The 69,726-nt window shown below is 37.2% G+C and overlaps 9 protein-coding genes across 16 annotated transcripts in view; 6 read left to right on the top strand and 3 right to left on the bottom strand.

Moving 5' to 3' along the window:
• Positions 1-908: 908 nt before the first annotated feature.
• On the bottom strand, positions 909-3,523 carry LOC103429482 (uncharacterized). 7 transcript variants are annotated; one of them, XM_029109483.2, is made up of 6 exons: positions 3,424-3,518; positions 3,346-3,381; positions 2,893-3,154; positions 2,633-2,765; positions 1,492-1,660; positions 909-1,318 (listed from the first exon to the last, which is right to left on the bottom strand). In XM_029109483.2, the coding sequence occupies exons 3-6, from the start codon at positions 3,100-3,102 to the stop codon at positions 1,102-1,104; spliced, it is 729 nt and encodes a 242-aa protein (XP_028965316.1). In that variant the 5' UTR covers positions 3,103-3,154; positions 3,346-3,381; positions 3,424-3,518; the 3' UTR covers positions 909-1,101. The 7 variants fall into 7 exon arrangements, with proteins under 7 accessions (XP_028965316.1, XP_070663128.1, XP_070663127.1 ...); XM_070807027.1 differs by having other exon boundaries at positions 2,629-2,765; positions 3,424-3,454; XM_070807026.1 differs by lacking the exon at positions 3,346-3,381 and having other exon boundaries at positions 2,629-2,765; positions 3,403-3,523.
• Positions 3,524-3,561: 38 nt separating this feature from the next.
• On the top strand, positions 3,562-9,449 carry LOC103411984 (outer envelope protein 64, mitochondrial-like). Its single transcript, XM_008350594.4, has 13 exons — positions 3,562-3,964; positions 4,078-4,230; positions 4,344-4,468; positions 4,747-4,872; positions 4,959-5,141; positions 5,336-5,480; positions 5,628-5,796; positions 6,776-6,910; positions 7,004-7,204; positions 7,598-7,725; positions 7,811-7,862; positions 8,872-8,941; positions 9,141-9,449. The coding sequence occupies exons 1-13, from the start codon at positions 3,699-3,701 to the stop codon at positions 9,221-9,223; spliced, it is 1,836 nt and encodes a 611-aa protein (XP_008348816.2). The 5' UTR covers positions 3,562-3,698; the 3' UTR covers positions 9,224-9,449.
• A 2,598-nt stretch (positions 9,450-12,047) lies between these two features.
• Positions 12,048-15,385, top strand: LOC103411982 (uncharacterized). Its single transcript, XM_008350592.4, has 2 exons — positions 12,048-13,245; positions 14,891-15,385. The coding sequence occupies exons 1-2, from the start codon at positions 12,393-12,395 to the stop codon at positions 15,244-15,246; spliced, it is 1,209 nt and encodes a 402-aa protein (XP_008348814.2). The 5' UTR covers positions 12,048-12,392; the 3' UTR covers positions 15,247-15,385.
• Positions 15,386-22,535: 7,150 nt separating this feature from the next.
• Positions 22,536-25,791, top strand: LOC103422094 (metacaspase-1-like). Its single transcript, XM_008360129.4, has 5 exons — positions 22,536-23,159; positions 23,374-23,704; positions 23,782-23,899; positions 24,340-24,534; positions 25,554-25,791. The coding sequence occupies exons 1-5, from the start codon at positions 22,712-22,714 to the stop codon at positions 25,611-25,613; spliced, it is 1,152 nt and encodes a 383-aa protein (XP_008358351.3). The 5' UTR covers positions 22,536-22,711; the 3' UTR covers positions 25,614-25,791.
• Positions 25,792-31,820: 6,029 nt separating this feature from the next.
• LOC139188521 (glucan endo-1,3-beta-glucosidase 14-like) lies at positions 31,821-32,180 on the bottom strand. Its single transcript, XM_070806106.1, has one exon. The coding sequence runs from the start codon at positions 32,178-32,180 to the stop codon at positions 31,821-31,823; it is 360 nt and encodes a 119-aa protein (XP_070662207.1).
• A 770-nt stretch (positions 32,181-32,950) lies between these two features.
• On the top strand, positions 32,951-33,457 carry LOC139188519 (uncharacterized). Its single transcript, XM_070806105.1, has one exon. The coding sequence runs from the start codon at positions 32,951-32,953 to the stop codon at positions 33,455-33,457; it is 507 nt and encodes a 168-aa protein (XP_070662206.1).
• A 6,158-nt stretch (positions 33,458-39,615) lies between these two features.
• LOC103422092 (metacaspase-1-like) lies at positions 39,616-44,757 on the top strand. Of its 2 annotated transcripts, XM_070807024.1 has the most exons (10): positions 39,616-39,756; positions 39,844-40,021; positions 40,480-40,662; positions 40,918-41,037; positions 41,200-41,268; positions 41,827-42,456; positions 42,691-43,021; positions 43,150-43,267; positions 44,020-44,160; positions 44,546-44,757. In XM_070807024.1, exons 3-10 carry the CDS (start codon positions 40,656-40,658, stop codon positions 44,603-44,605), a joined length of 1,476 nt encoding a protein of 491 aa, XP_070663125.1. In that variant the 5' UTR covers positions 39,616-39,756; positions 39,844-40,021; positions 40,480-40,655; the 3' UTR covers positions 44,606-44,757. The 2 variants fall into 2 exon arrangements, with proteins under 2 accessions (XP_070663125.1, XP_070663126.1); XM_070807025.1 differs by lacking the exon at positions 40,480-40,662.
• Positions 44,758-62,632: 17,875 nt separating this feature from the next.
• LOC139188518 (uncharacterized) lies at positions 62,633-67,339 on the top strand. Its single transcript, XM_070806104.1, has 11 exons — positions 62,633-63,136; positions 63,249-63,599; positions 63,972-64,025; positions 64,178-64,183; positions 65,242-65,301; positions 65,353-65,472; positions 65,569-65,685; positions 65,797-66,018; positions 66,276-66,774; positions 67,105-67,181; positions 67,274-67,339. Exons 1-11 carry the CDS (start codon positions 62,633-62,635, stop codon positions 67,337-67,339), a joined length of 2,076 nt encoding a protein of 691 aa, XP_070662205.1.
• A 93-nt stretch (positions 67,340-67,432) lies between these two features.
• Positions 67,433-69,726, bottom strand: part of LOC103412026 (metacaspase-1-like) — a 2,621-nt gene continuing 327 nt past the window's right edge. The window contains exons 1-3 of the mRNA XM_070807274.1: positions 69,245-69,726; positions 68,422-68,755; positions 67,433-68,019 (exon numbers count right to left, since the gene is read on the bottom strand). The exon at positions 69,245-69,726 is cut by the window's right edge and continues 327 nt beyond it. Coding sequence (XP_070663375.1) covers positions 67,857-68,019; positions 68,422-68,755; positions 69,245-69,383 — 636 coding nt within the window. The 5' untranslated portion in view covers positions 69,384-69,726 and the 3' untranslated portion in view covers positions 67,433-67,856. The remainder of the gene's footprint in view (positions 68,020-68,421; positions 68,756-69,244) is intronic.

Genomic DNA, 69,726 nt, shown 5'->3' with positions numbered 1-69,726 from the left:
CAAACTACTGACATTCTTACAAAGGTTTTACATGGACCAACTTTTGTCAAACATTGCTGCAATCTCAGACTTGGTTACCCAAGCTGAGATTGAGGGGGGATGAGAAGTATAAGTTGCTGATTGTAGATGATTAATACACATGTCAGCATTATGGTGGTTATTGACATGTCAGCATAGGTGGTTGCGATGTGTTGATTTAGTTTGTTAGAAATGTTGTTAGGTGGTTGAAAATGTAAGAAGAATACAACACTATAAATACGCAAATGTAAGGGATTACTGTATTAACTCAACAATTAAATACAATAGTGATTTCCCTGTCTCTTTTCTCTCTCTCTCTCTCTCTTCTCTTGATTCATTTTCTTTCTTCGAGCTCTGCAGTTCTCTGTTTCTTCGTCGTTTTCATACTGTTAATAAAAACATGGTAAGAATAGTATTGCTGAATTTAAATAAATGAAAGGAATAAACATAATAATACTACTAAAAAATGGTCGACTCATGTCGGTCTTTTAAAATTCCTTTAATACAATCACAATTCTACATCAAATTCATTTAAGTTAGAAAGATGAAGTTTTGAACTTGAGAACAGAGATGAGAACACACTGCCCTATCCAATTCGGCTAAACCTAAACGTACAAATTTCACCAGTACATTAGCTTGAAAATTTGAGGGTTTTTCTTTGCAAATGACTTGCCCTTAAGGAGGTAACGACAGTTGACAAATCTCAGGTTATTACAACATGAGAACCGTCTCTCTTAGAATTTTCTTTTAAGGTGACAAATTCTCAGGTCACATTTGGGAACTTAGAAAAGATGGAGATTTAAGTAACTTTGGTCTTCAAGCAGCCCGCAAGTCACCTTTCGGAAACTCGACCAGGCGACAACCAGCTGCTGTGAGCACTATTTAAATTCTTTTCCATGAACTGGATCTATCACCTGTATATTAAAGGTTAAAAAGCAAACAAAAATCACACTTTGGATCTGTCATGAATCCGAAAAAACACAGCACTTCGCATTCACCCGAGGTGCTTTAGGTCCGCTAACTGAACTGATGGTTAAGCTACATCATACATCCATTAAACCTAAAAAACGTTATGCTACTCAGCTAGTCAAACTGCTGTCGAAGATGCATTTCAGTTTCACTTTTCCATGTAGCATGAGACGACTGTCCCTTCATCCTCTTACTCTTCTCCTTATCTTTCACCGTAGATCCCTTCTTCTTGGAATCATTGGTTGGATCTACAGGACGATCTCCGCATGTTGGGCAGACCATTCCCCTTGCATTGGAGTAGGTCTTGGGTATTCCACATTGCAAACACATCCTATCAAGAGAAATATTTAAATTTAGGCAATTACAAGTACTCCAACCAAATTACCTACTTCCTAAACAAAAATATCTCAACCAGCCATTGTCTCTCAGCACTAGCAGGAATCATGAAAGTTTTCTTTTCTAAGGAAAAAAGGGTCAGGGAGAGGGAGATAGAGCGATATGTACCTAAGAAGCGCTGCAGCATCTTCTGCACTAGGATTTGTTGCAGTTGGCACACGCTTGGCACCTTCAGCGGTGCTCGTAACCACTGATGTTGGAGGTTGCTTACCCTCAAAATCACTTCTTACTCGTTCATGAATTCCAACTAAATGAGCTTTGGACTCCACTACAGCACCTGTACACAAATTTAACAAGAGTGAATTCTTTTACATTATACTTATGCAGAAAGTAAAAAACCAGATAATTATTAGACAAACTCATAGTACTATATGCATAACCACTTAATTGTAAATTTTATCGACATTTAACCAATTCCTCTTCCACATCTTTCTAATTAGTTTATTGACTGTGTAAAAAGTCTTTCTGTTCCCGCTGAAGAAAACACTGACATGAGCATCCAAAACACAGATAACGTCAATCAGTTTGACATACTGGGGCAATTAACAGTTCTATACATATTTTGGAATTCTTGTTCCAAGAGAATTGAGATTAAAGTCGGATAGACATGGCTTTATAACACAAATCCAAGACACCATAAAATTTTATGTTGATATTGCATAGACAGCTATGCTTTTCCTGACTTAAGAATTCTAATTACAAAAGAAAGCATATCACATTGAAGAAGTCCTCTCTAAGCAACACGGCTCAAGAAAACTCAGGAGAAAACTTAGTATCATCTACTCTACTCCAATAAGTATATGATTACAACTCAAGTTTGAAACTTGTAGAAAATACATCTCTAATAAGCATCATAGTATAATGTCTACTTCCATAATCACCTCCATTATAAGAACTACAGGTTCGGATCTAACAAGGACCTAAGTTCAGGACATGCATCTAAACCATAGATGTACGGAGATAAGATGCATATCTAGTAGATAATTAACCTCAATTGTTCCTAGACAGAATATAAATTCGTATTCTAACATCAATTGTTTCCACCGTGCCTAGCAATAAAAATTGTATTTACTGATAATCACGATGTTGTTAGCCGCTGCTATAACTTGAAACTAATTTTTCTATGACTTAAAATAGAGTAACTCTGACTGCAGTAACACAATTTTAGGTGAAACTTATGCATAATAAGAGAACCAAATACTAACTGATAAATTGTATAACATTGATAAATAAATGAAATAGTACCAACCGGAAGGTAAATCTTTCTTTTCCTTCTGAAGTTTGCCGTTGCGGACACCATGCCTCCCTCGCTGAGGACCTGCATCCCTTGTGGAAGGGTCTTCTTGTACGCAGTTGTTGAGAAACTCGGGTGGTCCGGAAATCTCAATTAATCCAAACCAATAGACAAAATTAACCCAAAAAAAATCAGCAAAAGAGAGATTCAAATTCAAAGTGTATGGTTAGTTGCAAAGAATTGAAAGAAAAATGGGGTGAAGGGTAAAATGGTACCTCAGAAAAGACGTCGGATGCAGAAGGTAGGGTAGAAACAACGGAGGAGGAGGGTTTTGGAAAGTCAAAGACGGATGTGGCTTTGTGGGCTTGGTCATCGCCGTCGTCGTTATCATCATCGTCAGTGGAGCTCGAGCCATGGTAATGGAGGCGGTGATCTTGCTCTTCTTCTTCAGGGGAAGAATAGCCCTGGAGGAACGCCAAGCTCATTGCTTAATGCAGGGACGGATCGAGGAAGGGAAAATGGGGTGGGAAAACGCCGCTGAAATATGAAAAATAATATCAAATTTAGTAAAACGCCCACAAATCTAAGATCTGAGCTGCAAAACCCTAAAATTGAATCCATAAAACCCTAAAAGATTGAATCTTTAAATCCCTAAAACCTTTCAAATCCTAATTTCCTAGAGGGAGCATGGATTCGAAAACCCTAATTCCATTTGTAGAGAAGCTTACAAATTAAATTAGAGGGAAAAGAAGAGGACGGAGAAGCTGGAGAAGCAGTCACCTCACCTGCAAGTGAGGACGGAGAACCCAGTCGCCACCAAGTCGGACTGAAAGAGGAGACCCTATCATTACGCCAATTATTTTTCTATTTATTAAAAGAAAAAGGAAAAAAAGAAAAAGAGAAAAAGGGGAAAAAAAAAATAGAAAAAAGGAAAAAAGAAGAAAGAGAAGGACTCGCGCGTCAAACGCACGGTCGCAGGTTGCCATGTAAAACCCTGCCAAACCCCAAACCCCCAAAACCCCTTGCTGCTGCTGGCTGCTGGGCTCACTGCTGTCCTTGTCTCGATCGTTTATCGTTGATCATGTGGAAGCTTCAGCCGCAGCCTCTGCAGGCGATCAAGGCCAATGTCTCCTCCAACCCAAAAACCTGGATCGTCATCGGTCTCACCATCGCAGGGATCATGGTCATGGCCGAGACCCACAGGCGAAGACGACGCCGAGCCGGAACCCAAATCCTTCTATCCGAACCATTTATGGAGCCTCGATTCCAGCTCATCCCCTTCCCTCAGCCCCCTCCCCCCGCCGCCACTCAGCCCCTCGCCTCTCTCTCCTTCGCCATCTCCGACATGTCTCTCTCTCGCTCTATCAGTTATTTTTGCATTTACTTTCATTCTTTTTTTGTGTGTGATTCTTTCTGATTTGGTTTCTGATTTGGTTTATGGGTGGATGGGTTTGTTTCAGATTTGATGTGAAGGGAAATGTGACGGGGTTTGGGAGTCCCGATTGGGCGCGAACGCATGAAGCGGCGACCAAGACGGCGTTTGTGGTGACGACTCTGCTAAAAAATGGGGCTACTTGCCATGGCCACACCGTCATGGACGAGCTCAGCTTTGGGTACTCATCATTTTTCTGTTACTTTGTGTATTCCCTTTCAAAATAAAAAATACGAAAACAATTAACAATATATAAAAGTAACGAACTTTTGATACCTAGTTGTTGTTTTGTAGGATTACTGGTGAGAATGTGCATTACGGAACGCCTGTGAATCCCCAATTACAATCCCATATTCCGGGAGGTTCTTCCAGTGGTTCTGCCGTGGCTGTTGCAGCTGGTCTGGTTGACTTTGCTCTTGGTAAGCTCCTCCGAGGATTTCTACTTCATTTTACTGTCGTTGCAGAATTTCTATTTCATTTTACTCTTGGTTCGGTTAAAATTCTGCCTATTTTAGAATTAGATTCATACTCTTATGTTTTGTCTCAAGTCGCAATGAAAAAAGGTTGTAGCTATCAAATCACCTGCTCGGGCACTGAGATCGGGCTAACTATGTAATCATGCACATAAAAACTTACCCTCGTGGTTTGGCTTTTTTATAGTATCAGCTGATCCTTTCAAGTTCTTGTACTTTTATAGGAACTGATACAACTGGATGTGTTAGAATTCCAGCATCATTTTGTGGTGTCATTGGGTACCGACCATCCCATGGGGCTGTATCTATGCTTGGAGTTTTGCCAAATTCACAAAGTTTAGACGCTGTTGGTATGCTTGGGAACTTCTACTTCTGGTTTATGGTTTCTCTTTTATATTTCTTTCACCTTCTTTAATTTGATATTGTGATCTTTTAGGAATCTTTGCCCGCGATCCATCTATTCTACATCGTGTTGGACATGTTTTGCTTCAACTGAATTCTGTGGAACCTAAAAGGGCGAGACACCTTATTTTTGCAGATGATCTCTTTCAGCTTTCTAAAGTTCCTACTGAGAAGACAGTACGTGTTGTCAGCAAAGCAATCGAACATCTATCCAGGTGTAAGTTACCTCACTTGAGAATATGTACACACACACATATAGAGCTCCATAGTAATTGCCATTTCTTTTAATCTTTATAGATCAATGTTAAAGTCAGCTATGCAGTCTCTCTATTGTCATAATGCGTTGGGAGTTCGTACACAAGTAAACCAACTATAACTATGTTGAAGTGACTTCTTTTACTGCCTCTGCAGACCAACCTCCAAGGCATATGAATTTTAGTCAGTATATTGCTTCAAATGTACCCAGTTTAAAAGGATTTTGTGAAGAATCCACAAAACATCAAAATGGAGTATTTACTTTGAAAGCTCTCTCTTCTGTGATGCTTTTGATACAGAGGTATTCTAAGATTATTCAGGTCAATTAAATCTTCTCAAATTCCTTTGAGTTACCTTTATGGGAAAGGAAATTTGATAAGCTCTCTCTGTCTCTCTCTCTCTCGCTCTCTCTCTCTCTACTAATTTGACATCTATAAATTTGTTTCAGTTGTGAATTCAAAACCAATCATGAAGAGTGGGTTAAATCAGCGAAACCAAAGCTAGGGCCTGATGTATCAGATCGTGTTCGTGCAGCAATTAACTTTACAAATGAAAACATGAAGACCCTATATAAAGTAAGGACTGAGATGAGAGCTGCCCTTCAAAGTCTTTTAAAGGTATCCCAACTCCGTACAGATTGTTATATTTATTTGGCTTCTATCGATATATATTTCACTGGTGTTAAGTAGTAATAAAGTGACTCCCATAAAGAAATTTTATCAAGGTTAGAAATGTTTTAATTGTCACTAAATTGTAAACTGCATGAAATGTACTTCTTTTTCTGTTGCGGTATCTTTCTCAAAATATAAATATTCTTTTATTACTGTTGTTTGTTATGGTATTCTAAGAAGATCAAATCTAGCAAGTCTTTAATCTGAGGCAGGAGAGTTGGTTGTGAAAACTTCAACATAGTGTGTATATCAGTATATGGAGTGAGCCAGAATATTTCTCTGATAAGTTGATTCCAAAGTATGCGTTTAGGTTTTAGGATAAGAAATATCAAGTCTGATTGAATAAAGTGAAGCTGAAAAGGATTTTTGTTGATTTGGAGTCAACTTGAATAGTCTTTGATGCTTTTGGTTTCTCCCTCTTCTTCTCTTTCATGTATTGCTTCGGTTGGACAATTAGATATAGGAACTATATTTAAACCTTAGTTCCCAGTTTAGTCACTTTAGTTAACATATCTGTGAATCTTTCCAACATTGTACAAATAATAATAGAAGTCAGCTAAGTTTGTTCCTTTGATTTGTTTTGCCCAACAATTTGAAAAATACAAATATTGAAGGGGTGGGTCAGCTTTAGCTTTCTTGTCTACTTTCACTGGCGTATTGAGCTCCAACAACCTGAGCTCTCTAATATTGTTATTCCTCCCACCCCTCCTTCCTTCTGAAACCAGAAAAGGGGGAATAACTGTCTGCAGCTCCAGTACTCCTGCATAGTTTACATTTTAAATTGTTTTGAACAAAATTATTATATGAAAATATTGAGTTGGCCTTGCTTTATTGTTTTTCTTCTTCAATTTCTTTCAAACCGATTGTTTATATGTACAATACCTCATTTTATGTCTATATTTCTTACAACCTCTTGGTGTCCCAGGATGACGGAATATTAGTGATTCCCACAATTGCAGATCCTCCGTTAAAGCTTAATACAAAGAAAGGGTGGTCATCTGAGTTTAATGATAGAACATTAGCATTAACAAGCATTGCCAGCATGTCTGGGTGCTGTCAGGTAACCGAGTACTTTCAAGTTTGAACATTCAAATTTATATGAGTATCTGTAGCTTGGAAACTTATTTTCATGATTATATTTGCACATGGCCAGGTTACAGTACCAGTAGGAAAGCACAATGACTGCCCTATCTCTGTTTCATTCATTGCGTTCCATGGTGCCGATAAATTTCTCCTTGATATAGTCTTGGACATGTACTCTTCAGTTCAGTTGAAAGTCAGCATTGCATCCCATTCATCGCCATTGCCAGATACCAATGGTAACATGGATGCTTCAGAACTCTTAAAAGAGAAGGTTTGTTCACCGCTAAAATCTCTTCATCTTAGTTTTCAATGCTTCATTTTGTCAAGTCCTCTTCAATATGTTATGATTTTTTGTCATCTTTACACATTCTCTGCATGAATAGTACTTCCAACCTTTATAGGATGATATATTGGGTCTGAATCTTTGTCCTTTCCTGTTAACGATACCCTTTAGTGTGCATAACGTCTCATTTTCCATTGGCATAAAATATGGACAAAAGTGAGACAAGGGATCAGGGGGTGTTGTTCTTCCCCTTTTGCTATGTCGAATATTTTGCTCAGTTCTGTTAATTTCATTTTCTACCAGCAAAAGAATTTTGAAACCACTGTATCACTTAGTATTATTTTGTCATATCAATTTCTATGTTTACTCAACTTTTTCCAGGGAAATGCTGCATTTAAGGGAAGGCAATGGAATAAGGCTGTCAACTATTATACTGAAGCTATCAAATTGAACATGATGAGCGCAACTTACTACTCCAACAGGGCAGCTGCTTACTTGGAGTTGGGGTGGTAAGAAATGCCCATTTGATCTGTCAATTTGTCCTTCTGTTGCATTTCATTTGTATCTATGTGCTTATCAATTTCAATCATGCAGCTTCCAGCAAGCTGAAGAGGACTGCAGCAAGGCAATATCACTTGACAAAAAGGTAATAAAGTCATTCTATTGCATGCATATTCTTAGATTCTTTGTTTCTATAACTACTGGTCAAAGCACTACAAACCAAATCATGTTATGCTTATTGTCAATGTCATCAATTCTGTTAGTGCAGTTGGGAGTTCAATTTACCTCCTCCTGATGGTTACCACTAAGTCATTTAGGGATTTACTTTGTTCAACAATATTATGTTACCACAGTCATTTAGGGATTTCCTTTGTTCAACAGTATTCTATAGTGGAGTAAGCTAGCAAAACTGGATGAGCAACAATCATTAGGGAAATTCATTTTATTTGTTTGATTGTGGTTCTTTACTCTTCAACGCTCACTGTTTCCAGGAGCATCCTTTCAATAGAATAGAAAAATACCAATTCAAGCTAATCGATGAAATTCATAGACCTCCCCAGTACACACCTGGCCATGGTGGAAATTTGGGCTCTATTGAATTCTTAAATCACTTGTGTTGAGAATAGAAATCTCACATAGAGAATTTGAAGCCTTGCTTCACAAATTCATAAAATTCTGGGATTCTCCACTGAATGCCAATTGGTCGAGTTAGATGCTCTAAGTTTCATATGGTAGGGAGCATATCATTTACATGGCATATCCGGCCCAATTTGACCACACAAGTTTATGTCAATCAGTATAGTTGATCCATGTGTTCTGCTCAGTCTGGCCACCTGTGCCGGGACTGGAACAGGAAAGTGTTGTGAACTAGAGATTGAAGCGAAAGTAGTTATTAATGACTTATAGACAGTTCTTTGTGTAATAGGCCGACAGTTGATCAACGTGTTCAGCTCAGTCATAGTTGTTTTTATCTAATCTCATGTATTACTTGCGACCCTTTATTGAGTATGCCTACTGCATGAGGGTCGACTCCTAGTTCTAACAGAATTTGCGCTGTGTGTATAGTTGTGAATGCAAATTGTCTCTTCGAAACTGTACAAACTTTTCATTGTTTGTGACCTTTTTTATCTTTTCATTTTTCAACATTATTGCAGAATGTGAAGGCATACCTTAGACGTGGAACAGCGAGAGAATCACTTCTTTGTTATAAGGATGCTGCTCAAGGTCAGAACCCATTCATATGCTTTGTTGCGTTCTGCTGCTTCTTCAATATTTATGAAAGCTGCTCTGATATATGACATATCTTGTATCATCACTTGAGCTCAATCGTATGATTATAAGACGAACTACTTGAGCTCAGTCGAAAAATATGCAATTATGGTTGGTTTAGCTTGTTTCTTATTTTCTTGTTTGGCATTTGAAGATTTCAAGCATGCCCTTGTTCTTGAACCTCAAAATAAGGTTGCCAATCTTGCTGAAAAAAGACTAAGGAAACTGATGACTTGAGTCCCTGCCAGCAACAATTATGCGTCGTAATACTCGTGCAGAAGAAAATTAAGGGAAAGAGGTGATGTTTTGTTTAGCGGCCGCGCCAAGTTTTTGTTCCTCTTATGTGCATATTATTTATCTTTTGTAATTAATCTGTCAATTAATCTGTTTGGGATTGATGTTGAGAGGCCTCTATATACTTAATCTATCATCCCCTTTTGAGAAATGAAAAGCACATTGTTTATCTCACAGGAAAATCATTATAGGGAAAAGAAAAAAAAAAAAAAACAAAAATCCCAAGAAAGAGCCAGTGTTGTACCCGTTAATTTTTCTTTAGGTAATTTTCACTTTACTACTCTCAAGTTTCCCAAAATTCTGACTTTACTACGTTAGTTTTTTCATATCACTTTTATACTTAAAGTTTGATTTTTCTACAACTTTTATATTTCTGTTAGTCTTTCCGTCAAGTGCTGAGTGCTCCATTAATTGATGATGTGGTGTAGCCTTGGCTCACCTTGCCATGTCATCATCAACAACAACAAAACATTTTCTCACGAAGTGGGGTCGGCTGTATGAATCCTACAATGTCATTGCGCTCTCTTTTGTGCCACATCTTCCGTTAGATCTAAGTAGTTCAAGTCTTTTCCTAGAGCTTCTTCCAAAGCCTTCCTAGGTCTCCTTCTAGCCTTTTGGCCCTGAACTTCTATCTCATAATTACATCTTCTAACCGGAGCATCAACAGGCCTTCGTTTCATATGTCCAAACCACTGTAACCGATTTTCTCTTATATTTCTTTCAATTTCGGCTACTCCTACTCTACCTCGAATAATCGTCTCAGCCATCTTGGAAAAATTATTGATTTTGATTAAATCTCTAAGGAGAGTAGTAATAAGAAAGTGATAGGCAGTCATTGGATAAGCTTGAACCAGGAACAATTGAGCTAAATAGTATTTCATGTCGTAGCATACTGATGTATACATTGCTCTTCAATTACATAATGAGAAGAAGTTGCGTGCCAGTGAGAAGAAGCTAGAGATTGCGCGCTAGCGAGAATAAGCTCGGTAAGCAGCCGTGCACTACTGAGAGAGGGCCTACTGCGGAGGCCCAAGCATCCCACCAGCCACCTCAGCAGCCACCCCAATTAGTTTAGTATTTTTAACATACAATTATATGAAGACTTTATTTTGTAACCTAATTAAATAAATTTCTTTAATATTGTGATTATTTTTTGAACAAAATATTGTGATTTATTTTAACTATTTAGATTAATATAATTTATTTATTTAAAAGGAATTGTTATTTGCACTCGAAAAATCTCATTCTACAGTCCTCACAAGTGTTATTTTCTTTCTAATTATAGAAAGTTTGGAGTGTAAAATGAGATTTTTGACCTCACAAGTGATATAAACCATAATACTTCTATTCTTTTATAGACTAGTGGTATTTACGCATCAATTTTTACTTTTAACATACTCTTGTAAATTTTTATCTATTAGTCTTATTCTTTATTCGATTTTACAACAAAAAATTAAAATAAGTATATAAAAGGTAAAAATGTGTCTTGAATAGCACCATTCCATTCCATAGCCCCTTGTCTCACTTCCTCTTCTGCCGCACTTCACTTTTTTCTGTTTTATTTTCCCTTTTTATCTTCTGCTTCTTCCTCCTACCACTCTCAAGTTCAAATATTGAAGCCTTTTCTCTCCTGTCCAATATTTTGAGTTTTCTCCTTCGGTCGACATAACCGAAAAAGAAAAATACGGGAAAGAAAAATGCAGAAAGTTGAATAAATTAAGGTAAATTCGTATCATTTTATTGCTAGTTCATACAACTGAAGCTCATGGTCTTAAAAACCACCGGAAACAAACTGGAAACTTCTTACCTAACTTAGCGGCCTTTTACACTTGGTGTGGCCAACACCAATAGCATCATGCTTAAAGGCCACTGATGGGTGAACTTTGGCACAACTGTGGCCATTGTGATTAGTAGCCACAAAGTTTAGTAATGTTCATAGAAACGCATAATTAGAAGTCAAATTAGTATCATCCAACTCATGCTTCTTTAAGCGATGAGAGATTCATACTTTCTACACGTTTTTTTATATGTGGCCAATTTTTAAACCTACTATGCGGACTACACAACTTGAATAATGTAGAGCAAGTGTGGATGATGGGCTTCGCACACAGAACTAGGCTATGATATCATAAAAAAATTATGATTCCACCATAATACTAATTAACAATATGCGGAGTAGCTCAATTATATATCACACTCTCAACGAATGGTAATGCCCGCCAGTGCAAGTGTGACGGACGACACACAAAGGGATTAAGAATTGGCATTTGGTGCAACATTTGATGTTGAGTAATGTTATTCATACAATGTTTTTATACCATATTTCTATATCACCTTAGGTAGCATCTGATGTGGATCACATCATTTGAAAAATTTGCAAAACCAAAGGAAATGAAGGAGAAAAGATTCCTCGTATACCACACTCATCATTTAATTAACTAGTTTTTTTTAATTATTAGTTTATTAAATAATAAACTAAATTTAAAAATCTAGTTAATTTAAATGATGTGGCTGTCTACATCAAATATCACCTAAGATGATATGAAAATGTGGTACAAAATATGGTATGAATAACATTATTCTTTTATTTTCACGAGGAGTGCGGACACAGGAAAGCAACCGAACCACGTAACAAAACAAAACAAAACGGGCCTAGAATTGGACAAGGATTGTCTGCCCTCCTAGTTGTGGTGCCCTTCCATGCCCTTCTATTTTGTGCGGTCACGGTTAAGCCACATCAATATTTTATATTTTTATTATTTTTTGTCTTATTATCTCATTAAAAAATTAATATAAAATATTGACGTGGCTTAACCGTGACAGCATAAAATAAAAGGGCATGGAAGGGCATCACAACTAGGAGGGCAGACAATCCAAGTCCCCTAGAATTGACTAGAAAACATAATTGTCGTCGTCATGGTTCAACAACTGGCCAGATCATAGACCACCACCCATTTTTAATCCCTCCACTCGATCCTCATTCATTTTCTTCCTCTCAAGTTTACACCACACACCTTACCTTCCTTGTATATACTCACGCAAGTAATCTGAACCCCAACAACCTTTCTAACCAAACAAACAAAAAAGAACAGAAAAACCCTAATTTAGGAGGATGGTGATGATGGAAGGCTGGTCTCCAACCACCGTATCTCCTTTGCTTCTTCGCAATCTCGTAGCCTCCGTCTTTATCTTCGCAGACAAATCCTTCCTAAACTTGTCTCAGAAATCCAAACTCCTCCAACTCGTTCGCTACGTTTTCGTCACTTCCTTCATCTTCCTCCTCCGTTTGCTTCCTTCTCTAAACCCTAACAATACCCAACCCTATCACTATAAGCCTCCCACTTTCAACAAGTCTAGTAACCACAGCACTACTCATGATCATTACGATTACACTCCCGCCTCAAGCGGCAGTGCTGCTACTATTACTTCCGGCGGCGACTCTGCCATCGGCCGAGCGCTTTCGCAGCTGTTGTCCCTCGTCAACGACATCCCCGTAACCTCCCGCAAGTACCAAGTGGTTCGATCTTTAGCAGAAAGCCTCATCGACGACAACCAAAAAGAGGGCGTTGAGGCTTTACGTCAAGTCACCCGTACTGTTCTCTCCGCGGCTTTTTCCACTACTCTCAGCCAGCTTGAAGCCGTCGCCGCCCTAAAACAAGGAGATGTGTCGGGAGGTGATGGCGTTGATTTGTTGGGGCCCGCTCGACCGGCAGAGTACCGGTTGAGCTGGGTTCTACGGGCGGTTCGATCGATTGGGGACGTGACGTGGATAAGAGGGGCGAGGGCGAGCGGGACGAGGAGCTCGGCGGAGAAACTGGCGGCTGAGGTGCTTTGGTTGGCTGAGAAGCTGGCAGCTTGTGACTCGGCTGATGAAGCTGTGCGGAGATGGGCTGCGGCCCTTAATTTAGCTTGGCTCTCTCTTTCGGTTGAGCCGCGCTTACAAGCATCCTTGGTCAAGGTTTCGGGTAAGTTCTTCTACACAATCATTTTAATTTTCAAGTTTTTCTTCCTTCATTTTTTTTTAAATAGCGATAGAGATTATTTTTTCCATTTAAGAGAAACACAAAAAATTGAAGGGAAAAACTTAAATTACTAATATTATTTCGTATTACTTACTGTTGAAAAAAAAAATTACATATTCAAGTCCTAACTCCTAACGAGGATGGAAATCATATACAAATCAATCTACATTAAATACAATATATTTAGCTAAAGGAGGAAATCTGGAATCTTCATTAGCGAATGATAGTGGACTTGCATCCTCGGTCAAAAATTATGATTTTCGGCTGGCGTGGGAGCACTACATTTTTTAATATCTGTTCTCTTTTGTTATATATTTGTCAGTATTGATGATTGAGAATTTGAAATCGCCATTTAAGGAGATATTTTTTAATGTGACTGTGATATGAGTGGTACACCATGTGTCTCTAGATAAATGGTGTGAGTTATGTATGTGTTAAATGATTAATAACTTAAAAATTAAAAATTTTCACGCCACTTACATAAAAACACTTGATGTACCATATGTTTTCCCATCACAACTAAAAATTTCTCCCTTTAAGATTTGGAGTGGTAGATGGAAAATTTCATAAATTACGTACGGCTATCTCCCCCTCTGTTTGACTTTTCAATTTGTGAAAATATGCATTCCTGATGTCAGAGTAACTCTAGTATGATTAAAATTTATAGAATTTTCACAGTTAATGGAGTACATTTAAAAAAAAATTATAGGTGATGTTAGGAAGATTAAAATTTTAATTATATTTTGTAAACTACATGATGTGACGATTGATATTTGGATTTATTATTTAAATTATTAAAAAATAAGTTCAATCATCAACCGCCACATCATGTGGATGATTTAAAATTTTGATATTCCTAACATTTTTTTTTCTTTACACAAACAATAAGGAGTGTGAGGAATCAGACTCGTTAATTCGAGTACAATTTACTTAATTGAGCTACAAATGTTTTGCATTTTTTAACCATCTTTAATCCCATATTTAGTCATTATGGAGTTAAATCCAAAGTTATAAGAAAAAATTCTATAAGCTTGTACATTCTTAATTTTCACGTGTCATTGTTAAGCTGTAAAACAGTCTATTATCGAGTATTCCATATGGCTATTTTATTTATGTTTTTGAAATAAGCCATGCTTTTGAAACACCGCACGCCGTGCACCCATCAGATGTTATCTTGAATGACCTCCAGTGTGCTTAAGGCTGTAAATGAGTCAAATCAAACCGAATATTACCTTACTCAAGTTTGGCTTGTTTAGTGTTTTTTGAGCTCAAACTAAGTTTGGCTTGCTTCTCATATGGGCGGAGCAAGATTATAAACTTTGAGCTCAATACTGAGCTGAGCTCAAACTGTTTCGAGTTAATGACTGCAATAAGTTAGTCTACCCTTGTTAACATAGTCACATAAACGTCCGTTTCCTTTTTCATGCGTGTAGTTTATTTAGTAACAAAAGAAAGATGGAGTGATAAAGTACCAATCTCCGTCTTAAATACCAATTTTCAACCTTGGCTTGTTTTTTATTGAGCCAAATATAGGCTTGACTTGTTTCTTATGGAGGCAAATATAACCCTAATAAACCCTTTCGTGCAGCATTGTTGTTCAAGCATGCCAAACACTTGGGAATGGATGAAACTGACGACGAAAGTAAGAAAGAGCAACACAAGCAAACAAAGATGCAGATGTTAATGTCGTGGCTGCCATTGCTATGCAGAGCCAGCAACGGAACCGATGTCCCGGTATTGAGCATCGGAGAAAGGGCCGAGCTGGAGAGAGTATTGGAAGAGACGATAGAGATGCTGGAAGAGGAGGAGGATCAAGAGAAAGTGCTGTCGTTGTGGCTTCACCACTTCACACATTGCTCGTCATCTGATTGGCCCAACCTCCATGCCTCCTATGCTCGCTGGTGTAACGCTTCTCGGAAGCTTTTGCTGCACCACCATGAATGATGTATAATTAACGACGTCAGTAATAGTACGTAAGGGTAGGGCAGGTACTAGGTAGTGAATCATTTAAAAGCTTCTGGTCTTCTCCTTCCACAGTATATCATACGAAATTGAATTGTATTTTTATTTTTGGTTTGCTTAATTGTTGTGTGTTTTTTTTGTTTTGGGGGGGGGGGGGGGGGGCGCTAAACAAGAAAAAAGGAAAAACTGCTTGATCCACCATTAATCAAATTTTATGTTTAGAAGAACACACTTCTGTTTTTAAAGTACCTTGAGTCCTATAAGCTGTCCATTTAAACAAGTCCTGTAGAGAATATCAATTTCGTACAAGACATCACTTCATTCACGAATTCTATACTGGAAACTGCTTGGCTCTTTATGTGTAAGGAGGGAGGGAGGCGTTCCTCCTTCAACAACGACATGACATAACTTTGATATACAAATTATAATTGGGATCGTTAGTGCACTCAACTGAGCATTACCTTACTCGAGTTTGGCTTGTTTAGTGTTTTTTGCACTCAAGTGAAGCTTGGTATGCTTCTCATATACATATAGGCAAAGCAAGCTTAAAAACTTGAAGCTCGATACTGAGCTCAAGTTGTTTCGAGTTAGTCACTGCAATAAATTAGTCTGTTCTTGTTAACAGTCACATAAACGTCCTTTTATTTTTTCACGCATGTAGTTTATTTAGTAACAAAAGAAGATGGAGTGACAAAGTACCAATCTCCATCTTAAATACCAATTTTCAAGCTTGAATTGTTTTTATTGAGCTAAATATAGGCTTGACTTGTTTTACATTGAGCCAAATATAACCCTAGCTGCTAAACCCTTTCGTGCAGCACTGTTGTTTAAGCAGGCCAAACACTTGGGAATGGATGAAACTGACAACGAAAGCAAGAAAGAGCAACACAAGCAAACAGAGGTGCAGACGTTAAACTCGTGGCTGCCATTGCTATGCCGAGCCAGCAATGGAACCGATGTCCCGGTTTTGAGCATCGGTGGAAGGGCTGAGCTGGATAGAGTATTGGAAGCGACGATAGAGATGCTGGAAGAGGAAAAGGATCAAGAGAAAGTGCTATCGTTGTGGCTTCACCACTTATTGAAACAAACTGAATACTAGTTGCTAGTTGCTTGTATATGTCACAAGTATGGTTGTAAAGCAAATATCACAAGTATGGTTGTAAACATCACTTTAGCTAAGTCATGGGTTAAAGTGATTTTCTCAACCATACTCTAGTCTTGCAGGCCTTGTCACTCACTTAGGTCTTTTGTCAATCTTTCTTCCTTGTTTCTAGGAACCACTTTGCTTGTTATTAATATTTGTCTTGTCCACTTGTTAGGACTGATTTTGTAGTGAGGTATGGCTGTTAACCTTCCTCTTGTAGTCTTCTTTTCGGCTCTCTATAAGTGTTGCCTTTCACTCTTGTAAAGATGATGAGGAATACAATACAAGATTTAAAACTAAAACAAACTCAACATGGTATCAGAGCAGGAACCATAGGGTCCTGACTCTGTTTGTTTTTTTTTCTCCTTTTTTCTTCTTCGTTTCCTCATCATTGAAATAGATGGTAGAAGAAAATGTCTCTAGTGCTCATAGCTCCTTATCTTCACCCTCCAACTTAACTCAAGGGGGTGAGAACAACCCAAATCAACGACTATGATCGGTGCTATTGAACGAGTTCAGCTACCTACCTTGGTCAAGAGCTGTGTCGCTTGCTTTAGGAGGAAGATCGAAACTAAGGTTTATCAATGGAAGCTTGGAGGCTCCATAATCCACTTCATCTACCTATGATGCATGGCACGCTTCAACATCTTGGAAGCTTGAAATCCATATGGAATGAACTCGATATGTACCGTCCATACATGACTGATTCTGGTGTGCTTCTGAAGAGGGCTGATGAAGACAAGGTGTTTCAACTCTTGGCAAGCTTGGGAGTTGAGTATGAAGACCTACATAGTCATTTGTTAATGACTCCAGAGCTGCCCTCATTTACCAGTGTGTGTCATGCAGTCCATAGAGAGGAAACTCGATGAAGAGTGGTGAATGTTGAGCCCAAATCCCACTATGAGACTAGGGTTTTCACAACCAATCACAAGACAACTGGTGATATAGAGCTTGGGAAGAAAGCAGATTGGAAATGTTCTTATTGTAACATGAAGGTACATTTGAGAGAAAATGTTGGATCCTACATCCAGAGTTAAAACCTAAGTTTGATAAGGAAGGTCGGATGATCAAAGATGTGAAGGGAGTCACTCCAAAAGCCTTTCACTCAGCTTGTTCCTTAGCTGATAAGATGGAAAATTTCTCAACAAACCCCATTTCCTTGATAAGTGAGTTTGCAGTCTTTCTTTAAAAGAAGCAAGGAAGCATTGAGCATGAGGAAGTGATGACTGAAAACCCTACTGCAATACTAGGGAAATTTGTTGGCTTCTTGGCTGACTCGAAGAACACATTGAAAGGCAATATTCCAGGTATAATCAGTGCCATTTCCACTGCTCTTAATGCTAATGTTACACATGATTTTTGGATTATTGACTTAGGTGCCACTGATCATATAACTAATAAATCCTCTAGTCTACATGAATTTCAAAAAACTAGTGATCTAATTCATGTGTCTGTTACAAATGGGAAAGGAAAACCTATTCTAGGGAAAGGGAAAGTTAGATTGCTGAGTGAGCATACTGATTCTACTGCCTTCTATGTACATTCCTTTCCTTTTCAGCTCTTGTCTATAAGAAGAATCACAAAAACTTTAGACTGTCTTGTCATATTTTCCCCTCACAATGTTATGTTTCAAGATCGAGTTACACATAAGAAGATTGGTGAATGGTTCTTCTTAAATGGACTTTACTACCTCTTAAAGGAGTCCAAATTTGTCAAAAAAACTTAGTCTCAACCTAAGTCACGCTCAGGAACACCAACTATGGCAGCAACGTCTTGCCCATCCCTCAGAACCTGTGATGACCAAGTTGTTTCCCATTTTTTGTAAAAACACACTTGAGTGTGAAACTTGTCAAATGTCAAAAGCCACTAGGCTTCCTTTTGTTTCCTTTAATTCTAGAACTAGTAGACTTTTTGAGGTTGTTCACTCAGATATCTAGGGTCCTTCTCGTGTAGAATCCTTTGATGGGTATATCTATTATGTTACATTTGTTGATGACTATTATAGAGTGACCTGGTTGTATCTTTTAAAGTTTAAAAGTGAGTTGTTGATGCTTTTAAAGACTTTCACAACCTAATCACAAATCATTTCTCATCTAAGTTATATATGTTAAGATCAGATAATGGCACCGAGTACATTTCCAATAACATGAGTAGTTACTTGAGCAATCATGACATTTTGCATCAAACTACCTGTGTTGGTATTCCACAACAAAAACGGTGTGGCAGAGAGAAAGAATCGAGACTTATTGGAAAAGACTCGATTACTTATGATCTTGTTCCCAAGAAATTTTGGTCTCAAGCCCTACTCACTGCCACTTACATCATTAACAGACTGCCAACTCATGTTTTGAATACTAAATCTTCCTTTGAAGTCATAAAGGGCAGGTCTATAGACTTGTCTCACCTTAGGACCTTTGGTTACACCTGTTATGTGCACATTCAAGCTTCCCATCGTGATAAACTCGACCCTTGGGCTGTCAAATATGTGTTTATGGGATACTCGAGTTCTCAAAAGGGTTACAAAGTGTACAATCCTAATACTGGGAAGCTGGCAGTCTGTAGAGATGTTCGATTTGATGAATATTCACCTTATTTCCACAAAGGTTTGGAGACTAATTCCAATAGGGAAGATCTTATTGACCTATTTCCACTGCCTACTCTAGCAAAAGTTCATGAAGTCACTCCTGCTCATACCAACACTGAGAATTCTCACCCCACTAAGAGTGTAAGTGAGGGCATGCCTAGCTCCTCAGGACCATTAGAACCTGAACCAAGGAGAAATCCTGCACGAGATAGACATCCACCAGTAAGGTTGCAAAAGTACATTACTTACAGTGTAAGACATTCTATTTATGCATCCATTTCTTATCACAGATTCTCACCATCTTATGCTTCTTTTCTTAACAAATTATCCAACACTTTTGAACCAAGGAGTTTTCATAAAGCCTTATGCATGCATAAGTGGCAAGATTCTATGACTCAAGAGCTCCAAGCTTTGAATGACAACCAGACATGGAGTACAATGGATCTTCCAAAGGGCAAGAAGGCAATAAGAAGTAGGTGGATATATAAGACCAAGTTCAACTCCAATGGAAGCGTTGAGAGACATAAGGCATATATAGTAGCTCAAGGTTTTACACAAACCTATTACATTGACTACAAGGAGACCTTTGCTCCAGTTGCCAAAATGAACACTGTGAGGGTATTGTTATATGTGGCAGTCAATAATGCATGGCCCTTATTCCATATGGATGTGAAGAATGCATTTCTTCATGGGGAGCTTGAAAAAGAAGTGTACATGAAGTTGCCTCCAGGTCATCCAAGAGAAAAGGAATCCAACAAGGTCTGTAGACTTCACAAAGCCATATATGGTCTCAAACAGTCCCCTAGAGCTTGGTATTCGAAGCTCAGTTCAATTCTTGAAGCTGCAGGGTTCAAAAGGAGTCATGTTGACTCATCCTTGTTTGTTTGAAGTGGTAATACTGGGAAAGTAGTGGTACTTATATATGTTGATGATCTTATTATTACATGTGATATATGTTGATGATCTTATTATTACATGTGACAATATGAGTGAAATCATGACTCTTAAGCAATCACTTCATAAAAAATAATTGCCATTAAAGACTTGGAGACCTTGAAATACTTTCTTGGAATTAAGGTGGCCACCTCTTCAAAGGGGTTATTCTTGAATCAAAGAAAGTATGTTCTAGATCTTCTGGATGAAGCTACCATGATGGAGTGCAAGCCAGCTTGGACACCCCTAGCTAGCAAACTTAAGTTGCATGAAAAAGGTGATCCTCTCTCGGATCCTAGTGTTTATCAGCGAGTGGTTGGGAAACTCATTTATCTCACTATTACTAGGCCTGATATTTCTTATTTAGTAAGCCTAGCCAATCAGTTAATGCACTCTTCTACACTAGTTCACTGGGAAATTGTTAAAAGAATACTTTGTTATCTCAAGAGCTCAGTAGGTAGAGGAATACTTATGAAGAACAATGATTCAAATCACATCATGGCTTACACCGATGTTGACTGGGCTGGAAATGCCATTGATTGAAAGTTTACCACAAATTTTTGCACATTTGTTGGAGGCAATCTTGTCACTTGGAAGAGTAAGAAGCAAACCGTAATTGCACGGTCCAGTGCATAAGCTAAGTAGAGGGCCATGACAGCGACAACATGTTAACTTATATGGATGAAAAGTCTTCTCTCTGATCTCGGTTTCACAAGCAACACACCAATGTCTTTGTTTTGTGACAACCAAGCTACCATGCACATTGCCTCTAATCCAGTGTTTCATGAGAGGACTAAACATATTGGAGTTGATTGCCATTACATTCGTGATCAGGTTCAATCCAAGGTGATCGACACGGTGTTCACACGAAGCCATGATCAACTGGTTGATTTGTTCACAAAAACCCTAGATTCTACTCAATTACAGCGTTTGTTGTGCAAGCTTGGATCAATTGACCCCCTTGATCCAGCTTGAGGGGGAGTATTGAAACAAACCGAATACTAGTTGCTAGTTGCTTATATATGTCACAAGTATGGTTGTAAAGCAAATGTCACAAGTATGGTTGTAAACATCACTCTAGCTAAGTCATGGGTTAAAGTGATTTTCTCAACCATACTCTAGTCTTGTAGGCCTTGTCACTCACTTAGGTCTTTTGTCAATCTTTCTTCCTTGTTTCTAGGAACCACTTTACTTGTTATTAATATTTGTCTTGTCCACTTGTTAGGACTGATTTGGTAGTGAGGTATGGCTGTTAACCTTCCTCTTGTAGTCTTCTTTTCGGCTCTCTATAAGAGTTGTCTTTCACTCTTGTAAAGATGATGAGAAATACAATACAAGATTTAAAACAAAAACTCAACACCACTTCACACATTGCTCGTCTTCTGATTGCCCCAACCTCCATGCCTCCTATGCTCGCTGGTGTAACGCTTCTCGGAAACTTTGGGTGCACCACCATGCATGATGTATAATTAACGACGTCAGTAATAGTACGTAAGGGGTAGGGCAGGTGCTAGGAAGTGAATCATATAAAAGCTTCTGGTCTTCTCCTTCCACATTATATTATACGAAATTGTATTTTATTTTATTTTATTTTTATTTTTGGTTTGCTTAGGGCGGAGCATGCCTTAAACAAGAAAAGGGGAAACCCTGCACTGGTTTGATCCACCAAATGGGTAGGGCTGTTGGAGCACTACTCCAACGATGAATCAAATTTTATGCTTAGAAGAACAAACAGAAGTGTTGAAAGTAGCTTGAGTCCTATAAGCTGTCCATTTAAACAAGTCCACATTTCCTCTGGAGAATATCAATTTCGTACAAAACATCACTTCATTCAGGAATTCTATACTGGAAACTGCTTGACTATGTGTAAGGGAGGCATTCCTTCTTCAACAACGACGTTTATTTTCTTTTCATCATTCAAGATCAACTTTAAAAAGATCCCTCGATTTGGAGACCATTTATTCTTCCGTATGCATCAAACAAATTGATGATTCATAATAAAGTTGTTACTTGTTACCATAAACGTCAATTTGTTCGAGACATATGCATTCTTAAATGGTCTATGAATTGAATGAACTTTATAGATGATCTTTCGATTATAATAGAAAGAATGAACAATTTCAACTATAACTAGAAAGGTGAAATGATATCACGTCATCATTGAATCAGAGAAATTACTCTTTACGTGTAATGAGTCAAGTTTTATGTTTTTTGTATTACTCAGTGCGGAAACAAATAAGTTCATCATAAATCAAGGTCATGGGTGTCGGGACTTTTATTATAAAATGCTCAATCTTGGCCGGCTGGACACGTGCGTATGTAATCACTTACACGTGCTAGTATGCAATCACTTTTAGTTTAAACCTCATGAAATTACTGCACCAACTTAGCAACTTCAATCAAACATAGAGTTACTATTTACAAGGCACAAGTGGTGGACTAGCTGTATCTATAAGTGCTTGTGACGATCTGAGTTGCTTGCTCAACTCGAACCATACATATATATCACCCAAAAATTACTTTAAACGCAAAGTAAAAGCAGACCGAATCGGGCTCTCCACTACTCCCCAAAGTCATCGAATATAAGCTATAGTTGACAAAAAATAACTTGGACAAATCCCACCAATGCCACCACATAAGGCACTCAACTATTGTTCCATGCATGAATCAGAATATTAATTGAAGTAATCCTCTCTATTAAGTTCTTGGCATTCCAGTTGATAAACATGTATAATTAGCACCTTCATTCCCTAAGTGTGATATATACACAGAAGCTAGGAATTGCGATGGCAGGTAGGAGAGAGAGGTGCAATGGGTGCGGAGTACAACTTGTAGTGCCTCCAAAAGCACAGATAATTCGCTGTAGTGTGTGTCAAGGCGTCACCCATGTTAATCGAACCTCCATCAATCCTTATATTCAAGCGAGCCATGATTCAATAAACCAAGCCACTGACCTTTTTAAATCCCTAATGACTACTGTGATTACCACGGTCTCCTCCACGAGTACTGGCCACCCGTTTAATCATCAATACCATTATCAGCCTCCCCAGCCTTCAGTACCAAAACCCTTGATGCCTCCTTCACAGCATGGAAGACAGCGTGCGGTGCTTTGTGGAGTAAGTTACCGTGGGCGGAGTTACAAGCTCAAAGGAACTGTGAATGATGTTCAGTGCATGAGATACTTTCTTGTTGACAGATTAGGCTTTCCAAATGATTCCATACTCATGCTCACAGGTATTGTTAATTACTTCCACACTTCAATCACAAAACAAATACTAATATTTTCTCAAATGTCATTTCTTTAGATTTAACAACTGTCAATTCACAAACCTCTTGCAGTAAGTTGAGACCAAATTCTACTAGAATATCATTATTTGACCTGTTTTACCAATGTCATGATCATCTAAACCATGTAGTATATATACGACTTGATGTTGTCTTGGTGCAGAATATGAGACAGACCCTTTTAAGATCCCAACAAAACAAAACATACGATTGGCGTTACAGTGGTTGGTGCAGGGCTGCCAATCAGGAGACTCGTTGGTGTTCCACTTCTCTGGCCATGGATCAAGGCAGCGCGACTATAAGATGGATGAGATTGATGGCTACGATGAAACACTGTGCCCTGTTGACTATGAGACCCAGGGGATGCTCCTTGATGATGAAATAAATGCCACAATTGTTAGGCCACTGCCCCATGGCGCCAAACTTCATGCCATTATCGATGCCTGCCATAGTGGAACTGTTCTTGATCTACCATTTGTGTGCAGGATCAACAGGTAATGGTTAAGAGTACCTATATGCCCAGCTACGTCTTAATTAAACGCCTACAAATTGTGAAATTTGTTCAATGTAGGGAAGGATACTATAAATGGGAAGATCATCGATGCTCACCTATTTATAAAGGCACAAATGGTGGACTAGCTGTATCTATTAGTGCTTGTGATGATCACCAAACCTCTTCAGACACTACGGTGAGTATTTTTGATATATGCAAAAATCAACCAATAACTAGTTCTTAACTCATAGGTATTTTTCTTTCACAACGTTGAACAAGGTCCGAAGTTTAAATCTCTCTCACCCATATCAATAAAATATACTTATGTATATATATGTATCATTAATCTTATGTGCGCATTCGTGAAGAATAATCCATCACTATCTGAACAAGTTGATAATCGAAATACATAAATAAAGAATTTATTCTCTTGGTATAGCATATATTCATCATGTTCTTACTCACTATTTAGTTGGTAAATAAGAATAGCATAGGTTTATATTACCATTACTGTGTTTGAATTTTGTATTAGTACCATAGCAGCTGGGAGAGGAGATCTTTCTTCCACAAATGAATTGAATTTAAATAAAAAACAAATGCAAGGTAAAATGACACAAATTTGATGGGATTGTTCAGGCTTTATCGGGATACATTTCAACCGGCGCCTTGACTTATAGCTTTATCCAAGCAATGGAAAATGATCCCGGATTGACGTACGGCTATCTGCTGAATGTTATGCGCCAAATAATTCGTGAAGCAAGAACTGGCATACGCCTAAAAGGGCCAATCGCAGCTCTTGTAAATAAAGTACTTCGGACCGGATTATCACAAGTAAGTATATTTACATTTACATTTTGGAGACAATTTTCGACGTATCTGGAACACCAGCTAAGGATTTACAGCCCCCACTAATAGACGTTTCACACGTGGCTAATATGCTTTTTAAATGACACCAGAATTCTCTTGAAAGATAAAGACCTAAACCTCTCATCTTCAACAATCTATGAATAAACACTTTAAAGGCCAAAACATGACAAGTAGCTCATAAAATACTTCAAAATAACAAACATGCACCACATTTAGAGGCAAGCTCAATACAAGGTGGGGACGCAATCTGGTTCCCTAAGCTCTTGAAACCATGAATCGAACAAGATATTCATATATGATCTGGTTCGGTTCATAAAACCAAAATATTATCAAGTAAATTGATACAATCCAGACCTACTCACTTATTGTTCAGTTGTACCGGTTAGCGGATCTAGGTTATACTATGATGGTGGTGCTTAAACCCGGAATTTGAGCAGTATCCACTGATCATACCAGCCATGAAAGTACGTAGCTGGTACTTCGCCACCTAAACCAGTCCATGAAGTTCGCCAAGATCTAATTCAACATTTGCCTTCTCACCTTCGTTTTCTTGTAAACCATCTCTCTCCTCAGATTTAGAAGCTTTTCGTGGGTTTACTATCTTACGAGCTTATTCAAAGAGCCTATTCAAGATACTCTGAATAAGAATATGACAACAGAATACATATATTTTTCTATATGAAATATAAAAAAAAAAAAAACTTTTAGAAAACACTACAATCAACTAACTCAAGCTCTCAAATAAAGATATTGTTCAACAAAACCAAATAGGATTGATCTAATATTGTTGTTTGAAATTACAAATATGTATGTACCTCTTTTAGAACAATATCAAAATAGTACAAACAAGTGTTATACGCGTTATTATAGCATAAATAAATTAATATAGTTATACTTGCATTCAACTTAATGTCCCATAAACTGCAGAGTTCTCTATGTTTTATAACTTAATAAAAGGTTTTTTTTTTTTGTTTTTTTTTCAGGAGCCTCAGCTGTCATCATCTGAACAATTTGACATTTATTCAAAACAATTGGTGTTGTAACATGGAAATTAAGTTTATACCACTAATAATCCACCCCAGCTGGATTGGTGTCTTCTCAAATTGAGTCCTAATTAAGTTACTTTTATACATGAGCTTTTCCTCAACTCTCATGTTTTTTTACTTTGTTAAAAAACAACAAATATTACATAAGATGAATTAGTTTCGCGTTTTTCCTCAACGTTCTTCCCATGCTTACTTTTCAAGACCATTCACCTGTGCCTACCTCATTATGTGTTGAGAAAATTTCTCACATCTTGTCATTTTATTAGTTTTTCACCATTTTGATGCAATCTATGTGGGTTGGATCTTGTACATACACGCTTTATATTTCAGTAAATTCGTGGGCATGTACTTACACCCCGAACGCACCCGCAGCTCACCCCGCTCCCCACCCCGTCCCCTTTCCCGACCCCTTTCCCGTCCCGTATATTCAATTCACAGATTCACATATTCAAGTATTCAGAAAGTGTTTAATACCGAAAAAATTAAATTCGAAAAAGGAGACGAACATACTTATGTGAGAGCTTGAAAATAAGAGAAGGGGCAAAAGAGAGAGAGAGAGAGAGAGAGAGAGAGAGAGAGAGAGAGTAGAGATGGAGAGTGAGAGAGGGTGAGAGAGAGAGAGAGAGAGAGAGTAGGGGGGGGAGGAAGATAAAAGAAGGCTTTTGGCCTGCTATAAAAATCATGACATTTGCCCAAGGAATCCATTCGTCGGGCAAACCTTAAACACTCGACGGGCAAATTTAAAAAATGTGACACGTGTATTGTGAACTCGTTATTTCATCGAGCAAAATGACCAACGCGTAGGGCAAAGGTTGCATAGAAATGTCGGCCCAATTTAATTTTTGGAGAAAAAAATGGTAGGAACATGCCTTTGCCAGACCAAATTTACAATACTTCGTCGGGCAACCATTTTAATCTGGGAGAAAGTTTAATTTTTCGAGAAAAAGTTGGGGGAATTTGAAAGTTTGCCTGATGAATTTAGTATTGTTGCCTGACGACGTTGTTAAGTTTTTTGACGAAATTCCACAATACTGGGCTGCTGAAAATTCAACAGCCATTCCTACTTTCATCCAATCAGATTTGGACACGTGTCCAATTTGTGTTTATAATTTCAATTATTTAGACATGTGTCAAAATTTGATTGGTTGAAAGCAAGAATGACTGCTGAATTTTCAGTAGCCAAGTATTGTTTGACGAAATTTACCAACTTTAGGGCGAACACCAAAAATTCAATTTTCCCTATTTTTTTATTCATTTTCAAATGGTTAAAAGATGATCAAATTTGATCATTAAGTCAATTCAGTGTGTGGTTTTACCTTCCATTAGCGTCCTTACAAAAAAATCATCAAAATCAAAGGTTCTATAGCTATTAAATTGTCATCATACATTTGTAACCGTCTAACCTTTCGTCTCGTTACCTAATCTCTGAAAGTTATTGGCATATGCGATCTCTTACTACATTCAAACAAGTTTGACGGTTGGATCGTGAAAATTGGTTTCGTTGACTGTGTATCCATCAAAACAGTAGATTTAACAAACGCTTAATTGGAGTTTATTTTATACTTCTATTAAGTAGTATGTAATATTGTGTAGCAACCACTAGTGTACATATTTTACATTGACGATGGGGGTGAGTTCGTTGTATTCTTCTTGGATCAAGAAGTGTAGTTATGAAAAATCACCAAAATCGGAGCTAATATAACTCTTTAACCTTGATGATACGTTTCTAACCGTCGAAGAATTTTGTCATGTTAGATAATCTTAGAAACTTGCATTGGGTGAATTTTGGCACATGTCATCTCAAAGTATATACCAACTATAGCGACGTTTGAATTGTTGAAATAATTTCGCATACTGCAAAAATCATCAAAGGAATTGAATATGCGAAAATGTCCCTCACCTTTACCCAAAGAACTGTAACCCTAAACACTAATATACACCCCGGTGAATTTCTTTCTGTCGAGCAAAACATGGCTTGATATGTGCCAATTTTTTCTCTTGACGTGAAAGCTTTGTCTGACGTCGTTTATTTCTTTGTCCATCGAAACGTTTCGTCACCTAAAGTCTTTAAAACATTCAAAACGACGACTTTTGCCCGATTAATTTTTTTTTTTCATTTGGCATTGTGTTCGATGAAACTTGATTAGTCAAACTCTCGTCTGGCAAATGATTTTTTGGTTGTGAATCGATTGTATTCCTGAATGACCAAATTAAAAATTCCACAACACTGAGTTAAGGCTAGTTTTGAATACAATAGAATCCAGGAGTTAACCGACTACATAATAATTATTAGTTGGAAAGTTTCTTGTGTCCATATGTAGAGAAATTGATTTTTTAATTGCTAGATTATTGTGGGGATAGAAACATGATGAATGGAAAAATTCATTGGGTTAATTGGGAGACCAAGGGTTTGCCAAAAACTGATGGGGGTATGGGTTTCAGGAATCTACAAGAGTTCAACGCTGCCGTACTTGCTAAACAATGTTGGAGAATTATTAAGGAGCTGGATTCTCTCTGGGTTAAGGTTCTTAAAGCCAGGTACTTCCCTTCCACCTCGTTCCTTGACACTATACAAGGATGCGAGGCGTCATGGGCTTGGGCCAGTCTGTTAGACGGGAGAGAGATTCTTCTAGATAGCGCTCATTGACAGATTATAAATGGTTCCAACGTTAGGATCTGGTTTGACAGGTGGATCCCTTCTCTCCCCAATGGCCATTGTTGATGCACAAAACCAAAAGGTCTTGGAACAACATAAATCCAACCGTGAATCTGCAAGAAAGTAAATAACACAAGATGTGTCGTGGTTCACCCCAAGGTTTGGGCTACGTCCACACTGATATTGTATTTATGAGGAAGAAAGTGCTCTGAATATGAGAATGAGAGCTTTGAGAGGATGAGGGGGGCTTAAGGCCTAAGAATTGGCCTCTAGAAGTGAGGAGGCCCCCATAATTGTGAGGGTGAAGGGTCCTTTTATAGAATAAGGGCTTCTCACTTATTACATATTTGCCCCTTTCTTTATTACATAATTACATTTAAGTCCCCCAAGTATTTATACGAGATCTAAATACGGAGGCCCTAAGTATGGTATAAATAGTAGTCCCCCAAGTTTTCAGTCAAGAGAATCTTTTGGCTGGAGACTTGAAATTCAGTTCATGTGTGGGTCGAAGTAACTAGATGTCATCTTGAACTGATACTTGATATGAGACGGTGCTCAAAGAGAAATGATGCTCAATTAGAAGTAGCACATGTTGCGAGACTGCTTAGCTTGTGGCTTATGTTGCCTTGGTTGGCTCGGCTTGTGGCGTTGAATGTGAGGGAGCCCCTTTTATAGAATAAGGGCTCGCTCCTCATTACAAAAAATGATGGGCTAGAGTTGATGCTCGCAGCGAGGTGGTTGCTTGTAGGGTTGGGCACTTGGAACTGAAAACCGAAACCGAAACACGAATCGAATCAAACCGCACCAAACGGTTTGGTTTTGCGGTTTTGAAACGATTTCGGTTTCAAAACCGAACCGCGGCACACAAAACGGTTTGGTTTCGGTTTTGGGTTTTGGGTGCAATTTTGTGCAGTTTTGGTGGAGTTTTGTGCAGTTTTTGGTGCTGTTTTTTATTCAGTTTTGCTGCATTTATATTTTTTTTTTGCAGTTTTGACTCTTTTTTTGCTGCAGTTTTGCTACAATTTTACTGCATATTCATTAATTAATATATGACGAAAATAAAACCGTCTTATGCATAAATAGGTTTATATTTTAAATTGTACATTTTTTTTCTCAAAAACCAAATCGAAACCATTTGAAACCGCACCACACCGAACCGAACAGTTTGGTTTCATTTCGGTTTTGACTTCAAAACCGCACCGCACCGCACCGCAAAATGTTTCGGTTTCGGTTGTGGTTTCACTCGAAACCGCACGAAACCGCACCGCGCCCACCCCTAGTTGCTCGGCAGGCGGCAATGCTCTCTAATGATGGTGAGGGAGTCCTTTTTATAGAACAAGGGCTCGCTCCTCAATACATGAATAATAGGTGTTCTCTAATGAAAGTGAGGGAGTCTCTTTTATAAAATAAGGGCTCACTCCTCAATACATGAATAATGGGCTAAGTCCCCCAAGTATTTTTTATGAGGCCCAATATATGGTACATAGTGTAGTCCCTCAAGTCTTCGGTCAATAGAGTCTGTTGGCTGGAGACTTCAAATTGAATCCATGTATGGGCCAAAGTGGCAGTTGTTCAGAGGCGGTATTTGTATACCCTGCACTGAAGCTTTGTAGGTGAAGCCTTGCAAGTGAAGCTCTGTAAATGAAGCTCTGTAAATGAAGCTTTTGAAGCTAGAGCTTTTGTAAATGAAGTTTTTGAAGCTGGAGCTCTGTAAATGAAACTTTCGAAGCTAGAGCTCTGTAAATGAAGCTCTTGAAGTTAGAGCTTTGTAAATGAAGCTTTTGAAGTTGATTGACATGAGTGATGCTTATGAATGTTTATGTTGATTGACATGAGTGATGCTCATGAATGTTGACATGAGTGATGCTCATGAATGTTGACATGAGTGATGCTCATGAATGTTTATGTATGATTGACATGAGTAATGCTTATGTATAACTTGAAGTACTGGGCATACTTTTGATCACCTGGTTAGTGATAATAGCGGCAGGCTGCCGAATAATTTTGGAGTACTGGACGTACTTTTGATCACCTGGTTGGTGATAATAGCGGCGGGATGCCGAATAATTTTTTGTAGTACTGGGCGTACTTTTGGTTACCTGGTTGGTGATAATAGCGGCAGGGTGCCGAATAATTTTTTGTAGTACTAGATGTACTTTTGGTCACCTAGTTGGTGCTATTTTGGGCTTATGGGCCTTCGCCTTCCACATAACATTCTAGCCCATTTATTTTGGGCTTTGCCGCTTTTTTTTTATTTTTTTTATTTTTTTTATTTTTTTTATTACCCTCTAATGGGGTTTATACAGATGTTTCCGAAAGATAAGAAAAATAAATTACATCATTTAAAAATAAATCCGACCCTCTACTCAATGGGTCACGCCCATAATTCTCAGTTTAAGGGTATCTTTTTTCGACCTTGCCTCATGTATCTTGCTTTTTAAAAGCCGTGTATTAGACACAAGATTATCAATAACAGTTTTTTGTTGATCAAGTTGAGATTTCAAAATATTACCACTATCAGCAAAAGATTTATGCCTTTTCAGAGCCTCACGTGCAAGATCATTATCTCCTTTACACAAGTTAATCACGTGCATGGTGTCGGAAAGGTTTCAAAATATTTAACAAGATGCTGATCACCTCTCCCTCTTTCTCCATCACCACTTTTTTACTCAATTCTTTTCCTCCCTTTATTCCTTGCTTTTCTTTTTGCTTTTACTTTTGCTTTATTGGTGGTCTCAGCAAGCAACATGATGTCTTGTTGGGTGTCTTCATCTCAAAGAATGTGCCGGTAATTGTGAGGACCCCGACCATGCAGGCTGTAGAAACAAGGTTTTCGATTGTCTTGATGGTTGCCCAGTATTTCTGATTCCAACTTATCTCGCAGTTCCCTGGCCTGAACTTTCAATGTCTGCATTTCACCGAACAATTGGTGTGCAACCATTTTAATCTTCTTCTCTATTGTAACAATTATGCCCAGATTCCCATCACTCACCATGGCATCGACCCCATTAACTATTTTGCTGAAAGACAGCCAAGACTGAAAGCTCTTGCTTCCAAAATTACAACTGACTCAGGAAATGAAGCTTCCCATCCATTGAATGAAGAGGTTTCATGACAGTGTCAATGCTAAACATCCGTTGAATGAACTAAAAGTTGAGCTGGAAGCTGTATCAGAGCTCAGGGTTGATCTCAATGAGAGAATCTTGATTGTCTTGGTCTTGAGAGCGCTTGGTTTTCTTACGAGAGACGTGCATGGTTAGAGTCAACCATGGCTGGCTCGTCACTTTTAGCTTCCCTTCTGGGAATTCAGCTTCCGCCTCTTCTTCCACCCTCCACGGAGTTGATGACATCAATTGTTTCTTCGTCTTCGACAAGGTCGGCACTCTCTCTGTACTACCTTGGCGGAGAGCCTTAATCTTACGGTCCAGCCCTCGAGTTATAAGCACCGAGTGTAAGTTCTGCATTGCTTGGACCAGAGCTGCTGGGTCCAATGGGTTTGGGTCTTTCTCATCTTTTCTTGCGGTAGCACCAGTTGTTAAGTACTCGTTTCATACAGCAATGACAATGATGAAAATGGCGGGAATGAATGGCAGGACGCGAGTGGCAAACCATTCGTCCGCGGCGGCCACTTTCGTGATGATGTTGGTGACATGGTTGTTCTCCATAGCGACAATGAGGTCGATCTCGGTGTTGGGAAAGGCCTGGAGGATTTCAGGGTTGGTGTCGTAGATTTTAGCCTTGTCTATGAGAGTGGCTTGGAGGAGCTGAGCCACTATCTTTGGAGGTGGTAGGTTGTTTCCGAGAGTGCCGTAGTTTATGCCTACAGCTGAAACAATGACGTTCGGGAATGGGTTGAAAATTAAAGGGTGGAGAAGGAGGAGGAGGAAGAACGAGAGAAAGGTGGCCATGGCGGTTCAAGTTCAAACAAGTATTGTGTTTAGGCGCTGCCGCCATCACCGGGAGCTAAAGCGGAAGACATGGGTCTTACAGTGACTGTGCAGGTGTTTGGTTCTTTGGTTTGTGCAGATTCACGGCGAAGGTGAAAAAATGAAAGAGAACCTACACAACTTTTCGTATCGTTTCCCATAAACGGCGTCAACTGTTGACATGAGTGATGCTCATTCATAGTAAGGTTCTATTTATGTCAGTCAAAATCAAAAAGTTGAATTTTTAATCGATTGTGGTACTCGACAATGAGAGCTTGAATTTATAAGACCTTTTATTACAAACCATGAATATTTAGTGATAAATGATACGCACATTGGTGATCCACGGAGCATGATAGGCTTGTATAGCTGCTGGTAAAGAACGAGCTGTATAATGTACGATTGGGCTACCATTGGAGGTTTCTATCAGATTGCAACGTCCCTCATCTTCTATGTGCCAAGCAGTCAAGTTTGGAAATATATTTGGAATCTGAAGACGCCTCCAAAAATTAAAAATTTCTTATGGAAAACTTTACCTAGGGCCCTTGCAACTATGGCGGATCTATTCAAACAAAGGTCATCACCTTCTTCAATCTTCCCAATCTACAATGACAATGAGGAATTATTGGAACATTTTCTACTCTTCTGTCCGTGGGTGGAGCCTATTTGGTGGCGGGCAACTAAACTACAAGATAAATAAAGATGAAACCACTACTTTTGGCTCTTGGTTACATTCATTAATTAGTTCTCATATGGGTTTCATGTTGGAGAAATCCACACTGATGCCTCAAGTGGCTTTTACTTGCTGGCACATATGGAAGGCCAGGTGTGATGTTGTCTTCAACCATAAACCAATATCTCTTACACATGCAACTCAAGCTATTTCTTGTGCTTTGGTAGTTTTTGAACAAGCTCTGGAAAGAAATCCTGAAAGCAATCTAGCGGGGCAGCGTGATTCTTCCCAACATACTGTTTGGTCTCCTTTTGATTCAGAGTGTGTTAAGATCAACGTGGATGCTAGTTGGAACTCCAGTACTCAAAATGGGTATGTTGGAATTGTAATTCGAGATCAAAATTCTATGTTTGTTGTTGCTAGAAAATCCCCAATCAAGGCTTTTAAGGTTGTTGTGGCAGAGGCATTAGCGGTGTTGGAAAGATGTATGTTTGCTAAGCAGTTGGGTTTAAATAAGGTGATCGTGGAGTCAGACTCAAAGGAAACAATCTTGTGCTTAAGGAAATCCATTCAAAATAGCAGTTAGGAAGTTTTCCCCACCCTTACGAAAATTGCTCAATTAGGGGAGTCTTTCCAAGTTTGTCGCTGGTCTTGGGTTCCAAGAACAGCTAATATGGTGGTTGATCATTTGGCATCTTTCACATCTCCGAACATGAGCATTCAATCTTGGATCGACAGACCACCATCTTCGTTGGTTCATGTTCTCAACAAAGATGGTCTGCTTTGTCCTCTTTCAAGTTAAGGTTTTGAGTGATGTAGGAGGGGAGACGCTTAGCACCAAGTGCAGCTAGGCCTGGCAATTCCCGACACGACCCGATAACCCGACACGACACGACACGAAATTAACAGGTGTTCAGGTCGACACGATAACAAATTGGGTGTTATCGGGTAACCCGATAAGCACCTGTTAAGATAACGGGTTGGTTCAGGTATACACGTGGGTGACACGATACACGATAAGCAGAATATTAATTTTATAATTTTATAACCCTAAAAAATACTATAATAATTATATATATTAATTTAACAATTTTATACCCCTAAAAAGTTTAAAACTATAATAATTATATATATATATATATATATATATATATATATATTAAGTTTTAAATTAAATTTTATACCCCTAAAAACTATAATAATTATACGTAAAAAATAAATAGATTTAAATCTACATAATATATATATATACACACACACACACACACACCATTGAACTTGATGGGATACACGAAACTAATTTCAACAATCCAACCGTTAAACTTGTTTGTATATGCTTCGAGATCGCATCAGTAAAAAACAAACATTCAGAGATCAAGTAATGGGACAAAACTTTTCGACGGTTTTAAAACAAAAAATCACAATTTAACGGTTATTTTAACTCCGATTTTGATGATTTTTTACAGCTACACTCGTTGACCCTATATGAATACAATGAATGAATTCGATTTTCAATTTAAAATATTTACACTATTGGATACCACAAAATCTTATGTTATACTTAATGAAAGTATAAATAAACTCTAAGTGTTAGTGAATCTATCGTTTTGATGGGATACGAATTCTATGAAACTAATTTCAACGATCCAACTGTCAAACTTGTTTGTATATGCTTCGAGATCGCATATGCCCAAAATCACAAAAAACAAACATTCAGAGATCAAGTAATGAGACAAAACTTTTCGACGGGTATAAAACAAAAAATCACCATTTAACGGTTATTTTAACTCCGATTTTCATGATTTTTTACAACTACACTCCTTGACCCTATATGAATACAATGAATGAAATCGATTTTCAATTTAAAATATTTACACTAGTGGATACCACAAAAATCTTATGTTATACTTAATGAAAGTATAAATAAGCTCTAAGTGTTAGTGAATATCGTTTTGATGGGATACGAATTCTATGAAACTAATTTCAACGATCCAACGTCAAACTTGTTTGTATATGCTTCGAGATTGCATACACCAAAAATCACAAAAAAAAAACATTCAGAGATCAAGTAATGAGACAAAACTTTTCGATAGTTATAAAACAAAAAATCACGATTTAATGGTTATTTTAACTCCGATTTTGATGATTTTTTACAACTACACTCCTTGACCCTATATGAATACAATGAATGAATTCTATTTTCAATTTAAAATATTTACACTAGTGGATACCACAAAATCTTATGTTATACTTAATGAAAGTATAAATAAACTCTAAGTGTTGGTGAATATCGTTTTGATAGGTTACGAATTCTATGAAACTAATTTCAACGATCCAACCGTCAAACGTGTTTGTATATGCTTCGAGATCGCATACGCCAAAAATCACAAAAAAACAAACATTCATAGATTAAGTAATGAGACAAAACTTTTTGACAGTTATAAAACAAAAAATCACGATTTAACGGTTATTTTAACTCCGATTTTGATAATTTTTTACAACTACACTCCTTCACCCTATACGAATACAATGAATAAATTTGATCGTCAATTTAAAATATTTACACAAGTGGATACCACAAAATCTTATGTTATACTTAATGAAAATATAAATAAACTCTAAGTGTTAGTGAATCTATCGTTTTGATGGGATACGAATTCTATGAAACTAATTTTAACGATCCAGCCATCAAACTTGTTTGTATATGCTTCGAGATCGCATACGCCAAAAATCACAAAAAACAAACATTTAGAGATCAAGTAATTAGACAAAACTTTTCGACGATTATAAAACAAAAAATCACGATTTAATGGTTATTTTAACTCCGATTTTGATGATTTTTTACAACTACACTCCTTGACCCTATACGAATACAATGAATGAATTTGTTTGTCAATTTAAAATATTTACACAAGTGAATATCACAAAATCTTATGTTATACCTAATGAAAATATAAATAAACTCTAAATGTTAGTGAATCTATCGTTTTGATGGGATACGAATTCTATGAAACCAATTTTAACAATCCAACCATCAAACTTGTTTGTATATGCTTCGAGATTGCATACGCCAAAAATCACAAAAAACAAGCATTCAGAGATCAAGTAATGAGACAAAACTTTTCGACGGTTATAAAACAAAAAATCACGATTTAGCGGTTATTTTAACTCCGATTTTGATGATTTTTTACAACTACACTCCTTGACCCTATATGAATACAATGAATGAATTCGATCGTCAATTTAAAATATTTACACAAGTGGATACCACAAAATCTTATGTTATACTTAATGAAAGTATAAATAAACTTTAAGTGTTAGTGAATCTATCATTTTGATGGGATATTCTATGAAAGCAATTTTAACGATCTAACCGTCAAACTTGTGTGTATATACTTTGAGATCGCATACACCAAAAATCACAAAAAACAAATATTTAGAGATCAAGTAATTAGAGAAAACATTTCGACGGTTATAAAACAAAAAAATCACGATTTAACGGTTATTTTACAACTACACTCCTTGACCCTATACAATGAATGAATTTGATTGTCAATTTAAAATATTTACACAAGTAGATACCACAAAATCTTATGTTATACTTAATGAAAGTATAAATAAACTCCAAGTGTTAGTGAATCTATCGTTTTGTTGGGATACAAATTCTATGAAACTAATTTTAATGATCCAACCGTCAAACTTGTTTGTATATGCTTCGAGATCACAACCGTCAAACTTGTTTTTTTATTAGGCTCTTATTTTCGAGTGTAGATGTAGTACTTAAATGACAAATATGTTTTAATATTTTGAAGTAATATTTATGTGGTAATGTGTGGTATGTGCAAATTTAAGAAAATTTATATTTTTCTTAACGGGTCATAACGGGTCGGGTCACTTTACCCGTTGGGTAAAGTGACCAGACCTGTTAAGGACCCTTTAAGATAACAGGTGTGACATGACACGACCCGTTAAGATAATAGGTGTTACACGAAAACGACACGAATACGACAGATACGACTCGTTTGCCAGGCCTAGGTGCAGCGTCCTTCTTCCTGTATCCCCCTTACACTGCTTTTAGTTGTAAAATCATGTATATTTTTCTCATTTGTTAGTCCTGTTGTGGGCTTTCATGTGTACTCTTTGGTTTTGCTTGATAATGCATTTCTAGCTTGATAAAAAAAAATTTAAAAAAAAAAATTAACCAATAAAAAAAAGACACATTGTACTCATCACAACCATTCAATAAAGCCATTTGACATGATTTATCAGGATAGGCTTTAAACTTTTCAATCAATTAAACATTAGACAATATTCTAATTGATCCTATAAAAGAATGATTCTCCTCCCTCCAGATTCTCCTCTTCTACAGTTCTCTTCTATTTGAACGGTCATGATTATGATTAAATCTCGCGTCAACATCTTATGTTGACTTCTTTATAATGAGAGAAAGACATAGGAAAGTGAGAGGGAAGCAAGAGTAAGATTCTCTCACTTCCAAATTTTCCTCCCCTATAGCCCCTCATATTTGAATGGTCACGATTAAACCATGTCAAAATCTTGTACTGACTTCTTTATAGGGAGAATGACAAAGAGGAAAGTAAGAGAGGAGGTGAGGGGGAGGGGAAGGGATTTGGATTCAGAGTAGGATTCTCTCCCCTCCAAATTCTCCTCCCTTACAAACCCATCCTATTTGAGCGATCACGATTAAGTCATGTCAATATCTTGTGTTGACTTTTTTATAAAGAGAGAAAGATAAAGAGGAAAGTGAGAGAGGAGGGGAGAGAAGGAGATTTAGAGGAGAGATAATCTTCCTTTGCTGTTCAGGAGTATGAGACTTTCTCCTCCAAATTCGTGGGCTACCATGTGTTTGTTCCTTAGTTTTATGGATATTATATTCAACATGTGTGGGCCCAAAATCACTAAAATATTGATAGTGTAATTTTTTTATATCAAAACACTCATATGCATGATTCTCACAATAATTGTAAGTCATTAATAAATGTATTATTGTCATTTAGTAATAGAGTTTAGTGGTATTTCTTCTTCAGTAGTAAGCGAGAGACCGTAAATTCGACTCTTGTAGATGATAAGTTCGATACCAAATAGTATGACTAACTCATTTTGTAGATGAGGCCAAACCATCTAGTGTAAATACATGATTGTATAAAAAGTAGGATAGTGCTCATAGATTTACAAAATGTGGTTTGAAAAGACGGTATGCCTAGCATTTATGATTATTATGTAAATCTTAAAACAAAAGGAATAGGTATTCATTAGTTGTTTTTCTTGGGCATTTGACCCTAGTTTTACCAAAAATACAAAATAGAAAAAGGAATCGGTTTTTATTGCTGCAGAGTTAGGCAGAACATTATACATATACTAAAACTGGGTTCCTCAAGCACTGTTTTTCACTGTTCGTGAATAGTGAAATGCGAAACACCCTTTGTTTCTTCTCATTTTCAAGTTTTGTTGTTTGCTTGGTACAACAAAATTCTGATTTTGCCCAACTTCACCACGCGTCACTCATCGTTAACCCCTTGGTTTTATTCCTTTTTCTCGATCATTCTTTCGTCTTCCGCTTATTTCTTTGTTGGCCATGCATCTATCACCAGTGTGACTTGGTTTTCATCACTTTGCCGTTTGGTTTGCGCCATGTCTGTCGCCACTCTCTGCTTCTCTCCGGGTTTTGCTCTTGCTTTTAGTTCTTCTGGAATCGTCTCCTCATCGTTAATCTCTCTACTGATGAAATTGAGGTTTCACCATAAAACCAATTGGCAATATGGGGAGTAGCCTATGACCATATAAGCACATAGCAAACCTTGTCCCTCATCGATGTGGGAAAACTCTTAACACGCCCCCGCACGTGTGACGAATTTTCAAGCCTACATGTGGACAACAACTAGGTGATGTAGAGCATGCGTGGCCATTTGGCTTCACACGAGGACAACCTGCTCTGATATCATGATGAAATTGAGGTTCCACCATAAAACCGATTGGCAATATGGGGAGTAGCCCAAGATCATATAAACACATAGCAAACATTGTCCCTCACCGATGTGGGACAACTCTCAACACGTCCCCGAAGAAGCCATTGTTATTTGAGAGAGGTATGTCGTGAGGCTAGAAAAAATATGATACCATATAAGAATTGTGCTCGATACCGAGCTTGTATTAATTCAACGTTTATATAGAGCTTTACAAGATAAAGTTTGAGTGAGGAACAAACTCTTAAAACAAACTAAAAGATAATTACAGAAAATACAAAAGCACAATATTATCATACAATCTATTTTGAATTCAAAATATTCAAACAGTTACAGATTTGGATGAATTGATTCAATTGTTATCACTTGTGGTTGTTGTGGCGGGAACTAAGGTTTTTGTTGAGAGTTGTCCCATATTGGTGAAGGACAAAGTTTGCTATGTGCTTATATGGTCTTGGGCTACTCCCCATATTGCCAATTGGTTTTATGGTAGAACCTTAATTTCATCAAGATATCAGAGCAAGGTTGTCCACGTGTGAAGCCCAACGACCACACGCATTCCACGTCACCTAGTTGTTGTCTACGTGTAGGTTTGAAAATCCGCCACATGTGCGGGGGCGTGTTGAGAGTTGTTCCACATCGGTGAAGGATAAGGTTTGCTATGTGCATATATGGTCTTGGTTACTCCCATATTGCCAATTGGTTTTATAGTGAAACAATTTCATCATCTACTTCCCATATTGCCAATTGGTTTTATTGTGAAACAATTTCATCATCTACTTCAACTGCGTCTTCTTCACTTTACTTTTGGGTTTTGTTTTTCAGCGTTTTTCAGCTTAGCTAATCTATGATTCTCTTCGTGATAGATCGACCTCTTCTACAACTCCACCCCCTCCTTCAAGTGATAATCCTCATCCTCTCCCCAACCTCCATCATAAACCTTAATTTCTTGGGTTTTTCGCTAATGGGTTTGATTTGTTTTCGACAGGAAACGAGCTGAGTCCAACGCTTCGGTTCCCGTTCCGGCCAGAGCTGAGAAATTTGCTCAAAGTTTTTTTAATTATTTGAGAGAAGTTTCTTATGCGTCTCAGTTCTTAGCTTGTTGGGGGGCATGGTGGTGGGTTTGCTTGCTGTTATTGGTGCACTGTCTGGAGCTTGATTCAATGGTAGTGCCGTCCCTTTTTTGGTTTGAAATCTGATTAAGATTAATGGGTTTTGATTTTTTTTTTTGTAAGTTAGTTTGAAATTTGGTTAACTATTTTTAGATTCTATGTTGCTACTTTGATGATGCATGTGTTTTTGTGAATGACCTGTGTTATACTGTTGCAAACTTGATTTCACCCATTATTTTTCTGTTGTTTCATGAGATTATAATTTTGGGTTTTCTATGATTTATACTCTCTTCTTGGGGTTGCCAAGATGGTATCTTTGTTTTTAGTTGTATTAATTTTTCCTAATTTAGGTAATTACAGATGTGGTTTATGTTCTTATGTAAAAGATGAGTTTTTGAAACCAGAAGTTATTGTTGCATTGATGCTTAATTTGATGCCTTTAATTTAATTAGTTATGAATCCATCCATGTTCCTAATCAGTGATTCATTCTTTTTCTTTTCAACATGAGTAGGCCAAACTTTTATATAACCATTGAATGAGCATGGTGAAATTCCTTATAATCTTTCCGGGCCCGGAAGGGGTGGATAACTATGACTTGCCACCAATTGTTCCCTTTCTGATTGTCCCATGATCAACCTCTACCTTATGATAACGCGATAACAACGTCAGTGTTCTTTCCGTGTTTTGATGGCAGGTTTGTTTGTTTCACACATGTATTTGGAAATAATAAGGTTATGACTGCTGTTGGTGATTTGAGAGATTGTAGAGTGCTTCCAAGAGATCATATTTTGTTGCATATTTTGTGTATTACTCCTATATATATATATCATGTATTTGTAGGCTAATCGAAATTTGAAGCAATGTCCACACGACATGTTTGACAATTATGTACCCCATCATGTATTTCCAAACAGTTATACCTTAATTTAAAATTTTTAATTTTGTGCAGGCGCAAGGGCGATGCGTATTTCTAAAAGATCTTCAAGAAGTACATACGCAATGACAGATTTCTGCATTCTTTTGATTCAAATAAGGAGAGGAATTTTGATTACAATTTTCAATTCAAATTGTATGTGGAGTGTTGTTTGTTTTTTTTTTAAATTTTTATTGTTTCTTTTTCATACAATTATCATCATTTGGTCATAGTTGCTCGAGTTTAAGTAGTTTGTTTCCAACTTTCGTATTGTACTTTCTGCTGACAATGATCTCATTGTTTCTAATGTGGGACAAGGTTTGAAGTTGGAGAGACCAAGAATTGGGCACCCTCTACAGACTGCAGTACTACTACTCTTGCTGAGGTCTATTTCAGTTCCTCTCTACTCTCTCAATCTTCATAACTTGCTTTTTTTATGTCTATCAATCTATCTATCTTCACATTTATATATTAGAATAGACTTAAATCACTTACTACTTGATTATAAGGCTATTTCCTTTAGCACTTATTTGTGGTAATGATCATGTGGTTTCACCAATGAACTCACATCCTTGGACGGCAAGAGGACTCAATAGAGCTCAGTATATAACTCAAAATCTATTCTACAAACACATCTTTTTTACCCTATTGAGCATAATGTAAATAGATTTGGTATAAATGTAAACAGATTTTAATATATTTCGCACATTAAACACGGTTTCAAAACCCAGAATATCGCACGGGCTGAATTGCTAGTAGTTTCCTATTTGAACCGATGGGTTGGGTTGCTGGGATTTAGATGTTTAGTCACTGGTCATGGGTCCGAGTTGTTTGATCAACTCGAATCATGCATATCTGTCACACACAAATAAATAAATAAATAAAAATAAAAATAAACAACATTTTATACGAAAGAGATTTAAAAGCGCGCGGACCGAACCATGTTCTCCACCAATCCTAAAAGTGATCGAATATTGGCTATAAATGAGCTGAAGCATCTCAGACCAATCCTACCAAAGGCACCCAAGTTTTGTCCCGTATCTAATATTCTCTACCAATTTCTGGGATTTCCAGTTGGTATATATAATACATATCTAGCACCCTCATTCCCCAAGCTAGAACTTGAAATGGCATGTCGGAATGAGAGGTGCAATGGGTGTGGACGGCAACTTCTTGTGCCATCAGAAGCACAAATCATTCGCTGTGATGCGTGTGAAGGCATCACCCGCATTAGTAGATCATCCGTCAATCCTCTGATCCGAGCAGGCCAAGATACAATAAACCACACTGTCAACCGTGTTAAAAGCCGAATGACTAGAGTGATGTCCATGCCCTCCCCGAATGCTGCCCGCCCTGCTAATCCTCAATACTACCAGCATCAGCTGTCCCAGCCATTTGTACCAAAACCCTTGATGCCTCCTTCGGCGTATGGAAGAAAGCGCGCGGTGCTGTGTGGAGTGAGTTACAATGGGAAAAGTTACAAGCTCAAAGGAACTGTGAACGATGTTCACTGCATGAAATACTTTCTTGTTGACAGATTGGGCTTTCCAAATCATTCCGTACTCTTGCTCACAGGTAGTCCTAATTAGTTATACATAATTAATTTCACACTATTAATCACGAAAAACATTTCTCGAATTCTATTTCTTTTGATTTAACAACTATCATTTCATGAGGTATGAACTAATTAGCCAGTCGCATTAAGTTGAGAATAAATGGTACAAGAATATCAAATGATTATTTTAAAATAATTCTCCAATTTATAATCATAAAAAATATGTAAGGTCACTTGTTCTTGCTGTGGTGTAGAACATGAGACGGACCCTTTTAGGATCCCAACAAAACAAAACATGCGAATGGCGTTACAGTGGTTGGTGCAGGGCTGCCAATCAGGAGACTCGTTGGTGTTCTACTTCTCCGGCCATGGCTCAACCCAGCCTGACTATTCGATGGATGAGATTGACGGCATCGATGAAACGGTGTGCCCTGTTGATTTTGAGACCGAGGGGATGATCATTGATGATGAAATTAACGCCACCATTGTTAGGCCACTGCCCCATGGTGCCAAACTTCATGCCATTATCGATGCCTGCCATAGTGGAACTGTTCTTGATCTACGATTTCTTTGCCGGATCAACAGGTAATTGTTAGCAGCACCTACCCAGCTACATGTATCATTTAATGTGCTGAACACATTTTCTTAATTAGACCCGACTAATTGAGAAATTAAACACGATATATATATGTATTTGTTGTTTTTTAATGTAGAGAAGGACACTATGTGTGGGAAGATCATCAATTCTCACCTACTTATAAAGGCACAAGTGGTGGAATAGCCGTCTCCATAAGCTCTTGTGACGATCATCAAAAGTCTGCAGACACTACGGTGAGTATTATCGATGTATGCGGACATCAATCAACTAGCTCTTAATTGATAAACAATGTCGAAAGAGGTTGCAAGTTTAACTCTCCCTCCTCTAACTCTAAACCCTATATACGATTAATGTGTGAACAAAGATATATATACTCTTTGTTGGGGCTTAAAAAGACTTCACTACTTTGGAGATGTTTATCTCACAAAGAAAAATGTAATGCAGCGGAATTGATAGGCAAGAGAAAGAAAGAACACTCAATGTATTACACAAGATTTTTTTATTCACTCACAAATTAGTACAAGAGGAAACACTCAAACACTCTTAGAAGCTTTGTTGCTTCTTCTCACTTCTCACTACTTGCTCTCTTGGTTGTTTCAAATGGTGTGAATGTCTTCTCCTTTAATAGGCATGGATGGAACCTTGGAGAAGCATGGAAACATCATGCTAGATATATCTAGACAATTCCACTACCTTCCCATGATAGAATTATCTACACTAATCTTGTATGTTGGTGGAATTCTCACCATTCTTCTAGACTCTTCCACTAACTTGAACTTTGCTAGAATTCTCTAGCATATGCAAGGATCTTTCTTTGTGTATGGGCTAGATCCATTATCCTTGGGCCAAGACAAGATTACAATTCAACACTGTTTGAATTTGTATTAGTGCAATAACGAAGAGCAGAGATAGTTCTACTACACTTAATTAACTTTAAAGAAAACAAATGCAATGTAAAATAACACAAATTCGTGGGATTGTGCAGGCTTTATCTGGAGACACTTCGACGGGTGCCTTGACTTATAGCTTTATCCAAGCAGCGGATAATAATCGCGGATCGACATATGGCTTTCTGCTGAATGCTATGCGCCATAAAATTCGTGAAGCTAAAACTGGCGTTGAGATGGTTAAGTATCTTTCCAAGATTCATATAGTTGGTTACACCTGTTCAAACACTCCATACACACACTTATCGAAACAACACTGCAAGTATTAGGCAGCAACATATACCCCCAAATATAATTAATGCTATTTAGATACATAAAATCGATACCTCTCTCTATACAATGGTAGAACGTACATTGATTAAAGTGTTGATTTTGTGTCAGAGTCAAATTATTTATACTACTTATTAATAAAAGATACACAAAAGAGTTATACATGTGATAAAGAGTATAGATAGGATAAAAACAGAAGTAAATTAATGTCCTATTAAATTTGGATTGGTTGATTAAACATTCTCTATATATGTTTTGAGAATTTATTGAAAATGTTTGGTCTTTTGATTGTAGGAGCCCCAGTTGACATCTTCTGAGAGATTTGACATTTATTCAACACCAATGGTGCTGTAACTTGAAATTTATAAGTGATAAAAATAGATCTATCATTCTTACTATCATACTGTAACACATTATTAAGTGATTAATAACTCCTGCTACAGTGGCAGCCTATGTGTACCGCAATGTGCGTTAATCAATATGCATAAGTATAAGTTTGTATTCAATCTTTTTTTATTCCATCCTCTTCTAGAACTCTTCATATGAAATCTAGTATTTCCATGGAGGCGTAAACCCATTCAAATTGCGAACTTGGATTTGGTGGAAGAACACGCATCATCTAACATAAATATGAGACTTAGAATCATTCAATTTGTTACAAAATTTCACAGCACGATTGCAGCAATGAGGATTTTCTTCAAATGAAATTTGACCCCCTTCGATTTGTTCTGCTCGGATGGGAGGATGGGCAACGGATAGATGATTAAAGCCCTTATCTAGATCATCATAGACATAATAAATACTAATTTTGGTAGATTGTCAATGCTCAAATGACAATCCTATATATGACATAAAATTTTAAATACATTCGAGAATGATCCCAAAGGCATGGGTTATGCAGGAGCACATTCCCAAATCTATTACATTTTTTTCTGGACTTTATTGTTTAATTATTAACATAAAAACTATCAAATGATTGGCTTCACCCCATTTCTGGCACAATATAGAGGAACTGCGACTTAATGGTTGAAACAATTTAGAACTTTTCCTCATGGAAGTTCTTGTCCTGACAGCTTTCTTACATCTTCTATTACGATTATAACTATGCAATCTATACTTCTTAGCACTTCCAGCTAACCATTTTTTTCATTCACAATAAATTTTTGAATATCCAATCTGAATGCCTACGCGTTTCCGATAGCCTCTCTAGGGCTCCTTTCAACACTTGAAAACATGTCCTTTAACCATTCTTAACACATAGGACTAGTTTGGCATTGTTGTACTTCTTAAAAACCTGTTTCTATTGTGTTGTGAGAATAAACCGTTGTAAAATAAAGTATTTGGTAAACTTTTTATTTCTAAATATATTCATTTAGTGTTAAAAATGTTACAATTAGTATATTTATATTCATGGCTAAATTTTTCATCATATATTTTTATTTTTAGTTTGTACCTGTTTTTAATTTGCAAACCTTTTTTAATTTTTACCAATTTTCTTTTCATTTTTAATTTTTACCAATTTAATAATTTCTTGTTGTGCCTAACACACCTCGACCCTGAATGTCCGCTAGGACTCCGAATCGAGCTGTATTGGCCGACACCTGGAAGGTAACGAAGCCACAAAGTGTAGTCATGTGGAAAATATGAATAAATTTAAACCTAAAAGTACATAAATATAAGAGTGCGCTATGACCAAGAATGAACCCATTTCACACGTGATTACAGAGCATAAGTACAGTAAGGTAAGATAAGGATTATACCATCATAGATAGCCACCTATACTAGGATATGCCAAGAATCCTCGTCAATACGAAAGCTCAGCTACTAAAACCTAGAAGGGCGAAAAACAGAAGGGTGAGTGGGCAAAAACAAAGTGTTTGAAAACATATTTAGCTTTATGAACGTAATAACCCCTCTTCGTAAAACTCGTATAGTTTCCAGAAAATACTACCACGTAGGTACGAAAAACCAATGCACAAGGCCAGGGAAAACTGAAGTATGCCATGTCTATACCGCTTATTACTACTTATTACTATATTGTTGCATTAGTATGAATTATGAATTATACTATTTGATGATGCAGAGGCTCAAGTAAGCTTCAGGTGAGTTAGCGTGTGATTGGTCTTGTTGCATTGCATATTGCCATGCATTTATGCATTAAGAGCTTATTATGCTGCACCAAGGTGTTAGTGTTCATGCCCAAGGCTAGGGCACAACTTTCACGTGATTGTTCACCTCCTGCACCGCACGCTCACCTTGGATCCAAGTTTTGGTGCTAGACTGTCGTACAAACCATAATAAGTGATTCCAACTCGTAGGTAACATGCGATTTATTCCACATCTTTCACGTGATCGTAGCACTTGAGCGTACTTATTTACACTCAGCTTGTTGTACATGTCACATTAGGTGACTCCGACTAGTGTGCAGACATATGTTAATGAGTTATAGATCCAGTCGTACAGGTCACGTTAGGTGACTCCGACTGACATACTACTTTATATTGGTTTCACACCTGACCTACATCTTTTAGTGCTGAAATATTATGACATGGCATACTTCAGTTTTCACTGGCCTTGTGCATTGGTTTTTTCGTACCTACGTAGTAGTATTTTCTGGAAATTATACAGGTTTTATGGAGAGGGGTTATTATGTTCATAAAACTAAATATGTTTTCAAACACTTTGTTTTTGCCCACTCACCCTTTTGTTTTTAACCCCTCTAGGTTTTAGTAGCCGAGCTTTCGTATCGACGAGGATTCTTGACATATCCCAGTATAGGTGGCTACCTATGATGGTATCATCCTTATCTTACCGTACTGTACTTTACTTATGCTCTATAATCACGTGTGAAATGAGTTCATTCCCGCTCACAACGCACTCTTATATTTAGGCACTTTTAGGTTTAAATTTATTCATATTTTCCACATCACTACACTTTGTGGCTTCGTCACATTCCAAGTGTCAGCCAGCACATCTCGATTCGGAGTCCTAATGGACATTCCGGGTCGGGGTGTGTTTTTCGTTGGCCTTGTGCATTGGTTTTTCGTACCTACATAGTAGTATTTTCTGGAAACTATACGGGTTTTATGGAGAGGGGTTATTATGTTCATAAAGCTAAATATGTTTTCAAACACTTTGTTTTTGCCCACTCACCCTTCTGTTTTTCACCCCTCTAGGTTTTAGTAGCCGAGCTTTTGTATCGACAAGGATTCTTGGCATATCCCAGTATAGGTGGCTACCTATGATGGTATAATCCTTATCTTACCTTACTGTACTTTACTTATGCTCTATAATCACGTGTGAAATGAGTTCATTCCCGTTCACAGTGCACTCTTATATTTAGGCACTTTTAGGTTTAAATTTATTCATATTTTCCACATCACTACACTTTGTGGCTTCGTCACATTCCAAGTGTCAGCCAGCACATCTCGATTCGGAGTCCTAGCGGACATTCCGGGTTAGGGTGTGTCAGTGCCCATATTTTTTAAAGTTTTATTTGTATTTGTGCCCATGTGTTTACTGTCACGTGACATTGTATAATTAATCAATGATAGAAAAATTAAATATGGTATATTTTATGTTTTATGGCTAAACTTTGTATCATATATTTATATTTTTAGTTTGTACCCACTTTTAATTTGCAACCTTTTTTTTTAATTTGTAGTATTTTCTTTTTAGTTTTAATTTGTACCCATGTATTAATTTCTTTTTGCGCCCATATTTTTAAAATTTTCATTTGTACTCATAATTTTTAATCTTTTATTTGTACCCTAATTTATTTATAATGCACCCATTCTTCTTTATTAATGTACCACTTTGTTATCTGTGAAATGTACCAATTTTTTTAACACTATAGATATATTCTTTTGCCATTTATTATTTCTAATTGTTACATAGTTTTCATCCATTTATTCAATCAAAATATTTGAATTTTTTTATTGTAGCCGTTTCTAATAGTATTATAATAAGGGATTTTAAATTTATAGGATTATAAATCTTATAAAATATCAAACAATTAATGTCAAAACTATAAAAATATAAATATTAATAGTAATATAATGACGTGTACAAAGTCAATGGACTTTGATCAAACTTTGAATACCATTAAGGTTTTAGTCAAGGAGTGTTAGGGACTAGGAACCGCATTCAAAGTATCTCTGGGATACTTTGGATGCGGTCCTTAATCCTTAACATTCTTTGATTAAAACCTTAATGGTATTCAAAGTTTGATCTAAGTCCCTTGACTTTGTACACCTCATTATAGTACTATTAATATTTTGTTTGATATTGTATGAGATTTATAATCCTATAAATTTAAAATCCCTCATTATAATACTATTAGAAACGGTTACAATTAAATATGTGAACACGAAAATTTCCTGAAAGGAAAGAGACAAGAACAACGTGCACAAAATAATATTTTGTATTTAATGATTTTGGGTTACAATCTCTCTCAAATTTGATCATCTAATTCGATCTTCGTAAGATGTTGGTTTGTGGATGTGCGATTGATCCAAAGGGCCGTTGGGCTTGATCTAAGGGCCGTGGGCTTGATCTTGAAAGTGGATTTGAGCGGATCTTCAAGGAGCCGTTGGGGCTTGATCTTGAGGATGAGCGTTTCTTCAAGGGCTGTTGAGGCTTGATCTTGAATAACGGTGATGAACGGATCTTCAAGGGGCTTTTGGGCTTGATCTTGAAGAACAGTGATGAACGGATCCTCAAGGGCTTTTGGGCTTTGATCTTGAAGGACGGTTGGATGTGTGGATTTGTCGACGTTGTTGATCCAAAGGACCGTCGGGGCTTGATCTTGAAGGTGGATGATTGTTGATCCAAGGGCCGTCGAGGCTTGATCTTGGAAGAACGATGAACGAAGAACGAAGAAGGCTTTCTTGATTCTTCGGGAACCTGGATGCTTGAGAGCTTCGGAGTTTTAGAGCTTCAGAGCTTCAAGGTGTAATATGAATTGGTCCCATGAAATGAATGAAATTGGCTTCTATTTATAGAATTTTCCAAGGCCTAATTTTGAATATAATATTCCAGATGAAATAAGTCGTTTCTGCTAGGTGTTGACACGTGTCCTGTTTGATAACTTTTCCGATGATTCTTGATTTTTTGTTTAGACACACGCTAAGTGTAAAATTTATGTAATACATGAGCGTTGAAACTTTGATTTATCGGTCAACATTTATTTACCGAAATTTCGATGTTTACAAAATAATTCAAACATTTTGATTGAATAAATGGATAAAAACTATGTAAAAATAAGAAATAATAAATGACAAAGAGAATGTATCCACAGTGTTAAAAAAATTGGTACATTTCACATATAACAAAGTGGTAAATTAATAAAGAAGAATGGGTACATTATAAATAAATTAGGGTACATATAAAAGATTAAAAAATTATGAGTACAAATGAATTTTTTAAAAATATAGGCGCTAAAAGAAATTAATACATGGGTACAAAATAAAACGAAAAAGAAAATACTACAAATTAAAAAAAAAATGTTGCAAATTAAAAGTGGATACAAACTAAAAATATAAATATATGATACAAAGTTTAGGCATAAAACATAAATATACCATATGTAATTTTTCTATCATTGATTAAATATACAATGTCACATGAGGGTATACACATGGGTACACACACAAATAAAACCTTATAAAATAAGGGCACAAAAAGAAAATAATATATATGGGTACAAATTAAAAATGAAAAGAAAATTGGTACAAATTAAAAAATATTTGCAAATTAAAAATAGGTACAAACTAAAAATAAAAATATATGACAAAAATTTAGCCATAAATATAAATATACTAATTGTAACATTTCTAACACTAAAGAAATATATTTAAAAATAAAAATATTTTATTATTCAATAATTAATGATGTTCTTAATATCCAAGGACCTTGATAAAAAATTAAAAATGAATAGAATTTTAATCAATGGAGTAACAAAAAGAAGGTTGTGAACCTAATTTTCCCTTGATTAAATGTCACGTGACGGTATACACATGGGTACAAATACAAATAATATTTTAAAAAATATGGGCACAAAAAGAAACTAATATATGGGTACAAATTAAAAATGAAAAGAAAATTGGTACAAATTAAAAAATATTTGCAAATTAAAAATAGGTACAAACTAAAATAAAAATATATGATAAAACATTTAGCCATAAATATAAATATACTAATTGTAACATTTTTAACATTAAAGGAATATATTTAAAAATAAAAATATTTTATTATTCAAATAATTAATGATGTTATTAATACCCAAGGACCTTGATAAAAAATTGAAAATGAATAGGATTTTAATCAATGGAGTAACAAAAAGAAGGATGTGAACCTAATTTTCCCAAATATAAATATTAATAGTATTATAATGAGGTGTACAAAGTCAATGGACCTTGATCAAACTTTGAATATTATTAAGATTTTAATCAAAGAATGTTAAGGATTATAGGCCGCATTCAAAGTATCCCTTGAAACAAACCCCGTGTATTGTTAGGCACATACAAAGTTTTTTGGGAATCTAAATGAAACACTACCGATACTATTTACTTTTAACGAAAATGATATTTTTACCTTGAAAGTGACTCCTGGTGCTATTCACTTACACCTTTTATATCTTTTTCATTAAAATTAAAGTTTTTGAGGACTTTTCGTTAGTTTTCTTAAGTTTTTTTTGTTCTTATTGTATCTGCACACGAGTCAATCTATCATCTATATATGTATTGATGATATTTGATGATATGTCAATGTTGAAATGCATGCAAAGTTTTCGAATCAATTTCTTTTTTTTTTTTTTTTTTTTTTTTTTGCAAGTATAGCTAAGGAGATGGGCTAGGAGCCGGCAAAGTAAAGTCCACCGCGGAGCTTATTTTCTTCTAGAGTCATCAAGAAAGGAGCTGAAAACAACTTCGGTTGTTTGTTTTGTCGATGAACAAAATCAAAACTTGTTAGTTTATACATAATTGGTGCATATCACAGTTTTTGGTTTTGAAATTTGTATTAGTTTGCATTGCAAGAACCTTATTTTTCTGGAATGTTTCTTATGACTGAAAGTGTACGTATCTAATATGTTAGTTTGCTATGATGTCTGGAATTATAGAATACAAGTCGCAATATATTTTGCTTGCTGGAGTTCCAACACGCCATTTGTGAGATTGTAGAAGGGCTTAAGTCTTAAAAGCAAAAGAATTTAACAAACATAATCGTTCTTAACTATTTGATTAATTAGCTGGTTCAGAGAGAATTTTTGAAATGAATAATAATTAGTTAATTTATTAAACTATGCGCCCTGCATGCAAAACTGTTAGCGTCATTACCTTAGTCTACAGAAGGATCCTAAATTACACTGTTCAAATGAACAGTGTTTAGGTCCGAATTTCATTTTATTTACGACCATTCCTTTGCTTTAAAGAATGGGCTTTGTGGGTTTGGGCGCTTGGAGGGCTGCAAATTTTGACTCGGGGAGAGATGGCTGTGATTTGGTCGGAGCGTCGTTGGGGGAAGGAGGACAGATGGATGGGAGCTAGCGGTATTGACTCAATGAGAGAGAGAGAGATATTTAGCTAGCTCCTCTGCCAGGAGCTATGGGATTTCCTCCGATTTTAGCTAGCCCCATCACTAACACGATACTAGCAATCCGGTGCTTGTAATGTTTTAATGCCAACCATTAATATCTAATCTACTTATGAGTAACCATAAATTCTTGTTTACTAGGTGGCCGGGAGAACAAGATGTTATCGCTTTTGTTTCTCTTCATAATGATGTAACCTCTCATAACTTTAATGAAGAATAATCCTTGGTAGGGGTGGGTTCGGTTCAAATCAGTTCCGTTTTTTACCAAAACCAAAACCAAACCGAAATTTCTAGGTTCGGTTCTTTTTTTTCGGTTTGGTTTTTTTTTTTGGGTTTGGTTTTGGTTTTTTTTTTCTTCAAAAAATGAAAAACATTGAAATTTTAAATTTTAACATCTCTAACACAATCATAACATAAGCATTCTAACTAGAATCAAAGACAATGAAAAGAAACATTTAAAGTTGAACTAAAATTATCAATCAAGTCTTCCAAAGTCTAAACTAACAATCTCACAATACAAAAATCGTACAAATGACTTAGAAAAGTTAAATTGTATGATGTTGTTCAAAGATCAGGGCTGTTTGCTTGTAACTGCATGTTGACAACTTGATTAGTAAAAGTAATGTGTAGGTGGATTTATTTAGTGTGTGTTAGATTCTTTTCCATCACAAATTACGCAAGTAATCTACCCGAAATAAATGTTTATAGATTCTGTTACATGTTATATGAGAGTAGATTTGGAAAAGAAAGTTAGGGCAGAAGTAGACAGTGCTATGGAGATGGATGTAGGTACTTCAGGAGGAGGTTTGATTCCGGAACCTTATATGGGGGATAAATAATAGGTTCGGGTTTAGAGTTTTTATAGGCCTTTTTTTTAATATTTTGAGCTTAAAGTTTGGCTACACATTGGGTTTAGCACATTTTAACTTACAAATTGGGTTTAGAAAATAATACCCAAAACAACTAATTAAATAAAAAAATTAATTTAACTAATTCGGTTCGGTTCGGTTTTGTTTGGTTTCTAGATCACTTAAACCGAAACTGAACCAAAAGAATTCGGTTTGGTATTTTCGTTCGGTTACATTTTTTCAGTTTCGGTTCGGTTCGGTTTTCAGTTTTTTGAACCCACCCCTAGGTCCTTGGTCAATATGGTCCATGCCATAACTTCTTTCTAGCCTTATGCTATAGTTGCACAAGAAAAAGAAAAAAGTGATAATATTTAGATCCTTTTTTTCACAATAATATAACTACATTAAGGGGTGAGATAGTAAATTGGTTTCGAACTCGTTATCTATGAGATTCAAACCTAAGACATCATACTTGCAAATGAAGATAAATACCACAAGATTGTAGTACTAAGAACCTTTTACATTACTAGTCACCTTTCTATTACAAGTGAGTCCCACATATATAGGTATGGAGTGTTCACCTCTATTGGAGAGCTAATAAAAGTAGTACAAATTGCATTATTAAACAAATCATACAGTCATTATCAATTTGTATGTATCCAATTGTGTACATTAAGTTATTTTCTGGTAGCATTTTAACTTTGAAAAAAAGAAGGTAAATTACGCTTTACCACCTCAACTCTGGATCCTATAATAAACTCATACCTTATTGTTTAAACATTACAATATTATACACCAACTTACGAATTCGTTATAATGTTATACCTCTATTTAAAAAGTCCGTCGATTTGTCTGTTAATTACTGACTTGGCAGGAACAGTGTCCACTTCCTCATCCAATAGGATAAAAATATTATTAAATATTAATAAATTATGAATAAAATTATTTATTTAAAAATATAAAAAAACAACTATGGAACACACCCCTACCAACACATGACCCTCACACTTCCCCAACTTCATCTCATCCCTACCCCCACCGTCACCCTTCCCCTACTCCATCCATCTTCCCCTTCCTTCCTTCATTCCTTCCTTTGCCATCAAAACCATTACCCTCGCCCTCCAATCACTCATATCCAAGGCTGAGCTCACCACAGCCACTCCAACCAGCCATTCATCTCAGATCTATTGTGAGCCCTGCCGAGGTTTATTTTTCTATGAGTCATATTTACCTAGTCAACAGCATCGTTGCAAACGATTCTCGATGACATCATCAGTTCCACGAACCGAATCTAGTCCACCCCGGCATGATCCACTCCCATGGATGATGATGGATGTAACAATCCACTCCCTTAGGGGCCTGATGTCCTCGTCGGCACACTTCCGGCCAAAGATTGGCTTTGATACCAAATTGTCACATCTCGGCCCGGACCCCTACCACATCCCGGGCTCGACTCCACCGTAGCACGATATTGTTCGCTTTGGGCCCCGACCGCACCCTCACGGTTTTGTTTTTGGGAACTCACACGAGAATTTCTCAGTTGGTCACCCATTATGGGATTACTCTCCTGTGAACTCGCTTAACTTAGGAGTTCCGATTGAACCCGAAGCCAGTGAGCTCCCAAAAGGCCTGGTGCTAGGTAGAGATGAGAATATACATATAAGGGTTACATGATCCACTCCCTTGGGCGATGGGGGATGTAACAATCCACCCCTCTTAGGGGCTCGACGTCCTCGTCGGCACACTTTCGGCCAGGGATTGACTCCAATACCAAATTGTCACATCCCAGCCTAGGCCCCCACTATATCTCGGGCTCGACTTTACTATAGCATGATATTGTCTTCTTTGGGCCCCTACCACACCCTCACGGTTTTGTTTCTGGGAACTCACATGAGAACTTCCCAGTGGGTCACCCATCATGGGATTGCTCTCGCGTAAACTTGCTTAACTTCGGAGTTCCGATGGAACCTGAAGCTAATGAGCTCCCAAAAGGCCTCGTGCTAGGTAGAGATGGGAATATACATATAAGGCTTATAGGATCCACTCCCCTGGGCGATGTGGGATGTAACAACAACAATAGTGCTAAGGATCCAATTATAGAAGGTCTCAATGGGAGGGAGGTGGAAATGGAGGAATGAGGTTCCAATTGTTTAATTATATCGTCATTCGTTTGGCTGGAGGCTTTGGCGTGGGTGTTGTGGTTAGAGCTCCGGCAAGGGAGGAGCCACAAGTTTTTTCACAGTGGTCTAGCTGAAAACAGTACCACAAAATTATATGTTCATTTTTTTTCTATTAAAATTATATAATAATCAACATGAAATAACAACGATGAAATATAAACTTTTTTCAAAATCATAATTTAATTGAAATATTCAAGGACTATATATATAATTAACTGTTGTGGCTTGTATTATATGACAAGGGAAGGGGGGCGGAGGCAGAGTGAGAGTAGAGAGAGATGTGTTTGTAGAATTGTGTAGAGGGATGTGTGTGTTATTTCCCTTACATAGTGCCTTTATTTATAATAATAAGAAGGAGAAGAAATCTTTCATCCCTAAGGAATACAAGTCCATATAGGAAAGAATAACTAGAATAAAATCTAATCTAGGATTTACACAATCACACTTAAGCTAGGAAAGTTTACAACACTCCCCCTTGAGTGTGTAAACACACTCAAGGTAGATTCGGCATTATGTAGAAGTTGAGGAAGTCAACTCGTTGACACTGATTATGGGAACAACGTTATTCTTAATAAGGTAGGAACTAGCATAAGGAAGTAAGTCTCACTAAAAAACCTATGACTATGGCAAAAACCCGAGCAGGGACAAAATCCATAGTCTAAGGAAAAATGCGTGAGAAATGCAAAGTCAAATGAAATGTCTACGGAATATCATTAGGGATATGATCAACCTAAGGTGGGTGCCTCGTTAAAACCTAGTTAGGTAGCAAAAATCCAGTGGGAAATTTGTTTATAATCGTAAGGAAAAAGAGTACATTAAGATCAAGCAAGTATACTTCAGGATACTCCCCCCGAGTTTGACACAATTCCAAAGAGAACTAGCAATGTTACAACTCAGAAAGTTTACGCATACCAATTCCATGAACAAGCTTATGAAATGTTGCATTCGGTAGTGATTTGGTGAAGAGGTTAGCCAGATTATCTTGTGAACGGATTTGCGTAACTTTAATCTTTCTGATGCTCTTGTTGTTGATATGAGAATAAGAACTTTGGTGCAATGTGCTTCGTGTTGTCTCCTTTAATGCAACCCTTCTTGAGCTGTTAGATGCATGTTGCGTTGTCTTCATAGATCATCATTGGGACATCAATGATGGAGTGAAGATCACAAGAGCTTCGAATATAGCCCACAACTTCTCCCAACCAAATGCATTCTCGAGTTGCTTCATGTAAGGCAAAAATTTCAGCATGGTTAGACGAAGTTTCAACTAAGGTCTGTTTAGTTAACTTCCAAGAGATTACGGTGCCTTCAACGGTAAAGGCATAACCCGTTTGAGAGCGCATCTTGTGCAGATCAGATAAGTATCCTACATCGGCATAACCAACAAGGCGAGAATCGACTAGAGATAAGGGAGTGCGACATCACTCAAGGATCCGTAGGGATAGAACAAACCCAAATTCGTAGTACCCTTAAGGTAGCGGGAAATGTCTTTAACACCAGTCCAGTGTCTGTGTGTTGGTGCATTACTGTATCTTGCCGAAAGATTAACAACGAAGGAGATGTCCGGTCTAATGCATTAGGCAAAGTCTCTTCATCATCTTCCTTCAAACGGAGGGGATCTCGTTTGCATCTAGTGATCGAACGACCATAGGAGTACTCGAAGGCTTCACTTTATTCTCGTTAAAACGGTGTGACACCTTCCGGGTGTAGTTTTTTTTATGTACTAAGTTTCCATCCGAACGGTGCTTTATCTCGAGACCGAGACAATATCGAATCTTTCCTAGATCTTTCATCTCAAATTCTAACTTCAAGTACGCGCGAGGTCTTTAGGTGTTTCGATAAGGTTCATGTCATCGACATATACTGCAACTATCAGAAAATTGGAATGTGACTTCTTAATGAACACATAAGGGCATAATTCATTGTTCACATATCCTTGACTAGGCAAATACTCACTCAGACAATTATATCACATTCTTCTGGATTGCTTCAAACTGTACAGTGAACGCCTCAACAGAATTGAGAGCGTGCTTCAGGGTTTGGAAATATTTGATCCAGTCAATATAAGTCATTCGACATACTCAGTTTTTTGAAAACTACCATAAAGATACACAATTTCTACGTCCATCAGCTGCATACTCAGTTTTTTTAAAACTACCAAACTGATAAGGTAGTGAAAAGTAATCGCATCCATAACGGGTGAATAAGTTTCGTCATAGTCAATTCCGGAGCGTTGTGAGAAGCCTTGCACAACAAGACGAGCTTTGTAACACACAATTTCGTTCTTCTCATTATGCTTTCGAACGAAAACCCACTTGTAGCCAACAGGCTTCACATGTGAAGGAGTAAGAGGTACAAGTCCAAACACCTTACAAAAGCTACAGGTCCAAACACCTTACGTTTCGCAAACGAATCGGGTTTGACTTGGATTGCTTGTTTCTAGTTTGACTAATCGGTTATATGTCGACATTCATCAATGTAACAGGGTTCAATGTCATCGCTCAACATGATCTCAGTAGCTACTGCATATGCTAATGCATCGTTGACAATCATTTCATTTGTACACCACATATCATCTAAGCTAGCATAATAGACCAAAATCTCACGATTTTCAGGAGGTGGATTCGTCTCTTCAAGGAACGCTTCCGTAATTTAGAATTTCCTCATGAGTTGGATAGAATGAGTAAGTGACAATCGGATTCACGGTAGGCTCTCTAGGTGCCTGTGTCATGGGTTTCTTCTTTCGGGGGTGTAAATCATTTGAACCAAGAGGTCTGCCAAGCTTATGTGTATAGGCAGATGATTGGCTAGCCACTCATGTACTTGGATCACCAAAGTTGGCGTCCCGACCCTCTAGGGGGGAAGTCCGTCGTATATTTGGTACATCCATCTTTTCAAACACATTCACAGCTGGAATATGTGATCTTGTCACTCGTGCTACATTGGTGAAAGCATTTGGCATGCTCTAAGCTATGCTCTGAAGATCTAATATGCGTTGCACTTTAGTTTCAAACTGAGCAATGCGGGGATCTAAATGAGACAAAGGGAGAGTCATCCATGATAATTCACGTCGTTCTTTAGGAACGTTGATGTTTTTTTCTCTCCCTAGCAATAAAAAGACTGTCTCATAGAAGTGATAATCTGCAAAATGAGCAGTAAACAAATCACATGTCAAAGGTTCTGAGTAATGAATAATCGAAAGAGAATCATATCTGACATAGAATCCCATCTTTCACTGAGGCCCCATTTTTGTACGTAAGGGTGGCAAAATTGGCATATAGACTGCACAACCAAAACATGCAGATGCGATATGTCGAGTTCGTATTCGGTAACCAACTGAAGGGCGTTATATGGTTGGATCACAACAGGCCTTAGGCGGATCAGCATGGCTGCGTGCAATATTGCATGGCTGCGTGCAATATTGCATGGCCTCAAGCGACGATCAGGAGCTTAGTACGTATGACTAATGATCGAGCAATCATTTGTAAGTGCTTAATAAATGCCTCTGCCAGGCCGTTATGGTGTGAACATAAGGTACTGGATCTTCAACTTCAACCCTAATCGACATGCAATAGTCATCAAAAGTTTTAGATGTGAATTCTCCAGCATTATCCAATTGAATAGATTTGATCAGATAATCAGGATGGTGAGCCATGAGCTTGATAAACTAAGCCAACAGTTTGGAGAATGCAGTGTTTTTTGTGGACAATAAGCACACATATGACCAACATGTGGAAGTGCCAACTAAAACCATAAAATATCTAAATGGTTCGCATGGAGGGTAAATTGATCCATAAATGTCCCCCGAAATCCTTTGTAGAAAAATAAGAGGATTCAAACGAATCTTGTCACATAAAGGCTTTATAATAAGTTTTCTTATGGAGCAGGTTTGACATGTGATTCCTTGAATCGAACCTAAACTTCGGGTTAGTGGATGCCCATGTGATGATTTGAGGATACGGCGCATTGCTATTCGTCCAGGGTGTCCCAAACGATCATGTCAAAGTGCAATTTCATACGTGGTCCCAGAGGTAGAGCTAGCCACATAGTGGCTTTCTATGGGGTGTATGGTCGTACTATACAGACCACTCGGGATACGCTTCATCTTCTCTAGAATAGGCTTTTGGCCATATTCGTAGGAAGTTAGGCACAAAAATTCAACTCCGTTTTCTACATAGGTTTCAACGTGGTAATTATTATCTCTAATGTCTTTGAAACTCAACAACATTTTTTCGGAACCCGGAGAATAGAATGCCTCATTAATGGTTAAAATTGTACTATTGGACAACATTATATGTGCATTACCGTATCATTCGATTAGGTTGGATGGGCCTAATAGGGTTGTCAGAGATGCATTCTTATGTATGAAGTTAGTGCAATAGATGCGTTCACGTAAAACGGTGTGCGTGGTTGTACTATCTGTCAGACAACTAACTTCCCCACTAGTCATACCTAGAATGAAAAATTAATTTTGAATCGGGCACATGCATAAAAGTTCTAAAAACAAATTTCCATTCAAAATAATTTTAAGTATTCAAGGACGGTAATTAATTAAAACTTAATAACCAAAAAATAAATCACCAACAAATAATCCAAACATAATGGATTAGGTTTACAAACAAATGAGCTATGGAGTTCCAAAGATTGCCCAGAAAATCTGCAGAATCCGGCGAAATTTCATTAAGGTTCGCCACTGGAACATTATAGCAATCAACGATCCAATCGTTGGATCATCACTAAACTTTCATACATTATAGTTGGTAATATTTGAGGAATGTAGGAACTTACGGATCGGGAATCCGATGTTTGGATCTTCCTGAATTGGATTTGTAAGTTTATAAAATAAAATGTTAACCGCCACTTGAATTTGCAATTGGCAGAGATCTAGCCGTTGGATAGTAATGAAACTTTAGTATGTTGTTCTATAAGTATAATGTGTATCTTTGGAAGTTACGAATCAGAAATCTGAGATGTGGATCTTCCGGATTGAGTCACGTAGGGTTGTGGACCCTACCGACTGTTGACTTTTGGTCAATGGGTCTCAAATCATTCTAGATCGTCAGTGGGGATGTGTTTTATGTAAATTACGTGTTCTATTAGTAAGGATTCTGAGATGTGATTTGATAATTGTTCTAGGCACCAATTGTTCGTGACCCCTCGTAGTTTGTGCTAGGGAATTGTAACGCGGGCTTCAAGTGAGTGGGCTTTTGGTTTGCTATATATACGTATGTATGCTTTACGTTTTTCCCAAAATTTGTTTTAAAAGAAATGTGATTGAAATGCCATGTCATACTTGTGTTATATTTTAGTATATGTATTAGTGTAGTTATGCATAATGTTGCATGATGCTGCGGACGCTCAGGTAAGTTTCAACTAAGTATATATTGATGCTAGCGATGGTAGTGTGTATGATTATGATGAGTTGCATTTAGTGATTAATATCCTGCACTCCGGTGTTAGTGCTCCGCCCGTGGCCAGGGCCTAGCCTTCACGTGATCGTTCACCTCCCGCACCACACACTCACCTTGGATCTCAGGCAGGTGCCAGCCTGTCGTACAGACCACATTAGGTGGTTTCGACTCGTAGGTGACTTGCGATACTTCACACAGCCTTCACGTGATCGTAGCACTTAAGCATATTTATTTACACCTAACCTGTCGTACAGACCACATTAGGTGGTTCTGACTCGTGTGTAGGATTTGATTGATGAGCTATGGACTTAGTCGTATAGGTCACATTAGGTGACTCCGGCTAAGATCTCATTTTATATTGATTCATTTCACCTGACTTACTTATTCGTGGTTGAGATGATTGACATGGCATACACATGGTTTCACTCCTCTCGAGCATAATTCTTATATATGTATGTAGTATTATTTTCTGGGAAATTATATAGGTTTTACTGTAAGGGGTTATTACTTTTGGAAAGATAAATGGTTTTTTTTTTCTTTTAAAAGCTTTGTTTTTGCCCACTCACATTTTCTGTTTTGCGCCCCTCCATGTTTTAGCCACTGAAAGTTCGTATCAACCAGGATTCATGGAAAATCTAGTATAAGTGGCTACTTCTAAGGGTATGATCTTTACCCACACTACTGTACTTTACTTATGCTCTGACGAAAAATGTGAAGTGGGTGCATACTCGCTCACTAGCGCACTCTGATATTTTAGGCACTCTTAGGTTTAAATTATTCATATTTTCCATATAACTGCACTTTATGGCTTCGTTACCTTCCTGGTGTCGGCCATCATACCTCGATTCGAAGTCTTAGTGGACATTCCGGGTCGAGGTGTGTCAAAACTCCAACAGAAAATGTCATTACAAAAATTTCTTCAAGTTAACATCAAACTTTTCAAAAGATGACAACATAGGTTCTTGCACACAACCACGTTAAGTAAAATTTAGCAATCTATGACAATTTCTTAGTTTTATAGTGTGTGTGAACTTGAGCATTCAATTCAATTGGCAATGTGGGGAGAAGACCAAAATCTTTTAAGAACTTATGCTAAACATTCATCTTTCCACATAGAATACTCTCAACAAAACAAAACTAGTGTTACTACATTGTGCACTCGTGGTTTGGAGCCTGGCTGTAACTGTTTTGTGTATCAACTTTAACATGAGCTGGATGAGCTTTGTACTCAACATGCATGTCACATATGGTACATATATATTGAAGAAAAAAATAAGTGAAGATCGAACCCCATTTGATTTAACATGTTGCAAGAAGTGAAAGAAAAGCTGTATGGTTTTGTGTCGAAGTGGAGTCCTCAAGAATCTCGGGTTACTCCATCTTTCACGGTTAATCTTTTTGAAATGATTTAGCATCGAGTCAAGCAGAACCCCATATGTTATGTCAAGGTTGTTCTTAACAGTTTGAGTAATTAACAGAGGAAATATATGGTGGGGTATTTAAGTCATTTCATGTTTTGTACACATCAACTAAGGTAGTTAGATTTGTTAGATTCCTTAGTCATTAACTTTGACAGCTGTTAGAAGCTTTGACAACTACTATAAATTGAGTTGGATACTAATGTAATTGTTGATGATTTTGCTTGGATAATACATCAGCTTCTTTTGCAAGTTTCTATTTCTCTCTTTCTCTGCGATTTCCATAGCTTCATACTTTAAGCTTTTCTGTGTTTTTATGGCTGAATTTGCCATAGTTATGATGGTATCAAGAGCTTAGGTTTGGTGAATCTGTGAAGAGGATCCTGGCGAGCTCATCAGGCTTTGGAGTTTGAGGGTTTTTTTTTTTGCCAAGGATTTGTGAGGCGGTGGTTTTTGCTTTCGGCAAAGCGGTGTTGGTTTCGGTATGTCGTTGAAGAATTAGGTTCTATTGCTCGATTCTTGTGCTTTTCTGGTGAATATTTTTTGGAGTTTGTGTTCAATTTCATGTTGTGGCTATGGATCTGCGATTTGTTACTGTGAGAAATGTTAGGGCACGAAGCCTATTGTGAATTGAATCTTTCTGATTGATGAATTGATGATTATTTTGAGCACGAAGCTCCTTACTGTTTGGGCATGAAGCCTATTGTGAATTGATTCTGTCTTATTAGTGAATTGCTGATTGAATTGAGCACGATGCTCTTTACTGGTTGATACTCTGCGAATTGATTTAGCACAAAGCTCTTCGTTGTTTTTTTTTCATAGAATCTTGTTGTACAATTTGCTTGATTGTTTTGCAATCTTGTGAAAGATCTTTGTTGATACAATTGCAAGAAGTTTAGTTATGAATACGTTAAAAGTAGAAAGTTTGCTTGGTATGTTAACCATTCGGCTGCACGATGATCATTTTGTCAAGTGGTCATTTCAATTTCGATCAGTACTTGAGGGATATGATTTGTTTGATCACTTTGATGGCACATTGGTGTGTCCACTGAAGTTTGCGTTCACTGAAGATAATGGTATCACTACTGAGATTACAGCAGCATACAAGGAATGGATTAAACGAGACAGAGCTCTTGTTAGTCTTCTTCTTGCTACGTTAGGTGACGAGGCAGTGGAATATGTTGTAGGATGTAAAACTGTATATGAAGCTTGGATGAATTTGCAGGATAAATATTCTACAGTTTTAATAGCAAGGGTGAATCATCTCAAAACTAAATTGTTGACTATCAAGAAAAGATCTGATAGTGTTGAAAAATATATGTTGAGGCTTAAAGCTCTTAAAGATCAACTTATGGTAGCAGGTGAAGTAGTGTATGAGAATGACATTATTGTTGCTTCTCTTGCTGGTTTACCAACTAAGTTTAATATGATTCGTACTGTGATTGTGGCTCGTGAAACTCCTATTTCTTTGAAAGAATTTTGAGCACAATTGTTGGCAGCTGAGAGAACAGTTGAAAATTCACAGTCTACTTTGAATTTTCCCATGTCAGCCATGTATTGTCAAGGGGAATCCTCTAATGCTCATTCCTCACACGATCAAAGAGTTTCTTAGTATTTCTCTGGTGCCTATGGTTTTGTCACTGAAGCTCATAATTCTTCTAAAAGTAATGCTCACAGACCAACTGGCGGCATTGTTTCTTAGGCTTCTCTACCTCAGTTTCATCAACAAGGGAATAGGAATTTTCAGAACAATAGAGGATATCAGAATAATGGAGGCAACACTGGAAGGCTTAACAATATGTCCAGATACAATGGGAATAATAATGGCAGATTCTCTGGCAATTCAAATGGTTTCTCTGGAGGTTCAAACAACAATGGTTTTTCTGATAGTTCTAAAGAAGGTTTGAATTGGCAGAATTGGAATGGCAATGGTGGATCTAAGACAACACTGATTCCCGAATGTCAAATATGTAACAAAAAAGGACACACAACTCCTAATTGTTACTTAAGGTATGATGCCAACTCAAGCTCAGCCCCTCCAGTTTTAGAATGTCAAATTTGTGGAATGAAAGGTCACTCTGCTCTCAACTGTTACCACCAAGGAAATTATGCATATCAAAGGGCTTAACCATTTTCTTCTCTAACTGCTCTTACTGCACAAGCTCAGCAAAACTTTGCTTCTTCTTCACAACCAAATTGGGTGCTAGACACAGAGACTACACATCATATGACAGCTGATCTGGATAATTTGACACTTGTCACACCTTTTGAAGGCAATGAAAGGATCACAGTGGGCAATGGAGAAGGTCTACCTGTTGCCAATACTGGTTTGGGTTCTCTTTTAACTTCTTCCAAACCCTTAACTCTTCAGATGGTTTTACATGTTCCTCAATTAGCAGCTAGTTTATTATCTATGTATCGCTTATGCAAAGATAATCATTGCTATGTTATACTTGATGAATTTGGCCTCTGGGTGCAGGATAAGGCAACAAAGAAAATTTTACTAAGAAGAATGAGTAGTAGTGGCAGCTTGTATTACATTCCTCAGCAGCATTTTTTCAACTATTCTTAACTATTAAATAAAACACCTCAAGCTCTTTTGGGACAACTTGTGAAGACTTTTATCTGGCATCACAGACTTTGACATCCTACAAATGAGGTTCAGTTGAAAATGTTGTAAGAATCTCAAATATCTGTCTCTTTAGATAAAAGTCCACATTTATGTTTAGCTTGTATTAGGGGTAAGATGACTAGACAACCATTTCCTTCTAAATGTAATAAGTCCAGTGTTCCTTTTGAGAAAGTGCATACTGATGTATAGGGACCCTCACCCACTGTATCTCTTGAAGGTTACAGATATTATGTAATCTTTGTAGATGAATGCACAAGGTTCACTTGGATTTTCCCTCTTGTTAATAAATTTGATGTCTATACTGTGTTTGTTAAGTTTCATGCATTTGTTGTGAATCATTTCAAATTCAATATTAAGACTCTACAATCTAATGGAAGAAGAGAATACATGAGTAGAGTCTTTAAACAATTTTTGGACACAAATGGATTTTCCATCTTGTATCTTGTCTATATACCCCTCAACAGAATGGGTTGGCGAAAAGGAAAAATAGGCATATAATTGAGATTATCGTGACATTATTGAGCACTGCAGGATTACCTCAAAAGTTTTGGTTCCAAGCTTGTAGTCATGCTGTGTTTTTTAATAAATAGAATGCCTTGCCAAAACCTAGATATGATTTCTCCTTATCTTAAGTTGTTTGGACAATCTTCATCTCTGGTTTCCTTGAAGGTCTTTGGTACTGCCGTCTATCCCTACTTAAGACCTTATAATGCCAATAAGTTACAAGCTAGAAGTGATGAATGTGTGTTTTTTTGGGCTATTCGGTTGGTTGCAAGGGAGTGTTGTGTTATAATAGGAATACAGAAAGGCTACTGTTATCAAGACATGTAATCCATAATGAAAGTGTGTTTCCTTTTAAGAAGTCGCCATCTTCTTCTGTTAATGTTTCTTTGCATGTTATATCATCACAGAAAGAGTTACCAAGAATGGTATCTGTTGTGTTGCATGGTTCATCTGAACAAACTAGAGAAGTAATTGGTGAAAATAGTCAATCTATGGATATGCATTTTATTTCATCTTAGCCTTCAAGTTTGTCTCCAAGTCAAGCACAAGAACCATTACAAGATACACAAGCTATTACTCTACATCAATCTCATTCTTCCTCTCAAGTGTTGCATGTCCATGCCCTAGACCAAAATCAGGTATGTTCACAATCTTTAGCTGACAATATTTCTTTTGAGCATGTATCTTCTTTATCACCTATGCTTGCTACTTATGACAATATCTTTAATTTTGAGGCTCTATCTCCTGTTATACATACTTCTTCTGGGCATAATATGGTTACACGATTAAAAAGTGGAGTTTTGCAAAAGAAAGACTATTCTAGTTATTATGCTTATGCATCAGATAATCAGGTGTTTTCTAGTACTCATGATGATGATGTGATGTTCTGTGGATTCACTGTTGTTCTCAACATTCATGATTCATTAGAACCTTCTCATTATAAGCAAGCTGTTATTTTTTAGGACTGGAGAAATGCTATGAAAGAAGAGTTTGAGGCTTTACATAAACAAGGTACTTGGGAGTTAGTACCACCTCCAGTTAACAGAAATGTGATAGGGAGCAAATGGGTGTACAAGATAAAGAAGGATCAAGATGGCAAAGTATCAAGATATAAGGCACGTTTAGTTGCACAAGGATATAGTCAAGAACAAGGATTGGACTATGAAGAGACTCTTAGTCCAGTGGTAAGACACACAACAGTAGGGTTGGTTTTGTTATTGTTGCTATGAACAGATGGGAATTGAGGCAATTGGATGTAAAGAATGTTTTCCTTCATGGAGAGTTACAAGAAGAAGTTTTTATGAAACAACCTCAAGGTTTTCAAGATTCTAGGTATCCTAATCATGTGTGTAAGCTTCTCAAGTCATTATATAGCCTTAAACAGGCTCCATGGGCTTGGAATGCCAAGTTGACAAGTTATTTACCTTCCTTAAACTTTCAGTCATCTCATTTAGATCCTAGTTTGTTTGTGAAAGTGTTTGGGACTGATGTGGTCATCTTGTTACTATATGTTGATGATATTATCATCACAGGTTCTTCATCTCAACTTATTCAACAAGTAGTTAATGATTTGGGTAGTGTTTTTAATATGAAGGACATGGGAAAGCTTACCTATTTTTTGGGACTTCAAATCACTTACAGAGAAAATGGAGATATCTTCATTAATCAGTCAAAGTATGTGACTGACCTTCTCAATAAGGCAAGAATGGTGAATTGCAGACCTTGTTCAACTCCAAGTAAACCTCATACTCAATTGCTTAAAGACGAAGGGGAACCACGGTCTGATCCAACAATTTACAGAATTTTAGTTGGTGCATTGCAATATCTCACCTTTACAAGGCCTGATATTGCATATGCTGTCAACTATGCTTGTCAATTTATGACAACACCAACTAAAGCTCATTTCTGTTTGATTAAAAGAATCCTCAGATATTTGAAAGGTACGATACAATGTGGCTTAACTTACTATGCTCAAGGAGAAATGGATTTACTTGCTTATAATGATGCTGATTGGGCAGTGAATATAAATACAAGGAGGTCTACCATTGGTTACATTGTTTTTCTGGGCTCAAATCATGTTTCCTGGCAATCTAAGAAACAAGGCAGTGTCTCTCGAAGTTCCACTGAGGTTGAATGTAAAGCCTTATCTAATGCAGCAGCGAATGTGGCTTGGATACGATTAGTTCTTAAAGATGTTCATGTTTTTCTTCCTTCAGTACCTTTGATACTTTGTCATAATCTTTCTACCTTATCGTTGTGTTCTAATCCAGTATTTCATACTAGGATTAAACATTTAGATACAGATTTTCATTTTGTTCGTGAACGAGTGCAAAAAGGTGATCTACAGGTTCAGTATATTCCCACTGAGGCACATGTTGCAGATATGTTAACAAAAGGGTCACATAGTCCTTTGTTTGTTCATCATTGTTCCAATCTCAGACTAGGATATCCCAGCTAAGATTGAGGGGGAGTATTAACAGAGGAAATAAATGGTGGGGTATTTGAGTCATTTCATGTTTTGTACACATCAGCTAAGGTAGTTAGATTTGTTAGATTCCTTAGTCATTAACTTTGACAGCTGTTAGAAGCTTTGACAGCTACTATAAATAGAGCTTAATACTAATGTAATTGTTGATGATTTTGTTTGGATAATACATCAGCTTCTTTTGCAAGTTTCTATCTCTCTCTCTCTCTCTCTCTCTGCGATTTCCATAGCTTCATACTTTAAGCTTTTCTGTGTTTTTATGGCTGAATCTGCCATAGTTATGATGAGTGAGAATGTATGTCATAGCACCTTGCATTGCTCTTCCAGTAAAAGCCTTCATCTGTTGATTAATACTATTGTATATCAGAAGAAAGAGAAAAAGGGGAAAAATTCCTGCATAAGTACAATGAAAGGGAGTTGAACGGATGAGGACTTACTACAGAAAATTTACGCCTTTGAATCCTATCAACTTATGGGGACAAGAACGGATAGGTTTCTTTCATGACTAACTTTCGTCTCGATTCAACTTGAAAACATTCAGAAGTTGGCTTTTATATGTTCCTTAAACATACTTTGATCACATTGAATAGAAGCATCACTTACTGTAGTATTATCTTCGCAAGTACTGAGAGAAATCGCTAACCCACCATTCGTACTTTTTCTAACACCAGATGGAGGAATATTTTCTTTCCAAGCATTCCTGCAAAACAAGTAAAAAGAAAACGTATGTCACAGTTAATTATAAAGGAGAAACCTTCTAGAGTTATGGTGAGATCACATTGCATGCCGCTGTGGTATACGGACAGTATTAATCTCAAGAATACGGATTCGATGCCCATGCTTTCTGAATTGTAAAACTTGAATCACATTTATAATACATGTTGTGGTATTACTCTTGTAATCGTACAAGTATGAAGTCACAGATTGAAAGTAATTTTTTTAAGTGAAATGGAGAAAGATTAGGCGAGATTAGCTATCCGGCAATGGTCGTGTGCGAGGCATCTACATTTGGTACGTTAAGAACAGAGTAAATGATCTCGTACTTGTAATCGTATAAATTCGAATTTAAAGATTGAAAGTACTTCTTGTATATGTAACTCACAGTTTATGGTTGTACACGTACTCCAGATCAAGAATCGTTCCATTAATGTTAGAAGCATCAACGATAGCGAGGAGTGTAACACCCTCCTTGAGTGGCCGAACAATGGTTTCATTAATATCATTGTCAAGCACAATTCCTTCTTTCATAAAATCAACAGGGCAAATGGTCTCGTCGAAACCATCAAGCTCATCGTCTTTGAAATCAGACTGTCGTAAGCCATGCCCTGAGAAGTAGAACACCAACGAGTCTCCCCGCTGGCAGTCCTCCACAAGCCATTTCAAGGAATTCTCTATGTTTTTCTTTGTGGGAATCCGCTCTAGGTCAAGCGGATCATCTTCTGCATTCATTGATGATTTGAAAACGTAAACATATTATCTTAAAAAAGCACAAATATCTTCTGCATTCATTGAATGGTTTGATAGTATAAAAATACTATATTATGAAGCACAAATAATATCAAAAACTCTCTCTCCAGCAAGATATTGTCCGCTTTGAGTCTGGCCCGCACGGTTTTGTTCGTAGGCCTCCATTCCCGAAAGATCTCGTTATGAGAGATAAGATGAAGTTCATCACCTTTCCTCACCCAAACGATGTGGGATTTAATGCCAACGCAGGGTCATCACAAATAACCACTTCTTTTATCTTTTCCCCCCTTTTCTATCTCATTTCATCTTTTATTATTGGCTTCTCTTTTAACCTCTTTGCATAATCTTGGATACCAATGTTTTCTAATTGACGAAAAATTATACATGTAATCAGCGAAGGCTTATAGGATTACGATCGATAAATAATTAACTTGAGTAGCTAATTAATTAATAATTACCCGAAAGTATGCGTATGCAGTTGGCAGGAAAACCCAAGGTTTTGATCAACAAGTCTTCCATGTTCATCACATCATTATGAATGCCCTTGAGATTGTATTTAAGGTGCTTGTATGTCAAACCGCAAAGAAGTGCACGCATGTTTGGTCGTGATCCACTGGGCACTGGCTCCTCCAAGCGGGAGGAGGGAAACGCATCGGCATCCCTGTCCCTGTATAAAATTGCTTGAAACTATTACGACCTGAACTACTAGTACTAGAAGAATTGTTTCGTGATGATTCCTTGGTTTGGAGGCTATGATACTCGCCTTTGTGATCTCCACGAACATAACTACTAGTTTCTCCTTGTGTTTCTGCAGCAGCACCGTAAGTCATTACATAACCGCAGAGGCATCGTTGCTGTGTGCCATACAGGGGCAGTTGAACCCATTGCTTGCATTTATGGCAAGATCCTTTGTTTTTTATGTAAGATGGCTTGAAACTAT

Source organism: Malus domestica, chromosome 10, assembly GCF_042453785.1.
Source record: "Malus domestica chromosome 10, GDT2T_hap1".
Classification (NCBI taxonomy): Eukaryota; Viridiplantae; Streptophyta; class Magnoliopsida; order Rosales; family Rosaceae; genus Malus; species Malus domestica.
The sequence above is the reverse complement of the archived record's forward strand: the minus strand, read 5'-3'. Positions and strand labels throughout refer to the sequence as shown.

What these genes read in the sequence shown, in the direction of transcription:
- LOC103429482 (XM_008367632.4), bottom strand. Translation starts at nt 3,102, where the DNA reads ATGAGCTTGGCGTTCCTCCAGGGCTATTCTTCCCCTGAAGAAGAAGAG. An exon ending in CATCCGACGTCTTTTCTGAG is followed by an intron (nt 2,766 to 2,892) that starts GTACCATTTTAC and finishes GGATTAATTGAG; the next exon opens with ATTTCCGGACCACCCGAGTT. An exon ending in AAAGAAAGATTTACCTTCCG is followed by an intron (nt 1,661 to 2,632) that starts GTTGGTACTATT and finishes ATTTGTGTACAG; the next exon opens with GTGCTGTAGTGGAGTCCAAA.
- LOC103411984 (XM_008350594.4), top strand. Translation starts at nt 3,699, where the DNA reads ATGTGGAAGCTTCAGCCGCAGCCTCTGCAGGCGATCAAGGCCAATGTC. An exon ending in GTGATGCTTTTGATACAGAG is followed by an intron (nt 5,481 to 5,627) that starts GTATTCTAAGAT and finishes AATTTGTTTCAG; the next exon opens with TTGTGAATTCAAAACCAATC. An exon ending in CCCTTCAAAGTCTTTTAAAG is followed by an intron (nt 5,797 to 6,775) that starts GTATCCCAACTC and finishes TTGGTGTCCCAG; the next exon opens with GATGACGGAATATTAGTGAT.
- LOC103411982 (XM_008350592.4), top strand. Translation starts at nt 12,393, where the DNA reads ATGGTGATGATGGAAGGCTGGTCTCCAACCACCGTATCTCCTTTGCTT. An exon ending in ATCCTTGGTCAAGGTTTCGG is followed by an intron (nt 13,246 to 14,890) that starts GTAAGTTCTTCT and finishes CCTTTCGTGCAG; the next exon opens with CATTGTTGTTCAAGCATGCC.
- LOC103422094 (XM_008360129.4), top strand. Translation starts at nt 22,712, where the DNA reads ATGGCAGGTAGGAGAGAGAGGTGCAATGGGTGCGGAGTACAACTTGTA. An exon ending in TTTGTGTGCAGGATCAACAG is followed by an intron (nt 23,705 to 23,781) that starts GTAATGGTTAAG and finishes TGTTCAATGTAG; the next exon opens with GGAAGGATACTATAAATGGG. An exon ending in TTCGGACCGGATTATCACAA is followed by an intron (nt 24,535 to 25,553) that starts GTAAGTATATTT and finishes TTTTTTTTTCAG; the next exon opens with GAGCCTCAGCTGTCATCATC.
- LOC139188521 (XM_070806106.1), bottom strand. Translation starts at nt 32,180, where the DNA reads ATGGCCACCTTTCTCTCGTTCTTCCTCCTCCTCCTTCTCCACCCTTTA.
- LOC139188519 (XM_070806105.1), top strand. Translation starts at nt 32,951, where the DNA reads ATGGGTTTCATGTTGGAGAAATCCACACTGATGCCTCAAGTGGCTTTT.
- LOC103422092 (XM_070807024.1), top strand. An exon ending in TACAATTTTCAATTCAAATT is followed by an intron (nt 41,038 to 41,199) that starts GTATGTGGAGTG and finishes ATGTGGGACAAG; the next exon opens with GTTTGAAGTTGGAGAGACCA. An exon ending in CTAAAACTGGCGTTGAGATG is followed by an intron (nt 44,161 to 44,545) that starts GTTAAGTATCTT and finishes TTTTGATTGTAG; the next exon opens with GAGCCCCAGTTGACATCTTC.
- LOC139188518 (XM_070806104.1), top strand. Translation starts at nt 62,633, where the DNA reads ATGTTAACCATTCGGCTGCACGATGATCATTTTGTCAAGTGGTCATTT. An exon ending in ATGCCCTAGACCAAAATCAG is followed by an intron (nt 65,473 to 65,568) that starts GTATGTTCACAA and finishes TTTAATTTTGAG; the next exon opens with GCTCTATCTCCTGTTATACA. An exon ending in AATCCTCAGATATTTGAAAG is followed by an intron (nt 66,775 to 67,104) that starts GTACGATACAAT and finishes GTTCTAATCCAG; the next exon opens with TATTTCATACTAGGATTAAA.